Genomic DNA, 71,031 nt, shown 5'->3' on the forward strand with positions numbered 1-71,031 from the left:
CAAGAAGCAAATAAGAGTCACTACAGCAGTATCTTCTAAACCCTTTAAATCATAGTGAGTTTTTTTTTTTCCTGTAAGAGGAACTATTTTATCTACTAAAACTCCATCAAAAGAACTTGTTCTCCATGCCTGAGGCTACTCCACGTCACAAGAGGCCTGGGTGGTGGGGAGGATAACTAAAGGCAGTGGGAAGGTGTTATGGTGGTGGGATTGGCATTGGAATACTGACCATGGCAAATTACTGGGAACTACTTTATTAAAGTAAAAAAAAAAATCAGGGTGGGGATGGGTGGGAAAGATCTTGTTCTCCAAGACTCTAAATATTGTAGTGCAGAAGCCACAGCTCCACCTAAGAACTTGGGGCTTCTAACTTCTCTATAAAATACACCAAGATGGATTGGAAGGAAATGGAATTTTCAGAGTTCCTTTAGAAGAGTAACTTGAGGAGGCCAATCAAGTGGCGAGATTTTAGGACCATCCAACTAATTTTACTGCATTAAGTCTGTCCAGGCCTAGTTCCTAAACACATGAGGTACAAATCAGTAGCTTAATTTTCCATGTGGTACCGGGCTCACACCCAGGGCTTCTAAACCCCAGGGTACATGCTCGCTACCACTGAGCTACAGACATCCCAAACCCTCAAGGCGGGCAGCTTTAACCTGTTGCTGTGAATCCAACTGCCCAGGAATGCAGTGAAGAAACTAGATCTCTCTCTCTCTCTCTCTCTCTTCTCTCTCTCTCTCTCTCTCTCTCTCTCTCTCTCTCTCTCTCTCTCTCTCTCTCTCTCTCTCTCTCTCTCCACTCCGGAGACATCGCTTGGTGGAGTGGAGGGTAGAGGGTTAGGCTTGGGCATTTATCATCAACCTGCTACCCAGGTAGTTTGGCTGCAGAGGGGAACAGGAAATCGGCCTTAAAAGGGAAACTTCAAGGTAGAGGCATGTATTTAAAAGTGCAACCAAAACGTCCATCTTGCTGCAGAAAATACCATTCGTCTTGGGCTAGGGTAACCCCACCTTTTTTTTTTCCATTTAAAATTTCTAGATTTAAAAAAATCTATCTACATTCCATTTTTCAAAATCAGGTCAAATTTTAAAAAATTCTGTATATAAAGTGCTGGTTCTTGCTTCAATATATTTTAGAGAAACCATTACTCATTCCATTGACTTTTTCAGGCGAACAGGTACAAACCAGGTGTTTGGATCGACATAAACCTGTAAATTAATGTAACCTTTAAAGTTTTCTAGATAGTGCAAATCTGAAGCCTCATAATGTCCATAAATACAGTATTACTTTAAATTACAAATGCAAATTATTTTTTTCACATGCTGGTTCAGTATTCATTATTACAGAGCAAGAAAGACTAATATTTCTCAGTCACAGCACAGTTCACAACTTTAAGTAGGCAAGTGTATTTTAGAAAGCAAACACTGCACATGTTTTACACACCCTAAAAAAATAAAAATAAATACTTTGGACTATAAAATTTTTATAAACATTAGCTATCGGAAGAGTTCACAGCTAATTGTTGCAGAAAACCAAGAACACATTTAATATCATGTAATCTCACTAGACAACCTGTATTTTAAAACACAAGTCAGTCTGATTTCTGTTACACATAGAAAGAGCAATAAAATTATCATCATCTATTTATGGAGCTGCCAGTAGTCAGGAATTTAAGCTATCAAGTTCATAAGGAGTTAGGAATGTACAGGACAGTAAAATACGAAACTTGGAAAACGAAGATATATTCTTTACTTCCTGTATTTTCTTCCTGAGAATGCAGAACTTATTCTTATTTTTGAAAAAAAGATAATTCAAAACGGTACAGGAAAACCTTGTTGCAAATTATTATTATTTTGTTTGTGTATGTGTGAAATGGAGAATCTCTGGTAATATGACCAACTGCAAAATGTTTTTGTAAATTGTATTTGTTCTTGAAACAAGGCACAGGTCTACACATTTATTTGAAACTTTCTGTAAATGTGCCTTAAAAAAGCAAATGAATTCTGTTAAGTAAGATATTCTCCACTTCCCTAAGTAAAAATTCAATCTGAATGAGTGACTAGGACGACAGAAAAACTAAAAGGGCAAGGAAAGGGGCACGACTGGATTATGATCATTGAAAACCAATCTGCTTAAAAAAACAAAAGGTTTTAGATATAAACTTGCTCTATATCCAAAGTAATATCATGGTTATAGCTGTAACAATCAAAACTACATAGTTATTTTGATTATTTTAATTCTAATACCCCAATATAATGATTTACTTGATCCCAAAGTTAGCACTATGAATTACAGAAAAAAACATAACCTGAAGCAAAGTGAATTTAACAATGCAGAAAACATGGCATCTGAAACAATTCTGATCATGAATTAAACAAAAATTCATCAGACTATAAACATCATCAGCTTTTTTTAAAAAAATTTTTTTGGGCTTTTTTGGTCACACCTGGTGATTGATGCTCAGGGATTATTCCTGGCTCTGTACTTAGGAATTACTCCTGTAGTCTGCTTGGGAACCATATGGGAAACTGGGGTTTGAACCTCAGTTGCCTGCTGGGCTGCATGCAAGGCAAATGCCCTGCCAGTTGTACTATCGCTCCAACCCCCGTGATCAGCTTTTTAAAAGGAAAATCTAGACAACTAGCCCACCTCTGTAAGAGGCTTCCTTCCGTGAAAGGTGGACGAATAACAGATCTGCTCACAAAATCTTTCAGCCAAGCAAAAGTAATCTCCATCGGGATGTACACATATAATACACTGACCACTGTCCACACCTAGCTGTTTCTTCAAAACATGGCCTGAAGGTGATTAAAATAGAATTCATGGAAATTTGTACATTGTAGATTCATAATAGTTCCTGCAGGGGAGCTAGTGATATTTCAGATGGTACAGTCTCATCTTTCAGCATTTCATATCATGAAAGCCCACCAAACTGGCAAGGCGGGGCGCCTGTTAGGAAAGCCCCAGGTTCCACGGACAGTGGGTCAAACTTCAGGGACTGAGGGAGGACTGGCTAGCTAGCAGAAGAGCGCCCTCTAATGGGAACTCCTGAGACTACCTCAATACTTTTTTTGGTGAGTAATAAAACTTCCAAGTAATCAAGGCTGCTGACAATTTGATTCCTCTTTTTTTTTTTTTGGCCACACCTGGCAGTGCTCAGGGATTATTCCTGGCTCTGTGCTCAGTGCTCACTCCAGGTGGGGTTTAGGGAACCATATGGGTTGCCAGGGCAGGCCAAATGCAAGGCAAGCACCAAACCCGCTGAACTATGGATCCAGAGCCGGTTTTTCCCCACACTCTTTTTTTAAAGTCATTTCACCTTTTAAAAATACTGAGAAACGTTTCTGAAGAATGAGACTAAATAGACCTGTTGGGAAAACTACTTTATGGGTTTTAATTATGCAGCAGCCAACAGGCTACATTTCTGTGACTAGCAGAATTTATGGGATCAGTTTATTAAATAAACCACATACTGTAAACACTAAACACAGATATATACCACAAGGAAATAAATAAATACAAAAATCTCTCATTTAAAAATAAATATGACACAAAGGTTTTAGCAGAGGACTCTGTGTGTCCCCCGCCCCCTGAAACTCTGCTGATAACTTCAGATCTGAGATCTGGAACTTCAAAGTGCTACTAGACAACTGAACTGAAACTTATTGCTACTCAAATTTTAGGGACACAATTAATCTATTATATTTTCTTCAGTACACTTAAAAATAATTGCTAACATGGTCTTTTAATCAAGAGATGCTGGTGAACTAAGGGGTTTGAGTTCAAAACCCCGTGGCTCTCAATCTGATGAGCTTTGCCTGGTAATGTTCACCAACCCACCTCAGTGGTTCTCCTTTGCTTAGACCAGGTAATGAAACGATACGCTGAACCTTGGCTCAACGTAATGATTAACATAATTAACCTAAATACATTTCAGGATTTGAAAATGCTTCTTTGTCTTTATTACTATTATTCTGGCTTTTGGGCCATATCCAGTGATGCTCAAGGGTTACTCCTGGCTCTGCACTCAGGAACTGACTCCTGGTGGGACTTGGGGGACCATATGGGATGCCGGAGATCAAACTTGGGTCAGCTGCATGCAAGGCATGCGTTCTTTCCTGCAGTACCATCACTCCGGCCCCTGAAAATGCTCCTTTGATAAAAATTCTTAACTGCTGTCTTTTAAAAATAAGTATTTCTCTTTCTCTTTTTCCTTACTGGGGTCACACCCAGCAATGCTCAGGGTTTACTCCTCGCTCTTCATTAAGAAATTACTCCTGGTGGTGCTCAGGGGACCACGTGGGATGCCAGGGATCAAACCTGAGTCAGCCACATGCAAAGCAAATGCCTTACCCACTGGACTATAGCTCTGGCCCCTATAATTCTCTTTCTAAGGTTTACTGGAAACAGATATTTACGTATCTGCTCGGTCAGTGCTAGGTTTTAGAAAATCTTCAGAGACAGGCTACATGAGGGTGCCCAGCATTAACTATGCTGTTTTCACACACCATTTTTTTTTTGAGAAAACATATTAAAAAAGCAAGTTGAGTTTTAAAATGTTATGGTGCCACCAGACTAAAAATGAAGATGAAAAAGATGTTCCACCAACATGCAACAGCAAGATGTAAAACGTGTCCATCAAATGTGTAGCTCAAGAAAAGGGACGAAAGAAAGCAGAAAGCAAGTGTTCAAAGTGACTTGCTCACGCAAACATAAAAATAAGGAAAACATTTCACCTTCATGTATAATCGTAACTTCTCTTTTGGGGGGGAGAGACACACCTGCCTGTGCTCAGGGTTTACTCCTAGCTCTGCACTAGATCCTGGCAGGCTCATGGGAGCATTGGGGTGCTGGGGATTGAACCTTGGCCAGTTGCATGCAAGGCAAGCACCCTCCCCACCGTACTCTCTCTCCGGTCCCGCATCATGACTTTTTTCTTTTTTTTTTTTGCTTTCTGGATCACACCTGGTGATGCACAGGGGTTACCCCTGGCTTTGCACTCAAGAATTACTCCTGACGGCGCTCGGGGGACCATAAGGGATACTGGGAATCAAACCCGGGTCAGCTGCGGGCAAGGCAAATGCCCTACTCAATGTACTATTGCTCCAGCCCCACATCATGACTTCTTAAAAGTATTATATGATTAAATTATTTTGAAAAAAGAGCAGGCATTTATAAACAGCTGGGAGTTTGGCTGTTTTTAAATGCTACTTATATTAATGTATACCCATTACACTACTTGGTGAATTGAAGTCTATACAGCAGATGGAGAAGTTCTCCTAAAGTGGGTGGGGGGAGGCATTATTACTTGTCTGAGGAAACTCTACACCGTGTTTTTGTCTCCTCATCCATTTACTCAGTTTCCTTTAAGTCCTCCTGATCTGAATTACTAGAGATGTCATCATCTGTCTGTTCGCCGGAGAAGTACAACATCAAGGCGTGTGTCTTGTGAGTTATGGTGACAGTGCAGGGCCCCTGGGCCCATGGCTCGCCATCCACCTGCATGGGCATCATCGAACACTTCAGAATCAGCTGGTAATAGGGAACAAACCATGACAAAACATCAGCTCTGACAATGTTCAGAAAGGTCTGCTTCAGTATCACCTATAATCCCTTAACTCTTCTTTGGGGCACGCCTTAGCATTCCATTCTGGGAGGAAAATGATTCTGATCATATCTTTATTCATCAACTGCTCACAGCAGAGGTTCCTAAACCTATTTGGCCAGCAGCCCCCTTTTCAGAAAAAAAAAATTACTCAGAGTCAAAATATGCCTTCTTTTCTTGCACATGCTCACCAGAGTTCAATACCTGACATTCCACGGTCACCTAAACCCCAGAGGGAGTGATTCCTGAATGCACAGTGAGGAGTAAGCCCTGAGCACTGCTGGGCGTGGCCCACCCGAATAACAGAATCCGCCTTCATCATCTTATTTTTTCTGAACCATACCCCTGGCGGTGCTCAGGGCTTCCTCCTGGCTCTGTACATGGCAAATGCTTCACCCCCAGAGTAATCAAGTGCCCAAGCACACGCCCTCTGCACCCGCACCTCCCCTCCGATCACTTCAGCACTCCTGGGGAGGAGTGGGGGTGGGCGTGGGGGTGATAAACAGCCACACCGAGAAAGACAGGTTTAAAGGACTCTCTTCCAATGAAAGCTTTAGTTCTTCAACTGGACTGAGGGCCACACTTCCTGTCCTTTAATCCATTCCACTCCAGTTCCTGCTGTAGCGGTGATCCAAGGCATGAAATACGGGCTGTTAAAAGCTACGGCAGGAGTATTTTTGTCTGCGCACTGACTGCTCAGAAATGGGCTGGGGCCTGGAGGCTCAGGGCTCAGGGGCACAGTGCGGGCAGTCAAGTAGGAGCCTGGAAGTTCCAACCCACCGCGCTCCAAGTGTGATTCCCCAGGGTCGCCACCCCCGCTGTGCAACCTTCCCCACGTGGGAAGCGAGTGACTCACGGGAAGTCTCGCAGCCAAGTGTGTGGCCCTCAGAAGGCACCATACCAAGTGCGTGACCGACCCCTGATCACTACAACAACAAAGGGCTGGGAGAAGGAAGGCAGAGGGGAAATGGACACGGACGGGGCCAATGCAGCCTGAGATGGCCGCCTCTCACCTACCCGCACCGTGTGGGCCTGCCCTATTCGGAAAGGGTTGGCCAGCTTCACTTGAATCTGGGCACAGTGGAAAGACCCGTAGACTCCAACCACTTCCAGCAAACCATCATCGTGCCTACAGTCGGGAAAAGGAAATAAATATGGGCACCAGACATCAAATCAAATCCACCCTACTGGGGCCATTTAAAAAAAATGTTTTTTTTTTTTTAAACAAAGGCGGCTGGTTCAGTCACATATTCAAGACATACCTTTATCCAAGAAGTATAACAAGACAGAAAGCCTGAGGGGGGAAAATGTCCCCTCCTACCCAATCTATGCACAAAAAAGGCAGCGTTAAAGACTAGGTCAATGTAAAGGACACATTGAAAACAGGCACCAACCTGGCGAGAGGGTACGTCTCATCTCCCATTCCTTCCCACAGTCGGCAGCCGCCGCCCCAGTAGCCGATGTTCAGAACTATGATCCCTTCCAGGCTGGGCAGGTCCACGCGCTCACCATCCAGTTCTAGCTTTAAGGAAATGCAAGTAGTCAGTCACTCCAGGGCACCCTGTTTCCAGACAGACCCAAGTAAGAGGCCACATCTGCTGCACACATGGCAGCTGGGAGAGACAGCCTCTGGCTCTGACCGGAACTGCCTCTTCTCTGCTTTTGGGAGCTCAGACTGTGCTTCTGGGAAGGTTCCCTCCTGGTATGGTGGAAGCTGCATTCCTGCCTCACAGCAATGATGCTCCTTGGAGCTAGGTACTAAGCCCCTTTCTTTTGCCCTGCCAGACTTGAGGGTCAGTTTGGTTCCTGCCCGGATGCTGTTAATACACTGCACCATCTCTGCTCACTGGTCCAGCTCTGTATACCCAACTGCCCACAAAATGTCTATCAAGCATCCTCTCTGGAACCTCCTCACCCACACTCCTCAGGAGAGAGCTACACCTCCCCGCCACCCCCGCTAGTTGCCTTCCTAAGTCTTGGACCGCTAGTTCTCAGTTCCTCCTATTCATTTCAAGAGCAGCTGTATTTGACACTTAAGAAATGCGCATCTGTTGCTACCCCTGGCGGCTTGGCTCAGAGCCCAGGATGAAACCCAACTTCCTTAACAGGTGGTAGAGTCCGCTGTGATTTGAGCCCTCCGTTTCCCCAGTCCCAGCTCTTGCTACTTTCTCTACCACTAGTTACCTCCGACAAATACAGCTGTGTTCCCTCCTGTTCCTGGGTCTCTGCTCTATGATGCTGTTCTAGAATCTTTTTCATCTTCTTTACACTTTTGATTCTTAATTTACTGGCCATATCGACTGTGCTCAGGAATCCTTCCTGGTACAGCTCAGGGGAACATGTGCCATGTGGTGGCTTGAACCTAGGCAGGCTGCATGCAAGGCAAGCACCTTACCCACTGTACCATTTTTTCAGGCCGTTACTTAAGTTTTAGATTCCCGTTATTTGTCACTTCAACCAGAAAAACTTGTTTTCTTCTCGATATCTCAAAAGGCTATAATCTGTCTGGATTATACAGTATCTATATTTTTAATAAAACAGTATATTTTCTTTGACATAACCCTTCTCATGCCATACTGCAATGTGGTAACTATTTTCTCCCACCTGTTCCCAGATAATGAATTTGGAACAAGAGATTGATCATTTTATCTTTATGACCTAGGATAGTATCTGGCATTTCATAGGAGATTTCACAAATAAGATTAGTATAAATTAAAAAAAAAATCAAGACAATGAAATCAACTGCTCTCATGGTTTCTTTTGGGTCAGACCTGGTGGTACTCATCAGACCAAGGTAGTGCTGGGGGCCTGACCTGGGGGTCTGGTATGCTGCCCCATTTTGTTAGCCACCGCCCCCCCCGCCCCTCCCCCCCCACACCCTGCAGTGTCATCTTCTGTGCTTTCCTCTAGTAGTGTCAGCGAAACTCAGGAAAAAGGAAATACGGTTAGACATCTAAAAAAGCTCTGTTTTGAAAATGGATCATGCTTCCATTCTACCCTGTCATAGCTGCATGCAGGCTCTGGGTGTCTAATTCTCAGCTCCGCTTGGTCTGCACAGAGCAGCTGGATTTGGCACTGAGGAAATGCAGCTTTCCTTGACCAAGAACCAGGCTCCCTGGGGCTGGAGTGATAGTACAGCAGGCAGGGCGTTTGCCTTGCATGCGATCGACCCGGGTTCGATTCCCAGCATCCCATATGGTCCCCTGAGCACTGCCAGGAGTAACTCCTGAGTGCACAAGCCAGGAGTAACCCCTGTGCATCAGCGGGTGTGACCCCAAAAGCTTGAGCAGGCCCAGTAACGTCTCCATTGGAGACTTTGTTGTTACTGTTTTTGGCATATCGAATACATCACGGGTAGCTTGCCAGACTCTGCCGTGCGGGCGAGATACTCTCGGTAGCTTGCCAGGCTCTCCGAGAGGGGCAGAGGAATTGAACTCGGGTCGGCCTTGTTGACTGCGTGCAAGGCAAACACCCTACCACTGTGCTATCGCTCCAGCCTACTCAAAAAGCAAAATTTAAAAAAAAAGAATAAAAGAGAGAACCAGGCTCTTTGCTCCAAGCTCCTTCTGTCAAGTCTTTACTGGAAGTACTTACTGTCTAGCTACTTCTGTGCTAGTTCAACAGTTCCCTGTACAAATTTCTCTGTTGTTGCTATTAACCATCACAGATTCTTACGGGAAGGAAGGAACATATTCAACTTGGCCACAGTATGGTATCAGGGATGCTGCAGGAATAGTGATAAGTGTTTACCAAGACTGTATTTCACTGTTCCTTTATGTTTATTCTGCCAAAGTATGTAAGAGAGATACACCATAACCTTAATGAAATGTTGGGTTAAAACTTCTTCTGATCAATCTGAAGTTTTTCAATACAGTACCAGACTCACTGTATTGAATGACTTCAGGTTCATTCTCATGTATGAGTAGAGGCCCCCACATTAAGAGTCAAACAGACTTCAGTTAGATAATCCTGGGTTCACATCCTGAGTATGTCTGGGTACAGGACAAATTTGGGGAAATTACTTAAACAACATTCTCTTCTGTCTAATAGGACTAGGACTGTCTACTTTAAAGGGTAGTGGTGAGAATTAGTAGGATAATAACTGTGAAGCACTTAGTGAAATGCCTGGCAAACAAGAAATACTTCATAGAGTAACATAATATGTTAATAGAAAAATCCAACATTTTTGTTTAAAAAATCATAATCCAGAGAGCACCTAAAATTTTAAAAGCTTACCTCAATTTTTTTATTTAAATCTTTACATGCTTGTACTAAACAGTCTTTGGTTCCATAGAATAAATAAACAGCCTATGAGAAATGAACAGAAAAATGGTATTAAAGCAATTTAACATGGTATTTAAAAAATTAAGAAAACTACATTGAACCAAAATTCTGTGATATGAGTGTGGAGCTATGTTTCTTTAGAATGGAGATGAAAAGAAGGGGCAACAACTAAATTTAACTAATCCGCTTTCCAAGGGCAACGTGGGATGGGGTGGTCCATGAATAAATACTACCTTCTCCTAGTTTATCCAAAGAGCTGCATTTCTATAAAGAAATACTGCTAAAATTAAAAAAAATTCTACCTTTTCCCAGTATTTTATGTTAGTAAGAGATACACCTATCAAATGTTTTAATCACTTTTAAATACACAAGGTGAATGAAAACAGAGATTAAGCATATATATATGAACTGCAATTATCAATAAGGCCTTAGTTTCTGTATTAAAAGAAACTATATATTTCAAATCTTTGTAAAAGAGAACCCAGCACAGAGCGATTTTCCGTTTAGTTTTTACATTCTGTTGCTCAATCATTAAAATAAAGCTCAATCAGTCAGGGGCAGGAGACAGTAGAGCAGGGAAGGCACTTGTCTTGCATGTGGCTGACCCGGATTTGGTCCCTGGTACCACAAGGTCCCCTAAGCCCTTCAGGCATGATCCCAGAGTTCAGAGTAATGAGTGAGCCCTGAGCATAGCTGTGTGTGTGTGTGACCCACGGTAGGGAAGCCTGCTTGGCATGCAAGAGCCCAAGTTTTGATTGCTGGTACCACAGGGTGCCCCCATGCTGGGTGTAAGCCCCACGAATCAAGCTGGGAGTTGCTCCTGAACAAATAAGCATACTCCACCCAAACCAGAACAACAAAAAAAATGGAAACAAAGCAAAAGAGTGGGGGGTGGGATGGGGGTAGGGGCAGGCAGGGTTGACCGGGACGTGGCTCAGTGGCAGAGTACAAGCCTTGCTCGTGTGCGTGCACTGGATTCCCATCATTGGACCCCCATCATGGCAACTACAGTATCACCATCAACACCACCACCACCACTACAACCCCCCCCCCACAAACTCCCATCATCATCAACTGTACATCAACTGTATCAGCAACAGGAGCAATGATGTTAGTTAAGAGACATAGAAACAAAGGACTACCCCTTTGGGGAGTTTTGTTCAAGCCAATGAATCTAGTGTTGGTAACAAAAGTTACCATGAATGGCTTGGCCAAAAATTTATCCCTGGGTAAAGTTTCTTTCCAATTCTAGTTGCCGTTAAGATAAATGATCATATATTCTGCTTAGTTATGATCTTAGCAAAAAACAGGCCACAGAACAGTCCACACTCGAATTTTACGAAAATTTCTCCAAGTTACAATGTATCGGAATAAAAGAATTAAGGGTCTACAGTGAGTCTTACACTAAACAAAAAAATTTCTCAAGAGTTACAATGTATTGGAATAAAAGCATTAAGAATCTAAATCAACAGTCCTACACTCAACAGTGCAAGTAAAGATTTCTGCGAAGTTAGTCCTATCTGAATTCACTTGACGGTGAGCTAGATATAATTGAACTATTGATTTTTACTGTACCTTTGGTGATAAGCAGGAAATGTTATTTTATCCAACACACCTTATTAAGAATTCTGCTAGAAAACAGAGATGGTGCCTTCTCACGATGAGCATGAAAATTGAGAGCCATGAGAGCATCGGGTCCAACAGAAAAATAGTTGTTCATGGTGAATTCCTGTGAGAGAGAGAGAGAGAGAGAGAGAGAGAGTGAGTGAGTTAAGGACAAGCAATCATGGCTTCAGTTAAGTCTGGGTCACAGAGTGCCTATAACTGGTAGATGTTATGACAATACAGTACTGGGGCCAGAGTGATAGTACAGCAGGTAGGGCATTTGTCTTGCATGCGACTGACTTGGGTTCAATTCCTGGCATCCCATATGGTCCCCCAAGCACTGCCAGGGGTAATGCCTGAGTGCTGAGCCAGGAGTAACCCCTGAGCATCGCTGGGTGTGACCCAAAAAGGGAAAAAAAAATAAAGAAAAATACAGAATTGTTTCTGCATTTACTAATGTAGTTTACAGAAAACAAGTTTCAGTTCACAGGCTGGTTATACATTTCACCTTCTATTTCTGTTTAACAAATTCAGGCCTTATTTAAAAGAGTTCCTGTTTACGCTCAAACTTCCTATTTCTGTGCTCCCCTTACATTTTCTTCTGGGGTTTGTTTTTGTTTTGAGGCCTTATCTGGTGGCCATATCAGGCTTTTGTAACCCCTGGTCCCACCTGTCTTGATTTATCTATTTCCCCAGTCTGGATTTTTCCATCTCCATCTCCAGCTCCGTCTCATTCCTGAGCCATATACCTACACTGTCAGCTTTTCCAGTGAGTCACAGACTTGGGTCAATATGAACAAAATCTAACTCATCCTTCCCTACTAAAAAGCGAAGCCCTATTTTACTTATCTTGATTAATGTTACCTCCATCTGGCCAGTTTCGCCAGCTAGATATCGAGTGTCAACATTTTATCCCTCTCTTTACTTATTAGTTGCTAAGTCTGGATCAATTTTACCTCTGAAAAAAAAAAAGCCTTCGTTTTTTAGTTAGTTTTTTTTTTTTTTTTTGGGCCACACCTGGTTATGCTGGGGGTTCCTCTAGGCTCTGCACTCAGGGATCGCTCCTCGAAGGCTTGGAGGACAATGTGGGATGCTGGGAATCAAACCCGGGTCAGACACCTGCAAGGCAAGAACCTTACCTGCTGTACCATCTCTCTAACCCTCAAAAGCTTTGTTTTTTGGCAGTGCAAGGGACAGAATTCTGGTCTCATGAAAGGTGTTTTGCTGCTAAGTTGCATCCCCAATTCCTTAAAATAGCTTTTAAAAAATAGGTATCTGCTCTCTCTGTATTATTTTTTATCCATTCCATGACCTGTCTCTATTCTTTCTGCTTGGAAAGCCTTTTATTCCTTTTTTTCTGTTGATCTAGAATAGAGTGAGGCGGAGGGGGAGGGAGGGGAGAAGAAATGGGTGGGGAGGGTTAAGGGGACGGAGAGAGAGTCCAGAGGTGGGGCCCAGTGGTTCACACCTGTGAAGTGTGCATGCACTCTCCCACTGAGCTACTGCCCTGGCCTCACCCAGCCTTGCCCCGTCAGCAGCACACACTCACACATCAGTTCCCATGAAGCTTTTCCAGCCAGATCCATCAGGGCCCAAGTGCGCACACACTCCACTGTATTTGCTGAAATTACCATAACGGAAGCCCTAAAACTGTGCCCTAGGGGATGGAGGTGCAGCGTCTGTCTCACACTGGGGCGGGGCGGGGCAGTAGGGGGGGTAGGAGGGGCCTTCCCGGCACCATAAAAACAAGACAAACAAAAATCCACACTAACTCCCACTCCTCCCTCCTACCAGCCCCCGGTAACAACAAAACCCAACATACCTTGGGTTTTCTTAAGTTATAGTAACCTTTATTTGTTACTTGAACTTTCCATCTAAAACACAGAAGTTTAAAAAAAAAATCAGTGATTGTTATCAAGTCAAATACCAATTAACCTACCAATCAACCTTGATGCCTGTTAAAAGAGGCTCTAATTAAAATAGCATTTGGAAAAATAAACACACAGAAGGAAACATGCCAAGTTTAAGATTCAGCACGAAGCCTTACGACTTCAACCCTTATTTAACAGAATACAGAGCAACAACGTAATACAGTAGCCTCTATGTGTAGGTATATCGTAGTTTTTTACTGTTTTTTTTTTTTTTTTTGGTCACACCCGGGGATGCACAGGGGTTACTCCTAGCTCTGTACTCAGGAATCACTCCTGGCGGTTTTTTGGGGGACCCCCATATGAGCTGCTGGGAACCAAACCAGGGTTGGCCACGTGCAAGGCAAACGCCCTACCCGCTGTGCTATCGCTCCAGCCCCAGTTTTTTACATTTTTTGGCGGTGGCAGTCGGGTGGGTTACAAACCCATGCATGTGTTCTACTAGCATACTACATCCCTGATGGTAGTTCTGAATCTAAGTTTATAAAAGTTAAATTTTTAAAAACTGTGTGTGGTACCAGGGGTCAAACCCAGGACCTCAGATATACAAGGCAAGTGCTCCTCACTGAGCCACCTCCTCAATGTTTAAATAGTAAGAGGAATTTTCAAAATCTAAGGTGGACAATAACAACTCTCCATTAATAAACCAAATAATGTTCCCAATGTACACAGTCTACTTTTGGGGGATGGTATCACTTACCTATCTAGTTTTATTCCATCTGCTTCCATCACATTTCTTAAAACTTGTGCGACTGGGATTTCTCCAGCGTAACCTGTTCCCCAACCCAGAGTATTGGACAGGTCATTGCCCGTACCCAGAGGCAGGACGGCAACTTGGGGAATGTATTTTTCTTGTCCCTAGAATATGGAAGACATAGCTTAGATTCCTTTTTTTCCTTTTTGGGTCACACCTGCAATGCACAGGGGTTATTCTGCACTCAGGAATCACTCCCGGTGGTGCTCAGGGGACTATATGGGTTGCTGGGAATCAAACCCGGGTCGGCCGCGTGCAAGGCCTTACCCGCCGTACTATCACTCCAGCCCCTAGATTCTTCAAACAATTTGTAAGGAAACATTTCACCAAGTAACATTTGGTGAAACTTAAAAAAGATCAAAGCAACAAGCATAAAGAGAACATCTGTATATTGTTTTGTTAAAGGTTATGCCAACTGTCTAGTCATAGAATCTCATTCTTTTTTAAATTAATTTCTTTTATTCATTGAATCATTGTGAGATGGACCCTGACAAAGCTGTTCATGATTAGGTTTTAGTCATACAGTGTTTGACACCCATCCTTCCACCAGTGTACATTTCCCAGCACCAGTGTCCCCAGTTTCCTCCCGTCACCTCCCACCGCACTCCTAACCTGCCTCTATGGCAGGCACTTCTCTCTCCCTCTCCCTCCTCTTGTGCACGGTAGTTTGCAATACAGACATCCCTTGACCTGCTTTTAACACTCAGTAGAATCTCATTTAAACCAGAAAATGCGTGAACTGAGAAGGAATATACTGCAGTACATGGTAAGTTCCTCTTTTCAGGGCTCATGAAAAATTTGGCAAGCAGTTTGGAAAAATACTCAGCTAGAGGCTGAGTATAACATTTATTGTTGGGACATTAAATGGCTTGAATGCTGAAACAATAAATCCCGAAGGCAAAGAACATTATGTAATAATCCGTGACAATGCATGAGAAACCCCCCCCCCCCGTGACTGATAAACTGTAAACATATGGGATGAGATGACTCCCAACATTTCAAATGAACGACAAAACTGAGGAACTCTAAAGGTGGCTTTAATTCTGTAAGTTATTTTAAAACAAGCACATTCCTTCTCAGATTATAAAAAGAAACCCTGTTTATTACAGAAATTTTGATAAAAATAAATGGCATAAAAAATTTGATTATCTCTTTTTTAAGTTACTTGGAATTTTCAATGTTTTCTAGCTGCATAATTAAAAAAAATAGAACCATCCATATTGTCTAATTAATTGCCCTGGAAGTGTCTCTGTAAAAGAAAATCAGGTCTTCGAGATTGAAATACCTTAATCTTCATTTCATCAACTGCATCCAGGACCCAGCCCACGGTGCCGTCCCCGCCACAAACAAGCACTCGAGCAGAGTAATAGGGAAGAAGAGTACAAAGTTGCAGGGCTTTGGAAGGGGGAGTCTTAGTTACATCAAAAACCTAGAAATGAGTAAAAAGGAAAGCATTACATATTGAACATTATTCTCTCCTTATGGTAATGCTATTCCTCCAGATGAGTGTAGGTACAGGTAAACAACATAAGCCAGGATGCAATTTGTTTTTGTGTCACACCTAAGGCAATGCTCAGGGGTTGCTCCTGGCTCTGCACCCAGGAATTACTCCTGGCGGTGCTTGGGGGACCATATGAGATGCTGGGGATGGAACACGGGTTGGCTATGTGCAGGCAAACACCCTACCTGCTGTACCATCTCTCTGGCCCCCATGAACATTTTTCTTTAACAAGATGCCAGGCACTATGCCTGGACTTGCTCTGTCCCTGATCTGTAAAATGTGAATATGATCCAGCATCCTGACCAGGAAATTGAGGCACAGAAAGTTTAAGTCATTTGCCTTTTATTCTCTAGTTAAGTAGGTGCTGACACTCAAATTCAATCCTGTGGTCTCTTCACTATACAATACTGCCTCTTTCCCATTCACAGGAAACCAGAATGTGCTAAGTTCACACCTCCAACTAGTTCTTCCTAATTTTACTTTCTGGTGGAACCACTCTTGGTACTTGGGGGACCATGTGATGCTGGGGATTAAACCCAAGGCTCCAGCAAGCAAAGTACATGCCCCAGCTTAAAAGAATTATTACTTTTGGGGCTGGAGTGATAGCACAGCGGGTAGGGTCTTTGCCTTGCACGCGGCAGACCTGGGTTCGATTCTCAGCGTCCCATATGGTCCCCTGAGCACTGCCAGGAGTGATTCCTGAGTGCATGAGCCAGGAGGAACTCCTGTGCATCGCCGGGTGTGGCTGAAAAAGCAAAAAAAAAAAAAAAAAAAAAGAATTATTACTTTTTCCCCTTTTTCCTTTGTTTTTGTTTTTTTGTGTCATACTCAGCGGTGCTCAGGGTTTATTTACTCCTGGCTCTGTGCTTAGGGGTCACTCCTAGAGGGCCTGGGGGACCATATGAAATGTCGGGGGTTGAACTCGGGTTGGCCATGTGCAAGGCAAACACTATCCCCGCTGCATTGCTCTGTCCCTGATTATTACTCTTTCCTATAGTCAGAAGATTATAGTACCAACACAATGTTAGGACAATAAAAAAACTAAGCATTAAAGGTAGATACTTCTAGAATGGAATATTTTTCTTTTTAGTTACCTGGACTGGATTTAGGAGGATCCTAAATTCTCCCAACAGTCCTTCTCCCATGTTGGTTCCACTGCGAGAGTTGGCCAGGATTATTAATGGTGTCCATTCCTTTCCAAGTTTAGAGGATAGCTAAAAAAAAAAAAAAATAAGTGGAAAGGTTTTACTCTATCAGTGATGAGGAAAACTAAATTTCTAATGTTTGGGTTTGATTTTGGGCTACCCTTATTGATGCTCAGGGTTTCCTCCTGGCTTCCCACTCAGGGATCACTCCTGGTAGTGCTCAGGGGGCCATAAGGGATGCAGGGGATTGAACCCAGGTTGGCCACGTGTAAGGTAAGTGCCCTATCCACTGTACTTTTTCTCTAGCCCTAAATTTGTCATTTCTTTTTTGTTTATTTTTTTTCGGCAACCTGACAATGATCATGGGTTAATCTTAGCTCTGCATTCAGGAATCACTCCGGGGAGAGTTCAAGAGTGCTTGAATCTGGGACAGCCCCGTGCAAGACAAATGCCTTACTCATTGTACTAATGCCTTGGTCCTGTCTAAATTTGTCATTTCTTGATTAACAACACTGCTATAATTTTATGAGAGAAAACCAATGACCTAAGTACAATCAATACAATATAAAATATCAAAGAATTCTGCAAATGGAAACAGACCTGACAGATGCCTTTCCACTTAATGAGTAATTATCTTTTTATGTTATTCTAGATACAGCATTCAGCTTATGTTTGGAGGGTCATATAAGAAGGAATTCATTTGTGTTAAGAAGCCCAGTCTATTGCTAAATCAACTGAAAGTCTTGACATAAGCTGGGTCAAAAATCTTCCAATAAATTTCACTCACTATTTGCATGGTGCTTACTGAAGCAACTAGGAATATATATTCTTCTACATACCCACCATTCTTAAATGCCTGAAGTACATTATCTTTTATTATTTTTGTCCCTAGGCAAAAATCTCAAGTTCTTTCATTCATAGGTTGAACATTGCTTCTTTTTATCCTCTTACCCTGACTGTTCACTTCTGGATGTATTCTAGCATATTTTAGTTGGGTGAGATTTTTATTAAAAAATAGTGTGCTCAAACAGATTCCAGAATTCAGATTTATTCATAAAGCCCAAAGTCAAGTGAAATTCTTAGTTTTTTTTTTTTTTAATGGGAGGGGCGGGGAGAAAAGGGATGTCAGACCCAATGGTGCTAAGGGCTTACTCCTGGCTCTCTGCCCAGAGATCATTCCTGATGGTGCTCAGGGGACCATATACGGTGCCACGGATTAAACCATGGTCACTTATGTGCAAGATCTGGTGCCTTGCCACTGTACTACTTCTGGCCCTGAAATTTTTCTAATCTTAGCATTTTTCCACTTTCCTTCCATCTTTCCTTCTGTTTTGGTTTTGTGGTGGAACTGGTAATCGAACCCACTCACACATGCAAGGCAAATGCCCTGGTGCTGATGCCATTCCCAGCTCTTCCACTTCGGACTCTGCATGTACATACTCGTGAAGTTGTGGTTTTACTGAGTGATAACCCAATAATTCAGATCATATCAGAGATGTAAGGGCTTGTACATCTTAAAATATGTAGTTCAGAGCTGGAGAGGTAGTATAGGGGTTGAGTTAATTGCCTTATATGCAATTGACCCTTTAACTGATCTCTGACACTGGGCACAGAGCTGGGAGTATCTCCCAGCACTGTCAGGGTGACCTCAACCCCCCCACCCCCCCAAAAAAAGGTGATGCAATTATTAAATCTAATATTAAAATTTAAAATATTAAAATACCTGTTTCGGGGCTAGAGTGATAGTAAAGCAGGTAGGGCGTTTGCCTTCTACGCAGCTGACCCGAGTTCGATTCCCAGCATCCCATATGGTCCCCTGAGCACCGCCAGGAGTAATTCCAAAAAGCAAAAAAAAAAACAAAAAAAAAAAAAACAAAAAAAAAAAACCCCAAACGAACAAACAAAAAAACAACCCCCGGGGACTGGAGTGATAGCACAGCACGTAGAAAATTTGCTTTGCATGTGGCTGACCCAGGTTCGAATCCCAGCATCCCATATGGTCCCCTAAGCACCACCAGGAGTAATTCCAGAATGCAGAGTCAGGAGTAAACCCTGAGCATTGCCGGGTGTGACACACACACACACACACACACACACACACACACACACACACCCAAGAAACACTCCACCTGTTTCTTTGCAGGAAATCTGACAAAGTTGCCATTAAAGATACACATTTTTTTCATCTCTACATGAAAAATAGTTTTTCCTTTTGGGGTGCTGGGGACTGAGCTGGAGGCCTCACATAAGCAAGCCACATTCTGGGCCTGGGACATAAAACCTTAACTTTGAAAAGACAGTTTTTATTTCAAAATGAAAAAGTTCAACTTTTGCCTAGTATCCCTTTTTTATGTTTTGTTTCGGTTTTTGGGCCACACTTAGTAGCGCTCAGGGATTACTTCTGGCTCTGCACACAGGAATTACTCCTGGCAGTGCTCAGAGGATCATATGGGATGCTGGGGATCGAACCCAGCAAGGCAAGCACTTCACCCGCTGTACTATCGCTCCGGCCCCTTTTTCTGAGCATTCAAACAGGAAAAATATCTGCGAAGTTTTGCAATTACTCTTAACCTACTATATAAGGATGGAGAGATCCATTTAGATCCATTTTTCATTAACTCCCCACCTATTACAAAGCGTTGCAGATAGTTTTAATAGAACTGTTCGGCCTAGCTTGCGGGAGTGTCTACGGTGCAATGCAAACCGTTCTCTAGGTACTCCATGTCAAGTTCCAGATGGAGAGCTTCTTTCAGAACATGGAAAGAAGTTTCTGTGTTCTGCACTGATAATCATCATGAATCCCAAGCTTGGCTGCTCAATCAGAATCATCTGAGGATCTCGAAAAATACATGAATGACTGGGACCAGCTCGACCTACTAAGTCAAACCTGGTGCGAAGATGGACCCAGGAAATTGTGTATTTTCTTTAGGGGTATGCTTGGAGCTGGGGCAGGACATGGAGGGGCTAGGGATGGAATTCAGGGCCTTGCACGTGGCTGGGCATGTGCTCTACCACTCAAGCTATGCCCCTGGTTCAAGACTCTGTATTTTTCTTTTATTTGTATTTTACTGGTTCACCCTGAGTTAAAAAGTTATTCATGACTTAGTTTCAGGTGTACAATGTTCCAACAACAGTCCCTTCACCAGTGTCCACTGCCCTCCACCACTGTCCCCAGTTACCCTCCCCGCCCCCCCACCTCCCCCCCCGGCCTGTATTTTCAGAAAGCTCCCCAACTTGACTAGGGAATAGTTCAAAGGTCTGCCGTGCATGCTTTGCATGGAGGAGGTCCAGATTCAACCCCTGAGCATCAAGATGGGAGTGTTTCTGAGCCCCACCAGGTGTGGCCCCAAGATAAAAAAACAAAAATAAAATTCAAAAAAATCTCCCCAAACGAATGGAGTATAGACAATGGTTTAAGATACCATTAAAATATCATTTCAAAATTTTACTTTTAGACATGAAAATACTCAAAAGCACAAATCTGTGGGGTGTGTGTGTGTGTGTGTGTGTGTGTATTTTTTAATCTATTTAGGACCTGGGTAAGGTCCTATGGTTTACCACGATGGCATTTTGTTTAACTGAATCACCATGAGATACACAGTTACAAGGTTATTCATGATTGCCATGATGGCCTTTTATAGTCAAGTTATAAAAAATCACTAATTGCAACACTGACTAAAACCAATTTTCTGAAATCAATTATATAGAAAAAGCAAACTTTCATTACCACTGCATAATCTGTTTTTTTGTCTTTACGCATCTGATTAATAGAGGTTAAATAACTTGGAGGAATGATGAGGTTTTTGAATTCTCCGAAATCACACTTCTCATTCTTCAAGCTGTTTGTCATGCACTCATCATGAACTGTTTTCTGACACCAAATGCACCTGAGGGGTGGAACATGAAAGACAACAATTAAAAAAAAAAAAAAGACAGTAACTTTAAAACACTTTGCATACCAATCATTTTTTGTCAAAAAAATTTCAAAAAGTAAACTTCACACTTGCTGACCATAAAATCTGGCAAATGAAATATATATGTAATTGTATCTAGCAAGCCATAACATATGAAACATAGTTGCGCTTTTGTTAAAAACACTTGACAAAAGCTGGGCAGCTTAGCCCAAGTTCAATCCCCCTGTATTTGTTGTTGTTGTTGTTTTGGGGTCACACCTAGCAATAATCAGGTTACTCCTGACTCTGCACTCAGGAATTATTCCTGGTGGTGGGGGACCATATGGGACTCTGGAGATCAAACCTGGGTTGGCCACATGCAAAGCGCTTTAACACTGTCTCCATAACCTGGGATTCCCGAGACTCTTTCAGGTTTCTGTGAGGTTAAAGTAACTGAAGCAGGAGCAAGAGAGACAGTACAGGGGTTAGGTGCATGCTTTGCATGTAGCCGTGCCTGGCTTTACCCTCTACGCATGATCCCAGAGTGTTGCTGGGTGCCCCTGGCAATCCTTGGCATCGCAGGGCCCTTGTGGCACTGAATCCTTGGCCCTTCACACTGACCTGAGGACCTGGATGGACGCAGTCAGCCTACAATTACAGGGTTTAGAGACCCTCACCCCTACCGTGCCTACACCACCCCAAATTTAAGTAACACTAATGTATCATTTCACATTCATTCCCTCAAAAGTGCGGTTTTCCAGAAGCTTATGAAGTGCTATGTCAATAGCTGAATGAAAGGTGTACAAAGCTGTGAAGCCAAAGTGATATACTAAAAATGTACAGCATTATCTGTTTTTGTTTACATATGTACGTGTATCAAGCTTATTATTTTATACTGCATTGTGCCTCAGTTTTAATTTATCATACGATAAGTATCAGCCCACATAATTGTATCAAGCTGGGTGTTTTTTTCTTTTTGGGTCACACCCAGAAATGCACAGGGGGGTTACTCCTGGCTCATGCACTCAGGAATTACTCCTGGTGGTGCTTGGGGGTCCATAGGGGATGCTGGGATTCAAACCTGGGTCGACCACGTGCAAGGCAAACACCCTACCCACTGTGCTATTCCTCCAGCCCCTCAAGCTGGTTTAAAACAATGTTTCTCTGCATATTATCTGTGCTTTGGCTGAAGTTGGTTTATAAGGCCTAAAAATTAAAATCTCTGTGACTTAATAAATGCTCTGTTTTGCATCAGCAGCCTGATGGTGCCTTCAGATTTCTAGATACCCCAAAATTGCTGCTGTGCCTTTGGCCAGACCCCAACAACTTGGGGCCAAGTTTACCAAGAAAGTAAATGGCCATAGTTAGGTATGTGGGAGACACAACCACAAACCACCTCCGGCCCTGCGGTAGGTTACCGGTGCCACGTCACCCCAGGGGGCAAAGGGTGCTGTCTCTCCGCCTGCTTCCCCTTGGTGACTTGGTGGCTGGCATCTTCCAGAGGCCATTAGACAGTCAGGTTTGGGCCCACAGTGTAAAGACACTCGGGGCCTCATGGAATGGGGGTGGAATTCCAAAATAGCACAGTCACTACTACATCATGTTATTCAGAACCAGCAATAGAAAACAAATTGTCTACAGTTGCCTTTTCGGCAGCTCTGAGTGTTGGGGTAAAATCCCAAATAATAATGGTGGGCCTGGTGTCGAAATATTGAGTGTAATCAAAGTAGAGAGAGAGAGTAATGTGGAAATCATCTGCCCCACAGGTAGCGGGAGGATGTGGGATGGGCGGTATACTGGGGTTTTTGGTGGTTTAAATGGGCACTGGTGAAGGGATGGGTGTTTCATCATTGTATGACTGAGACTTAAACCCGAAAGCTTTGTAACTGCTCTCACGGTGATTCAATAAATAAATTTATAAAAAAGAAAAAAAAAGTAAGGTGGACTTCATGCCCATTTCAATCAGCCTAATCAATGGCTGAATAACTAGCAATACTCCTACATTAAAAAAAGTGCCCTGTTTGGGGCTGGAGCAATAATACAGCAGGTAGGGCGCTTTTATATGGAATGCCGGGGATAGAACCTGGGTTGGCTGTCTGCTTGACTGGGTCCCTCCAGACCTACTACCCCATTCTTGATATTCCATTTATGGCAGATTCTATAATACAGAGGATGGCAGAATTAAATTATTATGACGGAACATATGGTTTGCAAAGCCTAAAGCACTCAATTCTACATCTCTACAGTAAAAAATGTGTGCTCAACTTTATTCTGTAAGTTTTGGTAGCACTGTAGCACTGTCTTCCCGTTATTCAATGATTTGCTCAAGCGGGCACCAGTAATGTCTTGTTGTTACTGTTTTTGGAATACCGAATACTTCATGGGTAGCTTGTCAGGCTTTGCCGTGTGGGCAGAATACTCTCGGTAGCTTGCCGGGCTCCCCGAGAGGGGTGGAGGAATTGAACTCGAATGCAACCCGGGTCAGCCACGTGCAAGGCAAACGCCTTACCTACTATGCTATCGCTCCGGCCCAAGTTTTGGTATCGATTATTAAATTAATAAACATTTACTGACAGAACACAGAAGTGAATTTACAGAGCCAAGACTTAATGACCTACTAAGAATCAGCAGCTCTGTTTGATTAATTACAATGTATGTGGATATGGTGGGGGGGAAAGGATGTAATGAAGAGGCCTTATAAATTGACAAGCACTTTATTTTCGGGGGGGGGGGTCCAGGGATCAAACCCAGGCCTCACACATGCATGGCAATTGTTTTATTATGGATCTTCAATCTCCAGCTCCCTAAGCAGCTCAAAATTTCTTTTTCATTTGTTTTTGGTGTGCAAAGGCTCCTAGTGGGCTTTGGAGACCAGACCATATGGGACACCAGGGTGGGCCTTACATGCTCCATTATCTCAGATACAATCCCCAGCACACCATAGAGTGACCTAAGACCCACCAGGAGTGACCCCTGAGCAGAGCCATGATAAAACCACACCCGGTGTGGCCCCCAAATAAAACATACTCAGAGTATAAAAACTATGTAATGTCTAAGTACTCTATAAATTAAAGATCCTTTGTTCCTTATTCTGCAGTTTAACTGGGTCACAGAACTTTAGAGTGAATTATCACCAGCTGCTAATAGTGCTCTCTGAAATGTGAACTTGTAGACTAGGGTTCCTCATTCAGTTAAAATCAAGAACTTGGGGCAAGAGCAACAGGACAGCGGGTAGGGCATTTGCCTTGCATGCAGTCAACTGGGGTTCGATCCCCAGCATTTCACATGGTCCCCTGAGCACCACCAGAAGTAATTCCTGAGTGAAGAGTCAGGAGTAACCCCTGACCACCACTGGATGTGATCCAAAAATTGGGGGGGGGGGAGTCAAGAACCTCAGGAGAATGTGACACGGACTAGGATGGTACCCTCCCCAGGGCTCAATGAAATCCAGAGAACAACAGTCTGGCTAGTGTTTTAAGATTCTCAATAGACCTTTGTTTTCATTCCACACTCTCGTTCCTATAAAGATCAAAGTAGACTGTAATCATGCACAGAGTTACGGGAACACTGCAGAATACATACCACTTTAAAGATACTGATCTTCCCCCCTGGGAATAAGAAGATACTTCCTAAGTTACAGAGAGACAATTTCTACCACAATTTCTACACCAAGCTGAGAACAGACTGCTCGGAAACTGTTTAGAGCAAGCAGCAAAGGAAGAAAAGGTTCTCTAGCCTCTCAACATTCTTTGTGTTCAACAGGCAGAACACAAAATTACCAGAAGCTTGTACTCCGAAAAGACACACGAATATAATAAATGTTCTCTGATAAAATCACAACACTTATTAAAAGCATGGACTGCTGTTTCTGAGCTCAAATTTCTGACTCAGTGGGTCTGGAGTAGAGCTAGGGTTGCCAGAAAGAGGGGATTTGAATTCACATACGCAACAGATAATTCTTTAATATAAGTCCCCCATATGCAAACAGTTCATCTTCCTTTGCTCACTCTGGCAACCCCAGAATTCACAGAACTTCTTGTAAGTTTCTCAGTGCTGCTGCTGCTGGTCTGGAGACCTCACCCTGCAACCACAGAACTAGAGAGACGCTAATGTCATTTACCAAAAAGGAAATAAAGCTCGGGAGTAGGTGAGAGCAGTGTAGCAAGCAAAGTGCAGGAGTCCTGCGGACAAAACAAGATGAGTGTTTAGGATGTCTGCAGTCAGCCTGGAGGGACACTTAACAAAGGAAAGCCCAGAAAAGGAGGAGGTTAGGGGGAAAAAAAAAGCCTGACAGTTTAAGAAACCACAAGCAGTTCGGCACTGCTAGTCCACGGAGGGTGGGGGGCGGGGGGGGGGGGCGGGGTGGCAGGTGAGTCTAGGAAGGCTGCTGGCTCCCAAGGCCCAAGGTGCAAAGCACATGGCGTTTACATGGAAAGACTCACGGTATAAGCTGGGAGGGCAACTGAGTCTTAAGCAGAGCAAGGAATCTGTCAGATAAACATTTCTAAAAAATAATCTGGGTGGAATTTCAGAAACACTAAGATGGTGGTTGTGGTGGTGGTGGTGGTGATGGTGATGAATGTTTTTGGGCCACACCCACACTCAGGGCTTACTCCAGGTTCTGCACCCAGGGCTCTGGGTACCATATGGGATCCCCTGGAAGGCTCTGGGGATGGTCCCAATGGGGTGCCAGGGATCAAACTTGGGTTGGCAATATGCAAGGCAAGCTGCCCTTCCCAACTGTACCATCTCTCTGGACCTTAAGATTATTTTTTTAAGGAGCATTTCAAACACAGTTGAAATATTTATGGAAGTTATTTTAATCTAGCAAGGGAAGAAGAAAACATAACACCAAAAGGTTAAAGAATTAGAAAAGCAGCCTCGTTCTCAGGAGGGAGGGATGCTTAAAGGACACTACTGAAATGTGAAAAAAACAAAAACACTGTCCTCCCGTTGTTCATCGATTTTCTCCAGCGGGCCCAGTAATGTCTCCATCGTGAGACTTGTTGTTACTGTGTTTGGCATACTGAATACGTCATGGGGAGCTTGCCAGGCTTTGCCGTGCGGGCGAGATACTCTCGGTAGCTTACCGGGCTCTCTGAGAGGGGTGGAGGAATTGAACTCGGGTCGGCCATGTTGGCTGCGTGCAAGGCCAACGCCCTACCCGCTGTGCTATCGCTCCAGCCCACTGAAATGTGAATATCTAAATATCATTCACAAAATTCTGTAGTTTAAAAAAAAAATTATCCCTAAGTCTAAATCTGGTGTGTATAAAATTATTTAAAACTAGATGTGGACATAACAACATTCATACTATTTCAAGAAAAAAATACAGTAACTTGCAATCATCTTGTGCCAGCTTCCTAGTTCAGATCTTAAACATATTTAGGGCCTTCCTACTTGTTAAATAAAAATATTCACTCTGAAGGTGTCCAGGCTTAAGGCGGAGATAAGCTCTCTGTGAACATTCCTGACCCTTTCCTGGAGGTTAGAAATGCTGGACACCAGCTCTATTTTTACCTTCCACTAAAATTCTCTCACCTGTGAAGCAATTAAAATAAATGACACACACAAACACCCCCTTTACCAGTCTCGACCATGACAAAAGGACATCGTCACTGACATTAAGACTGTACTTAAGATGACATGCATTGTGTTATGTATTTGAGTCTCATGCTCCATGGACTGAGATGGGTGTGTCTTTTAAAACAGTGTGCTACTAAAAGTGACTTAAAAGGTATGTGTCTAAGGAGCTACAGGTGCCGGAAAAGCATCAAACAAAACAAATCCCTCTAAGCGTCCTTTGCGAAAGTGTTTCACAATACAGTCTCAATACCTTTCATTACAAAAGACTTCTGAAGTGCGGGCTGGCTGTAACACCTGTTCTTTATCCTATGTGCTGAGCATCTATCTCTCCAAGGAAAAGTTAACCTCTCCTTATAGGAAGTGGAAAGGAATAGTAACAGAAGAATAGTAACAGAAGTAATTGTAACAGAAGCAAAAATAAAACATCTCTCCTTATAGGAAAAGGAGAGGAATGGTAACAGAAATCATCTCTCCTTATAGGAAGAGGAGAGGAATAGTAACGGAAGAATAGTAACAGAAGTAATTGTAACAGAAGCAAAAACAAAAGACACATAGAGTGGATTTGGAGGCTTCGGGATTAGAGTGTTAAGAGCAGCCTTTTATTCCCCCATAGGGCAGGTGGGGTGAGAAGAGGCTTAGCTGCATCTCCGCGGAAGATGACTCATACAGAGACTCCGGCGGCTCCTCCTCGCTGAGCACGGGGCGCAGGGATGTTTATGAGCCCTGAAGTGGTCTAGGCCACAGGCAGGATAAAAGCAGCCCCACCTGCTCTTAAAGGTCAACACGCCCCCACCCAACCCCACCGCGGCGGACTGTGAGTCCCTCGATCCCCACGCGGGCTGTACCTGTAATCACAGAGCTTGGGCTGACTGCCGCACTGCTGCCTGCACACCACGCAGGAGCTGCACAGGGGCACGTTGCCCCGGATCCAGTGGTGGGCCATGGGCTCCCGGGAGCCGCCGCCGTCGCTCTTGAGCATGATCTCCTTGCACTGGAAGCGCTGCTCGGCCTTCTTGAGGCAGCCCTCGTCCACGCGCAGGCCGCAGCAGTCGCAGAAGGCGCCCTGCAGGATGTGCTGCGCGCACACGCAGCAGTAGGTGGGCTGGCTGAACAGATCCGTGTCGCGCCAGCCGTGCTGGCTCCGGCGGAAGATGTCCCTGCGGTGCAGCTGCCGGCGCGAGCGCTGCAGGCTGCACCAGAACGTGATGAACACCGGCAGCAGCACCGAGCACAGCGTCCACAGCACCAGGTGCCCGTCGGCAAACAGCCCGGAGGCCGGCGCCGCTCGCTTCTCCCCTTCCATCTTCTCGAGTGCCGGCTCCCGCTTCCTGCCTCGGAGAGACAAGGGCGGGGTCGAGCGCGGGCAAGGGCTGCCGGTGCAGGTGGTCCTCCCGGGGGGGGGGGCGCCGGGGAGGGATGCAAGCATCTTCTTCCCGCCGCCGGCCTCCGCGACCGCGCGCTCCCACGCTCGGGTCCCCCTTCTGCCTCCGACCCCGCCTGCTCCCCAAGCCTGGCTCCGGGAAATGCGCAGGAGACTCAAAGCGGCTCCCCCACCCCACCCCCCCGCCCGTCCCCAGGGATGTCCGGCGCCGCCCGGCTCCCTAACGGTTAGCGCTGGCCTCCCACTTCCCTTGCGAGCGCCGCGGCGCAAACAGATGCGCGGACAGCTCCCGGCCCGCGCGGCTCCCGCACCTTCGACCCTCTCAAGAGGCCTGGGCGACCGCGGCCTCGGGCCAGCCCGCTCCCGAGGCCGTCTTACCTCAAGCGGAGGCGGAGGCGCGGCTGCACAGGCCAGGCCTCGGGCCGCACTCGCACCGACGCCCGCACAGCGTTGAGCGAGCCCCGGACTCCGCGCGCACACACGCACTCACGCACCGAGGACTGGAGCGGCGGCGGCGGGGGCGGGGCCAGCGGCGGAGGCCCGGGGCGGGGCGGAGATGCGAGGTGGGACGAGAAGGCGTCGGAGTCCCAGGGGGCGGGGCCTCGGGGAGAGGCGGAGATGGATGGAAGGGGCGTGGCCTCGGAGAAAGGTGGAGATGATGGAAGGGGGGCCTCAGGAGAGGCGGAGATGGACGGAAGGGGCGGGGCTCGGGAGGGGCGGAGCGGATGGAAGGGGCGGGGCCTCAGGAGCGGCGGAGATGGAGGGAAGGGGCGGGGCATCGGGAGAGGCAGAGCCGATGGAAAGGGCGGGGCCTCGGGGAGAGGCGGGAGATGAATGAAGGGGCGGGGCCTCGGGGGAAAGCAGAGATGCTGGAAGGGGCGGGGCCTCAGGAGAAGGGCGGATGGATGAAGGGGAGGGGCCTCGGGGAGAGGCGGGAGATGGATGGAAGGGGCGGAGCCTCCAGGAGAGGCGGGAGGGGATGGGAGGGGCGGGGCCTCGGGGAAAGGCAGAGATGGTGGAAGGGGCGGGGTCCTGAAGGCGTGGCCTAAGACATCGGCTGGGCGGAGTGAGCCGGAAAGTGGCGGGGGCGAGGGGGATGATAATAGAAGATGGATGTTTCAGCCTGGTAGATCGAGATCCTAGAAATTTCCAGTCCGTGTGACTGACTTAATGAGTCACGGCTATCTGTGACCTTCATTTTCCTCCCCTGCAAAAGGTGGGATCTGGCATGGATTTGAATGCTGGCAGGAAGAAAAGTGGGTCCTTTGAATATTGTATGCTAAGTATAATGGGAAAATCCAAGCGAACAGATTGACAGATGTCCCCTTGGTTCTTGCTAGTTGTTTATTAAGCACATACTGGCTGAGGGCTTACTATGAGCCAAGGTCCGTGATGGGAATCCCGGCTCTGCCAGGAGCCAGGTTAGATGAAAAATGCCTAACTGAGATCATTAGCCCTTTTTTAGTGGCTTACTGCACCCACGCTCCCAGTTCTGCTTTTGTGAACCGCCATCCTGAATTATCATCCCTACCTTACACAGGAGGAACACTAAGACTCCCAGAGGTTGAGAACCGTTCTTCATAGCTCAAAGGGCAGTTGTTGGCATTGCAAACAGTAAAAATGCAAATTTCTACTTCCTTTTTTTTGCACAAAGAGTGCTGAGGATCTGCTTCCTGGACTCGTGATTAAGTGATATGAATTTAAGTTTCCAGAGTCATGCGTTTGAGTAGTGCTGTTGTAGTGTTATGTAGCCTGGATGAGATGGAGAAGTGCAGGAATGGATAGAGCCTCAGAGGGCATTGTAGGGGCTGGGATCTGACCCCACAGCTCACTGTGTCTTCTGCTGCCACCTGACCTCTCTGGGCCTAGACTCCTCATTTGTCATCAGGAGGGTTGAATGAAATCGTTCAGTCTCCCTTCTCTCTTATGTCCTCACATTTACAGAAACAGCATTGTTTTTCAAGACTACTGTTGAGGCAGAACTTTTAATATTACTCTAAATTTTAAAAGATGCAGAAGATTATGCTTCTATAAAAACCAGATTTTTTTCACTCCCATTCTAGAACATTTGGGAAAACGCAGAGAAATAAAAAGGAAAAAAAAATCATCCATTCTCAGCCAAAGACCACCTGCATTTATTTTGTCCTATTTTCCCCATTCTTTTCTATAGCAACAGTGGTTTGGCATACATACTTTAAAAAATATTTTTGTTTTAATTTATTTACTCTCCCCTTTTTTCCTGTTTATTGTCTACATACTTGCTCGAGCAGGCCCAATAACGTCTCCATCGTGAGACTTGTTGTTACTGTGTTTGGCATATATCGAATACGTCATGGGTAGCTTGCCAGGCTTTGCAGAGCGGGCAAGATACTCTCAGAAGCTTGCTGGGCTCTCCGAGAGGGGCGGAGAAATCGAACTCAGGTTGGTCATGTGGGCCTCGTGCAAGGCAAATGCCTTACCTGCTATGCTATCGCTCCAGCCCCCTTCCTGGACTATATACATAATTTTGATTATGTGGTAGAGATATTATCTATTTGTCTCTTTTTTCATTTAAACTTACAAAATAGCTGTAGAGACCAGAGAGATAGTAGCACTGTAGCACTGTCCTACTAGCATTGTTCATCGATTTGCTCGAGCTGGCACCAGTAATGTCTCCATTGTGAAGCTTGTTGTTACTGATTTTGCATACAAATATACCATGGGGATCTTGCCAGGCTCTGCCGTGGGGCGGGATACTCTCGGTAGCTTGCCGGGCTCTCTGAGAGGGACCGAGGACTCGAACCTGGGTTGGCAGCATGCAAGGCAAATGCCCTACCCGCTGTGCTATAGTTCCAGCCCAGCTTATCTCTGTGTTTGCAAATTTGTATTTAATGACTGTATAATGTTATATTCTATAATATTATTTAGCCTTTAACTGTACTGCTGTGGTTGGCTATTTAAGTTGTTTTTAATATTTTACTGTTAACGTATAATTCCTCTGTTTAGTGATATTTCCTAACTAAAGGATATGAGAAGCTTAAGCCTTCTGGAAAAGTTTTTTAACAAGAGAAGATTCTATTTGCTAAGTAGAAATCATTTGGAAAACAGTGGTACACAAGACAGTTTAGTAAAAATGATTGTGTCCTAGGAGAGCTCTCACTAGTATCAAACATGGTATTTTCACTATTCAACAGCCCTCTGTTCCTCCATGTTCCACTTTCACATTCCTCTCTGCTCCCATCCCACCCCTCCCCCATTCCCACTCTTCAAGCCTTGGCTGCCATTCAGCTATTTCTTTTTCCCACAGTTTTGCCTTCTGAAAAATGTCTTAGAGTTGGAATCGTGTAGTCTCTGGGCTTTTCCAATTGCCCCCTTCTAATAGCTAGGGCTCCTCCATGTTTTTCATAGTTCAATATTCATTATTATTATTATTACTGTTAGTGGACTGGGGCGATAGCATAGCGGGTAGGGTGTTTGCTTTGCTCGAGGCCGACCTGGGTTCGATTCCTCCGCCCCTCTCGGAGAGCCTGGCAAGCTACCGAGAGTATCCTGCCCACATGGCAGAGCCTGGCAAGCTCCCTGTGGCGTATTTGATATGCCTAAAACAGTAACAACAAGTCTCACAATGGAGACATTACTGGTGCCCGCTCAAGCAAATTGATGAACAACGGAAGGACAGTGCTACGGTGCTATTACTATTTGTAATAGTAGAAGTGAGTAATGTACATTGTTGGGATATAGCAGTTTATTTCTCACCTGCTAAAGACACCTGGGTCCTTTATAAACTTTAGTTAAATTTTTTTCAGTGGCGGTAACATCAACATCACAACATTGACCATTTGTTTTTGTTTTGGGCTCCCACTCAGCAGTGCTCAGGGCTTACTCCTGGCTCTGTGCTCAGAGTTCACTCTTGGTGGGGCTCAGGGGACCATAGGTGGTGCCGGAGAGTGAACCTGGGTCAACCACATGCAAGGTAAATGTTCTACCCACTATTCTCTCTCTCTCCAGTCTTGTAAATGGACCATTTTGATCATTTGAAACATAGCATCAAGGCTATAAAGCACACTTGCATTGTGGTGTTGCAGTGCCTCTCTCTCCCATCCTCATCTTACCGTCTTTTCCCCAGCCCCTGGTCCCCACAGTTATGCTTTCTGTCCCCTTGACTGTCACTTCTCTGGCAAGCTCAAACAGGCACCCACCTTCTTTCTGACTCTGCTGGAGAAAGATGCCCATGCAGGACACGGGCACAGAAAAAGCTAAGAAAGCCATGGTGCACTGACCCTGCTTCCTCCCGTCCCTGCTGTGAGACATCCCCCAAGACAGTGATGGCCGGAGACAGAGGATGACACTTGGGGCCTCAAGAGACAGATGTCTGTGGGATAGTTGGACTACTGCTGTGCTTAGTGGGGCTGAGCAGGGGCACTGCCACCAGGGCGGGAGCTCCTATATCAGATTCCACATCCTTCTGCTGAGCCCCTTTGTGGTATCAGCTTTGCTCAGGTTTGGTGCCTGGCTATCTGGGAGGGCAGACTTGTTTGCAAGGGCTGTCAGAGATGGACAGGTCCCAGTGCTGAGCCTTGGCCCAGTGCCCAATGCCAAGGCTGTGGTGCTGAGAGACCCCTGGAAGCTTCCAGTGGGTCTAAGATGTCCCAGACATTTTATTTTTGACTTTTTATTTAATTTATTTATTTAATTTAATTTATTTATTAATTTGCTTTTTGGGTCACACCCGACGATGCTTAGGGGTTACTCCTGGCTCTGCACTCAGGAATCACTCCTGGCAGTGCTCGGGGGACCATATGGGATGCTGGGAATCGAACTCGGGTCGGCCGCGTGCAAGGCAAACACCCTACCCGCTGTGCTATCACTCCAGCCCCTATTTAATTTATTTTTTTAAAACTTTTGTATTGAATCACTGTGAAATAGATCTTTACAAAGCTGTTCACAGAGCCAGAGCGACAGTTCAATGGGTAGGGTGTTTGCCTTGCATGCGGCCAACCTGGGTTCAATGCCCAGCATCCCATTTGGTCCCCTGAACACCACCAGGAGTAATTCCTGAGTGCAGAGCCAGGAGTAACCACTGTGCATTGCTGGGTGTGGGCCAAAAATAAATAAATAAAAAAAATAAAAAATAAGAGGGGCCAGAGTGATAGCATAGTGGGTAGGGCATTTGCCTTGCATACGGCCAACCTGAGTTCAATTCCTGGCACCACATATGGTCCCCCAAGCACTGCCAGGAGTTTTTCCTGAGTGTGGAGCCAGGAATAACACCTGAGCATTGCTGGGTGTGATCCAAAAAGCAAAAAATAAAATAAAATAAAATAAAATGTTCCAGAGTTTAAAAAATAATAAAGCTGTTCATGCTTGGATTTCAGTCATATAGTATTCCAACACCCATGCCTCCACCAGTGTACATATCCCAGTACTATGGATATATTATTAAATGAGTCCGAAATGCAAGTAAAATTTAAAACAAAAATGCATATTCTCTGAAATTTTTATTGTCGCAGAGAGTTATTGTGATCTATATGGCCCCTAAAATGCCCAAATGCATACATCTGCTCTTCACTGCCATTTGGAATAATTCTCTTCTTTTACTCACTAGGTTATATGTGCCAGACACTTGTTTCTGCTCCCCCTTTCTCTCAGATGGTTAAGAAGGATTGCTGGAGCAGAATGGTGATTTATATTCTCTAAAACATATTTGTAGCACTGTCCTCCCATTGTTCATCAGTTTGCTCAAGTGGGCCCAGTACCGTCTCCATTTTTGAGACTTGTTACTGTGTTTGGCATATTGAATATGTCACGGGTAGCTTGCCAGGCTTTGCTGTGCGGGTGAGATACTTTCGGTAGCTTGCTGGGTTCTCCAAGAGGGGTGGAGGAATCGAACCCAGCTCCGTCGGGCCAGCCACGTGCTAGGCAAATGCCCTACTGCTGTGCTGTCGCTCCAGCCCAAAACGTGTTTGTAAACTTTTAAATTTAAAAGTTAAGAAAGAAATAAAAAAAAGTTGGAGCTATACCTGGTAGTGCTCAGAGCTTTTTTCTGGCTCTGTGATCAGGGATTGCTACTGGAAATGCCTGGGGGACCATATGAGATACCAGGGATTGAACCTGGGGTTGGCCACATGCAAGACAAGCACTTTACCCACTGTACTATCACTCCAGCATCTTTTTTTTTTAATTGAATCACTGTGAAATACAATTACAAAGCTTTCATGTTTGAGCTTCGGCCATACAATGATTGAATACCCATCCCTCCACCGTTGGACATTTTCCATCACCAATGTCCTCAGTATCCCCCCCCCCATCTCCCCATCCCATTCCTTACCCTGCCCTTATGGCAGACAATTACCCCAGTACTCTCTCTCTACTTTTGGGCATTATAGTTTGCTCTAAATTTTCCACCACCATTCAAGCTTGCCTGCCAGAGGCCGATGCTAGATAATTTATTTTCTATTGGTCACTTTGAATATCATGAGAGGTTGTGCAGCCACTTTTGCAGCCGTGCACTTCTGGAATTCTAAAATTGTAAATGATTGGACTCCAGGGACATCTCTTTAGGGTGCTGATCCATGTTGGGATTCAATTGGAAGTCTCTGGACCAGGGCCATTGGTGCGCTGAGATGGCACCTGGAGGCAGATTGTGACAGCCAGGATCCCAAGGGGTGGGGGTCGGAGGGACGACCTGTCTACACTGTCACCACAGTGAGGCCTGGAGTCCTAGTCCTGGAACCCACATACCTGGGCGTTGCTTCTGGAAGCTCATGGTGGCCAGGGTTTCATCTAGAGTGGGTGGGGAGAGCACACCTGCTCCATTTGAGGTGCCCTGATGAAGTTGGCTCAGTACCTGGTTCGGAGAGATTGTCTTCTGGGACTCGCTGCTGTGTCTCTCATCTTCCCCCAACCCCCAGCCTTTATTACAGCTGCAGACTGGCATGTGTCCTGCATACCTGTCCACAGACGGGCAGTTATAACCAAGGTGGTAAGCCAGTGGTTTCCATCCTTCTTACAGTTGTACACCAGCACTGATCTGTGTGCCAGGGATTGAAGACTGTGGTTCTAAAAGGAAGGATCAATGTCCATAGGTTCTCCCCATCATAGATGCTCCTTTTGCTCTTCCCAGGTGGCTAGAATTCATTCGAATGCTCTGCAGGAAGGTCCTGTTTTTGCTGGAGCTCATGACTCATGCCTGTACCTGCCCATCTCTCCCTTTCTCCATCATCCTGAAATAATCAAAGGGAACAACCTTGTGCCAAAATAGTTGTGTACAGCAACCTCAAGACAGCTCTTTCTTTTATTTTAATTTTTTGCTTTTTGGGTCACACCCGGCGATGCACAGGGGTTACTCCTGGCTCTGCACTCAGGCATTACTCCTGGCAGTGCTCAGGGGACCATATGGGATGCTGGGAATTAAACCTGGGTCAGCCGCATGTAAGGCAAATGCTCTACCCGCTGTGCTATCGCTCCAGCCCCAGACAGCTTTTTCTCATGCCCTGGCAACATCAATAAACCTAGAGCAGTGTGGGAGGGCAGATCTGACACTTTGGAGCTGTCAGAGGCTGTTAGGTGAAGAAGCAATCTAGTTAGGGGGCTCCCAACACCATTCTGGGTGTCAGCAAGAACAAAAAGGGAGAGGCAGGTGTCAGTCCCTGTCTTCTTCATTCCGTGATTCTGCTCACAATCACCTTCTGAGAACTAGGTGTGCTGTGTCTGGACCTAGTGACCAGGAGTAAAGGAAAAGGTGACTTAGCACTGACTGGATCCCACCCTCAGGCCAACAGCCCGGGGCCCAGACTCCCTCCTCCTTCTCTTGTTCTTATTCCTGCTCCTAGGAATGGGATTTGTTTTTGCTTCTAGGATCTTGGGTTTTCATTGCCCCCCCTTTTGAAACGTCAGTCATTTGGGGGCTGAATCTCCTCCATCAGGGCTTCTCAGCCTTTTGCTGACATGGGCCCTCTTTGACCTTGTTTTTTTCCTCTGTACCCCTCACACTCTCCATCCTCCCCAAACCCGTTCCACCTGGCAGTCCTCCAGCCACACACTTTTCACCTGGGGACCCCCACAGAGCTTATGGGGCTGAGAAGTGAGAAGTTTTGGCTTACAGTCTCTCTTTGATGGGCTTTGTTTTTGTGGAGCGGTTTCCCAGTGCATAGCAAATGGAGCAGAAAGTACAGATTGTTCCGAGTCCCCTGCCCAGACCCACATCAGCTCCCCCACTGACATCTGCCTCCCCGGAGTGATGCGTTTGTTGGATTTGGTGAACCTGCTGCTACCACCCCAAGTCCCTGGTTTCTGTTTGGGTGACTATGAGTGTTGGACCTTCTCGGGGTTTGGACACACGTATAATGACGTTTATTCATCACTACGGTGCCATGCAGCGATGCCACCCTGCTCTACACTTCTCTCTGCTCTGCCTCTCTGTCCCTCCTTTGCCGTGAACCCCAGGAAACATGATCTTTTTTTACCGTCTCTATAGCTGCCCATTTCCAGAATGTTCTACATTTGCGACTGTATGTGGTGTAGCTTTTCAGACTGGCTTCTCTCACTGAGAAATATGTTTTTAGGTTTCCCCCTTGTCTTATGCTCAGGACTTACTCCTGGCTCAGTGCTCAGGAGTGCGGTACCCACTCCATTTGCCTTGCACGCAGCTGACCCAGGTTCCATCCCCTGAGCCCCGCTGGAGGGGTTCGGGGGACCATATGCAGTGCTGGGGATGGATTTCAGTCTTGTGCTAGAAAAGTGCCTTACTATCGCTCTGGCCCCTTTTCCATTTATTTATTTATTTATTTATTTATTTATTTATTTATGTCACACCTGGCAATGCACAGGGGTTACTCCTGGCTCTGCACTCAGGAATTACCCCTGGCAGTGCTCAGGGGACCATATGGGATGCTGGAAATCGAATCCGGGTGGGCCGCGTGCAAGGCAAACGCCCTACCTGCTGTGCTATTGCTCCAGCCCCCCTTTTTCTTTTATTTAAAAAAGTGTTTTAGCCTCCCAAGCAGCGCTCAGGGGCCACTTGCAGTCATAGTCACTGGAAGGCTCACTGCCAGTGATAGGGGTGCAGTGCTGGGGTTCTCCAGAGCCATAGTCAGCAGTGTTTGGGGGGCCAGGTGGTGCTGGGCATTGACTAGGGGTCCCGAGCATTCTGAGCAGGGTCTCCTGGCCCCTGGGTTGTATCCTCAACCCCTTCCCCTGTGTCTTCTCATAGTTTGATGACTCAGTTCTTTTTTCTTTCTTTCTTTTTTTTTTTTTTTTACTGAATCACCGTGAGATACACTTATAAAGCTTTCATGTTTGAGTTTCAGTCCTACAATGATTGAACACCCATCCCTCCACCAGTGCACATCTTCCACCACCAATGTCCCCAGCATCCCTGTCCTCCCTATCCCAACTCTCCCCCTACCTCTATGCTAGGCAATTTCCCCCATACTCTCTCTCTTTCCTTTTGGGCATTATGGTTTGCAATATAGACAGACTCAGTTCTTTTTTAATGCTGACTGCTGTTCTGCTTTCTAGACGTAAGTTTATCCTTTCACCCGTTGAAGACAGCAGGTTGCTTCCAATTTTGGGCAATTGTGAATAAGGCTTCTGTAAACAGCTGTGTGTAGGCTTTTCAGTGGACGTATGTTTTCAGCTCATCTGGGTAAATGTCCCTGCCTCCCCTTTTTTATTTAAAAAAAGTCTGTTTTTGGGTTCTAATTTTTCTGAAAAGGATTTCCTTAGCTTTCTCCTCCAATCCTTTTATTGAGTTAATGCAATCTGTGCTATCTGTACTGTGCTTTTTAATTTCTAAGGACAGAAAGTTCTAAGAACAAAAAATGTTGACTTGCCTTCTGAATATTTCTTTTTTCTTTTTTTTTTATGGCATCTTGTTTGCTTCATGGGAACAGAACTTTTCATTGCTCAGAGGATATGGTTGCATTTAAAAAAATTCTTTTTTAAAAAAATTTTTGGGTCTCACCCAGCAATGCACAGAGGTCACTTCTGGCTCATGCACTCAGAAATTACTCCTGGCGGTGCTCAGGGGACCATATGGGATGCTGGGAATCAAACGTGGGTTGACTGCATGCAAGGCAAACATCCTACCTGCTGTGCTATTGCTCCAGCCCATTAAAAAAAAAGATTTTCTTTCCTCCTCTCCTTGCATGGTTTCTGGTTGCCCAACATTACTGATTCTTTTGGTTTTTTACACATCTGGTGAACCTCCAGGGGAGTCTCCTGCACCTTAGGCTTTGAGAACCTCTGCAAGTGTCTTTTAATTTTTTTGAGGCTCTGTCATCCCAGGTGAGATACCAGCAGAGGGGGGAGGAGAGAGAGACAGAGATACAGAGAGACAGAGAGAAACAGAGACAGAGAGAGATAGAGAAGAGAGACAGAGAGACAGAGACAGAGAGGCAGAGAGAAGAGACGAACGGAGAGAGACACAGAGAGAAGAGAGGGAGAGCGAGAGGGAGAGAGAGGAAGAGAAAGAGAGAGGGAGGGAGAGAGGAAGAAAGAGAGGGAGAAAGATGGGGAGACAGAGAGAGGAGGAGAGAGAGCGAGAAAGACAGAGAGAGATAGATAGATAGATAGAGAGAGAGAGAGAGAGAGAGAGAGAGAATAACACATATTTTTGTATTGCTTCCACCCCTCTCCTGAGGAAGCACCTCTTCTCTCTCCCGGTTAAACACTCAGCCCTTTCCCTGAAGGTAATGGGACTTGACAGTCGCCTTAGAAGTGCTTTCACAAATTATGCAGTTTGTGCTCCATCTCTAGTCGGTTTATTTGGACCATCTGACATTCCCAGGCCTTTGCCAGTGCTCCTGTCATTCCTGTTTAGGCTGGAGAGAGGAGGCCTGGCACTCTCCACCGGGAGCCCGGCACTGACCTTGGCTCTGTTACCTGCTGGGCAGATGTGAATTAAGGCCAAGGTCCTGGACCCGGAGCAGAAATTATAGCCCACTTGGGGAAACACTCAGCAGGCCAGGACGGCTGTTGTCCAAGGCCAAACCATGTTCCCATTGTCTCACTGCTCCAAACAGGAAGGTATGTGCTTGTGCAGAAATCCCAAGGATGCGAAAGGGCAGCCGGGGGCAGGGGAGGGGGCCAGAGGCGGCAGCCCTTAAAAGGGCCTGAGAATTCTTTTCTCATCTAGGCTTGCATTCATCTCAACTACTTGTCAGATAAACGCTATCACTTAGTTATTCAAACTCTTTTTTTTTTCTTTTTGTGTCCTACCCAGCGATGCTCAGGGGTTACTCCTGGCTCTGCATTCAGGAATTACTCCTGGCGGTGCTCGGGGGACCATTTGGGATGCCGGGGACTGAACCCGCATCAACCTTGTGCAAAGTAAATGCCCTTCCACTGTACTGTCATGCCAGCCCCTCAAAAGACTTTTTAGATTTCCTATCGTTTGTTTGAGAATGGGGTGGGTACTCAATAGAAAACAATAAAGGGGATTTCCCAGAGAAGAGGAAGAATGACTACATTAGTTTCCAAATATTAAATCCTTGCGTCTCTCTTGAGCATCTTGCTTGGATGTCCTCCAAACACTTTTAGAACTAAATTTTAATATGAGTTCCTGCTTTATTTTTGAATTTTATTTATTTATTGGCTTTCTGTTTTTTTGTCCACACCCTGCGATGCTCAGGGATTATTCCTGGCTCTGCACTCAGACATCACTCCTGGTGGTGTTTAGGGGACCAAATGGGATGCTGGGGATGGAATTTGGGTCCACTGCATGCAAGGCAAGTGCCCTACCCATTGTATTATCTCTCTGGTTCCTATGCTTTTAATTTAAAATTTTAATTGAATCACTGTTAGATACACAGTTACAAAATGGCTCATGATTTGGTTTCAGTTATCCAATGTTTCAGCACCTATCTCTTCATCAGTGTATGTTTCTCACCACCAAAGTACCCAGTTTTCTCCCCTGCCTTTACATGCTGCTGCTGCTGCTGCTGCTTCTGGTGCTTCTTCTTCTTCTTCTTGTTCTCCTTGTTCTCCTCCTCCTCCTCCTCCTCATCCTTGTACTTGTCCTCCTCCTCCTCCTCCTTTTTCTTTGTCGTCATTGTCATCATCGTCTCCCCCTCCTCCTACTCCTCCTCCCTCCTCCTCCTCCTCCTCCTTCCTCCTCCTCCTTCTCCTCCTTCTCCTCCTCCTCCTCCTCCTCCTCCTCCTCCTCCTCCTCCTCCTCCTCCTCCTCCTTCTTCTTCTTCTTCTTCTTCTTCTTCTTCTTCTTCTTCTTCTTCTTCTTCCTCTTCCTCTTCCTCTTCCTCTTCCTCTTCCTCTTCCTCTTCCTCTTCCTCTTCTTCTTCTTCTTCTTCTTCTTCTTCTTCTTCTTCTTCTTCTTCTTCTTCTTCCTCCTCTTCTCCTTCTCCTTCTCCTTCTCCTTTTCCCTCTCTCTCTCTCTCTCTCTCTCTCTCTCTCGCTCTCTCTCTCTTCTTTTGGGCATTATGGTTTGCAGTATAAATACTGATAGGTTATCATGTTTGTCCTAGACAATTAAGAAACTGGGCCGGTATCACACAGCTTCAATGGGGCATGAGTGAAAAGCTTAGAGCTGTGGCTGATGCAACTTTCTGATGATTATGTCACCGATGATGGTGACCATATACTCATGGCTCACACAGCGGATGCTCATTTGTTTTGGGGTGAAACTTTAGGCAGTTCCCTGTTATTAACATAGATGTAACAACACCCAGATTCGGACACACCAGTAATTGTAGTAGAACCTCTGTACCCATTAGCTGTTGTTAGTAATAGTTTCACAAACCATTCCTGAACCCAGGATCTTAACAAAATAGTTGTTTTATTTCAGGGGTTTGAGGTTTATCTGTTGGCTATTATTATTATTTTTTAAAAACACACTTCTATATTTGGGGGAGATGTTTGACCCTCACCAGGCAGTGCATAGGGTGCGACTGCTCTTTCTGGCTGTGCTCAGGAGTGACCCCTAGAGGTGCTCAGGGAACCATATGCGGGGGATTTGAACGAGGGTTGCAGCGGATGGGGCTGCATGCAAGTCAGTACTTGACCTCCTGTGCAATCTCTCCAGCCCTGGTTGGGCTTTCCCTGGTGCTGGAGAACATTGAGCTGAGCTGGACTGGTTGGTTTGGACCACCTCTGTGTAGACTTCCTGGCTTCTCGCTCAGGTACTTTCCTTGGAGGGAATTCTGAGCTCAAAAGGGTGGCAGCTCTCTGGGACAGCCCTTTCTGTACAGCAGAAGAGTAATTCCTCACACATCTCCCCCTGGCTGTGTCGGGTCTGCTACAACCACTGTCGAAAGGAAGTTGCTCTGTGGAGCACTTGACTAGGAGGTCACATGACCAAGAGCATCCATATACGTTGTTGGTGGTGAATGATTTATGCTAAGAATTTAGCCTCATACACCCACTCTTCCATAGCATCTCCCTGCATGGTGTGGATGTGCAGTGGATGGCATCCCTACTGTTGCCATTATTAAGGAATGACAAGTATGTTGTCATAATATGGATTTCAGAGTCTAGTGGGCTGCGGCTAACAAGAAGAAAGATGGAGAGAAGTGTGAAAAGGAATATGAGAGTGTTGACTCTGGGCCTAAAGAAGGAGGGAACATTCTAGGTGTCCTTTTTTTTTTTTCCTTAAAGTTTTATTTATTGAATCACTGTGAGAACAGTCACAAAGCCTTCAGTTTAAGTCTCGATCGGTCATACAATGATCAAACACTCGTCCCTTCACCAGTACACATTTTCCACTACCAAGAATCCTAGTATACCCCCCCATCCCACCCACACCCCTCCTGTGTGGCAGATTTCCACTTTACTCTCTCTTTATGTTGATCACATTCAATATTACGACAAAAAACCCAGCATCATTATTTGGAATTTTCCCCAACATTTAGACCTGCCAAAAAGACATCATTAGATCATTTGTTTTCTATTGTTGATTATGAAGAGCAAATGAAATCATGTGGCCGCAATAGCGGTCACGTGAATTTGGATTTCTGATATTTTAGTAATAAACCTGGTGGGATTACTGCCAATGGCCCCTGGGTTCTTGCAGGGAGCCAAAAGGATCCTTAATAGTGACTGGGGGATAGGCTCCTACTTCCCCCGCTGGTTAATGCCCTTCTTTCCATGAAGGAGAGCTTGCCTTCTATGATATGGGTTAAGCTATCTCTGGAGCTGCAAGAACAGGACTCTATACTGCTGATACTTAATTGCCTATTTTAAAAATAAAAATTAAGGCACTCTATAAGATACTTAATGGCCTATTTTAAAAATAAAAAAGGAGGAGATGCCGGGAGCCAAAAGATCAGTACAGCCTGACATGCAATTTAGGAACTAATTTCTTCTTGGAAAAATGTTAAAATACATTGTGTAAGTTTCTGAGCTACACCCGAGATATCTGCCATGAGCCCGCTGTTAGGGCTCACACCCTGGTTCACTGAAAATCGGCATGCTTTGTTAATTCCCCATTTTGTCCACTTCCTCATGTAATCAATTATAAAAAGCTAGCTTGGCAAAAATAAATTTGGAGCTTGATCAGAGTCTTGTCTTGCTCCCATTCTTGCTTGGCAAAAATAAATTTGGAGCTTGATCAGAGTCTTGTCTTGCTCCCATTCTTCTGTCTCTCTCTTTTTCCCCCTCACGGATACTCTCCCGGTTACCCACGTTGACTAGTCTCACGGGTCCGGGCAGGTTCTGAGATTGGTTTGTGTGCCTCTGGGATCATGGTCGTTCAGGAACCGGAGGAGGCGTTTGTGGGTGGCAACCTGGGGCATTGTCATGGCGGGGAGCAGGGCCGATTCCACCCCCTATCCCACGAGGCCCCATGTGTCTCATGAATGCAATCTCATACCTGGCTGTTCATTAGGCTTTAAAAGATGGAAGCCACCATGCCGCCGCCACAAGGGGGAACAGGTGGAGGGACAAACACCCTTCCCCTCAGAGGGTGGTATAGCACCCTAATTAAATGCACAGTCCAGATGCATTTTGGTTGGGCTTTAAATTTTGCTCAGATTTTCCCATCACCATTCAAGCCTGTCTTTCAGGAACAAACGCTACATCATTTACTTTCCATTAATCACTTTGCATATCAAGAAGTGTTGCGCAGCCGCTTGGAAGAATAGTCCTAGTACCTGCATACCGGTGCCATGCTTGTAGAAGCTCATGGTTGCTGGGATTCCATCTGGAGGAGGTGGGCAGACAGCACCTACCCCAGCTCGGATGTCCCAGTGATATTGGCTCAGTATCATTCCAAGTGTCTTAGAACAGATTCAGTCTCTTTCAAGAGTTTCATTTTAACATATGCACATAAAAATGGTGTATGTGTTTATATGTGTATATTTCTTTCTCTTGTCCTGGAGTTTCTGTAGCTCACAGTTAGAAATCACTATCTTTGTTATTTGCTTCAGGGCTTCACCTGTTGGTGCTCAGGGGCTGCTCGCTTCCAGCTCACGGTCACTTCTCAAGGCTCTTAAAAGGTTCTATGATGGGGATGGTGGATGATTGAACCTGGGCCTCTCTGTATGAAGCATGTGCTCCAGCCTACTGAGCTGTGATTCCAGACCTGGAAGTCACTCTCTTTTGTTTGTTTGTATTGGAGGTCACACCCAGTGGTGCTCAGAGGTTACTCCTGCCTCTGCACCCAGTGATCACTCCTGGCAGGCTCAGGGAACAATATAGGATGCCAGGGATTGAACCTGGGTTGGCTGCATGCTTGGCAAGCGTCCTACCTGCTGTGCCGTCTCTCTGGCCCCTGAAATCACTATCTTAACAGGTTCCATGGATGACTATCCAGGGTTCAAAGGAGTCAGCTTTATCCGTAAACAGGTTTGAACATCTGTGTAAGTTGGTAGCTCTCTCTCTCTCTCTCTCTCTCTCTCTCTCTCTCTGTGGCTTTTTGTGCCATACCTAGTAATGCTCAGAGGTTATTCCTGGCTCTGTACTCGGGAATCACTCCTGGCAGTGCTCGGGGGGACCATATGGGATACCAAGGACCCAATCCGGGTCTTCTGTGTGCAAGGCAAATGCCCTGCCTGCTGTATTATCACCCCGGCCCTATTTCTAAAAGGAGATGAAAAAGTCACAGAATGAAAATGTTGTCTTAGGGTACTTTTTATCACCTCGAATGTTAAGTTGATAGTGCAGCATTCTTGGGCCTAAGCGTCAGATGAATCTCTCGAATCAATGATAACCAAGTAAATTGCCCTGGCGCGGGAGCAACACTCTAGCCCACTTTGTGGGGAGGCCTGGGACTCCAGGGAGCTGCCAGAATTTCTCCAGGACCACGGGGTGTCTCTGATTGGCTCTCTACTCTGCCACCTTGTGGCGATTTGAAGGAATTGTGTCTTTTCTGCGCGGCTGTTTCCTCTAAAGGGTTCATGCTTAACTTGGGACTGAGGTCTCTGCGTGGAAATTTCACCTGCAAGCATGACGTTCTCTTTCAGGTTTCCTATCGCCCTGTCCTTGGGAATAGTTTATCAGAGGTCAGCTGAATGGCATTTAAATGGTACAGTTTCACACCTGAGGGGGGAATCATACCTGGCTCCTCGAGACCTCCAGGGGGCACCACCCTTGGGTGGGAGGGGAGCCAAGCTCCCATCTCTCTCAGTCCTATCTCTTCACTCCACCAAAGGTTCCCTTTATGTTTTCTTTTTTTTCCCCATTAAAAAATTTTTTTTATTTTCAGTTTACTCAGAGCAAACAAAGACATTGTCCATTAATGCAGAGCCTGGCAGCTTTCGGCAGAAAAGTGAGTGGACTATGCATTAATCCACGCCACCATGCCTGCCCGGAGGGGAAAGGGTGTTGCTCCCTTCTGCCTTTTTCCCTCTGGACAGCAATATGGCAGCCGCCTCGGAGCTTTTTGGAAAGCCAGGTATGAGCCGGTCCTGATGGGGCAACTGAAACCTCAGGGAGAGGGGGGTGTTCCCGGCTCGTCCTTCACGTCCTACCGAGGTCACGAGTTGCCCCCCATGAGCGGCTCTCCTGCAGGGCCATGGCTCCAGAGCCACAGAAACCAATCTCATAAGTATCTGACTCTCAGCAGAAATACTTCTAGGCTTAATAATTAAAATACTAGAAATCCAAAATTGCGTGGCCGCTATTGCGGCCATGCGAAATCACTTGGTTCTTGTAATCAGCTGTAGAAGACAAATGATTTCACAATACCTTTTCAGCAGGTCTGATTTTGGGGTGTAAACTCTAAATAACAATGGTGCATCTTTTGTCGAAACAATGAATCTAATCAAAGTAGTTAGAGTGTTAACTAGAATTCATCTGCCTCACAGGCATTGGGAGGGTTGGGAAGGGGGTTGGGATTCTTAGTGGTGAAAAATAAGTACTGGTGAAGGGAAATGTGTTTGATGATTGCATGACCGAGACTGAAACCTGAAAGCTTTGTAACTTTTCCCACAGTGATTCAATAAAAAAAAAAAAAGACATTGTCCACATCCTTCTGGAGAGTGCCAAGAGATGGAGAGGGGGCAGGAGACTTTCCCCTCACAGGCTGGTAAAGACAGACTTGCTGGGAAAAAGAAGCTTCGCAGTGAAACTGTGAAGCTGAAAAGATGAAAGGGGACATGAGTGAGGAGGAGCACATGCAAAGGTCCTGAGGCATGAAGGTGCTTGCAAAATTGAAAGTAATCAGGTATGGTTAGATTGTAGTAAACTGGAGGCGGGCAGGGCTAGAAGGGAGCGGCTCCCTATAACTTAGGATTCTGCACATGTGTAAAGTCTCTGACTTTTGTTCTGATTCCAGTGGAAAGATAAAGAGTTTTTTAAAGCCATTTTTATTGAGGTACTGGGATCTGCAGTATTGTTAATTATACTTTCCCTGCATACATCATTGTACTTTATATACTTTATAATATATACTGTAGCACTGTTGTACTGTCCTCCCCTTGTTCATTGATTTGCTCGAGCAGGCACCAGTAACGTTTCCATTGTGAGACTAGCTGTTACTGTTTTTGGCATATCGAATACGCCACAGGGAGCTTACCAGCCTCTGCCATGTGGGCAGCAGGATATTCTCAGTAGCTTGTTGGGCTTTTCCGAGAGGGACAGAGGTCTATCACCTGCAAGGCAAACACCCTACCCACTATCCTATTGCTTTGCCTTCATAATATATACATCATACATTATCATTGTACTTTTCACGCATACATCATTCCAACACCCATCACCAGAGTGCCTGCTTCCTAAAAAAGGAAACTTAAGCAGGGAAGCAATAAAGCCAGACTTGCATTTTTTCTATTTTCCCCCCTCTGGTACCTGGAATTGAACCCAGAGCCTCACACAGGCAATGCAAATGCCTTCCTGTGAGTCCACACCCCCAGTCCTCATAGTTCAATTTCAATGAGATTTTTATTGCAGGATAGAGAATGGGTCAATGTGAACAGGGAGAGAAACTGGGAGGCCGACTGCAGGAAGAATCTGAGGGCCTAAGACAGGAAGGTGGGTGAAGGTAATCTTAGCTTAGTCTTACTAAGGTAAGGTTGCAATAAAGATGGAAGGATCTAGACCCAATTGTCCAAGATGATAATCACTTTCCTTAAGAAGCCACAAAGTACAAGAAATGTATATATCTAAAATACACACTACGGGGACCTGGAGTGATAGTACAGTGGGTAGGGCACTTGCCTTGCATGCAGCTAACCTGGGTTTGATTTCCTGCATCCCATATGGTTCCCCAAGCACCACCAGGGATGATTTCTGAGTGCATAGCCAAAAGAGTTATGCCTGAGTATCACTAAGTGTGGTCCAAGAACCAAACCAAAACAACAATGAGAAAAAAAAAAAAACCAAAAATCAAACAAACAAAGGTAAAGGTAAAGGTAAAGGCCCTCCCGTTGATCATCGATTTGCTCGAGTGGGCCCAGTAACGTCTCCATTGGAGACTTTGTTATTACTGTGTCTGGCATATCGAATACTCTTGGTAGCTTGCCGGGCTCTCCGAGAGGGGCGGAGGAATTGAACTCGGGTCGGCCATGTTGGCTGCGTGCAAGGCAGATGCCCTATCCGCTGTGCTAAATAATAGTGGTGCATCTTTTATTGAAACAATGAATCTAATCAAAGCAGATAGAGTGTCAACTAGAATTCATCTGCCTCGCAGGCATTGGGAGGGGTGGGGGGTGGGGTTTTATTGGGGTTCTTCGTGGTAAAAAATAAGTATTGGTAAAGGGAAAGGTGTTTGATATTTGCATGACTGAGACCTAAACCTGAAAGCTTTGTAACTTTTCCCACAGTGATTCAATAAATAAATAAATTATTAAAAGGTAAAGGTAAAGGTAAAGGCCCTCCTGTTGATCGTCGATTTGCTCGAGCGGGCCCAGTAACGTCTCCATTGGAGACTTTGTTGTTACTGTGTCTGGCATATCCAATACTCTCGGTAGCTTGCCGGGCTCTCCGAGAGGGGCGGAGGAATCGAACTCGGGTCGGCCATGTTGGCCGCTTGTAAGGCGAACGCCCTACCCGCTGTGCTATCGCTCCAACAAAAGGAATGTTAAAAGAAACTCTAATTGTTCATCTCAATTCCATTTCCAAAATACTATTTTGGAAATTTCATGTGAATAAAATATCAATATTTCAACTATCTAACTTTTTTTTTCTTTTTGGCCAGTCTTGTGCTCAAGCTGTGTTCAGGCTTATTTTTGGCTCTGTGCTTAGGGTTCACTTGTGGTAGGGCTCGGGGGACCATATGTTGTTTTGGGAGTTGAACCTGGGTCAACTGCATACAAGGTGGTGACGTACCTGCTGTTCTAGCTCTCCAGTTTGACCTGTTTGACTTTGAAACAAGTGGCAAGTAGAAAAAATTAAATTACATAGGTGACTTGCAGCTGTGAATCACTTTATGTCAACACTGATACAGACCAAACTTACTGAATTAAGAACTACTTTCATAGTAAACGTATATTGATCCCAGAAATTTCTGTCACTGTCACTGTCCTCCTGTTGTTCATCGATTTGCTCGAGTGGGCCCAGTAACATTGTGAGACTTGTTGTTACTATGTTTGGCATATCAAATACGTCACAGGTAGCTTGCCAGGCTTTGCTGTGCAGGCAAGATACTCTCAGTAGCTTGCCGAGCTCTCCGAGAGGGGCAGATGAACCGAAGGCGGAGGAATCAAACTCGGGTCAGCCTGGTCGGCCTCATGCAAGATAGGTCAGCCCTACCCACTGTGCTATCTATCACTCCAGTCCACAGAAATTTCTATGAAGGTGTAATTGTTCCCTCTTCTCCAACCAATGTAAGATGTCTCTATGATAAAAACAAAGCAGCCAGTGTTTTATTCAACCACAAAGAGCAAAAGGAAAGCAAAAATTGACAGTGTGCATTAAAAATCCAAGATATTTAATGGGACACACATATGTATATCTTTTTTTTTTCTTTTTGGGTCACACCCAGCGACGCTCAGGGGTTACTCCTGGCTCATGCACTCAGGAATTGCTCCTGGCGGCGCTCAGGGGACCATATGGGGTGCTGGGAATCGAACCTGTGTTGGCCATGTTGGCTGCGTGCAAGGCAAACGCCCTACCCGCTGTGCTATCGCTCCAGCCCCCTATATCCTTTAGACAATGCCCTTAAAGTGCCTGTTATTGAAAACTATATAAAAACACAAATGTTAATAGCAACACAGTGCATTAAAGAGCCATCTCGTTTCGAGTGACTTTGCTAACAATGCTTACTTGTCCCCCTTGTTGACAATTTGTTCAAACTCTCTTTATACCAACAGTGGGCAGAATATTTTAGGTCAGGATCAGTTGCACAAATTTAGCATATGCTTGGACAGCTACAGAGAGGTATTGTGTTCTTTTGAGTTGGCAAAGTGACTCAGAAACATCAGCTCATTTCTCTGAATTAAGAGTGTTCTCCTAGGAATACAGATGATAACCTTTTAGCATCTGTATCGCAAATATAATGCCTAAAATGAGAGGGCGGGAAGGAAAGAGGGAGGGGGGGAGAGAGAGAGAGAGAGAGAGAGAGAGAGAGAGAGAGAGAGAGAGAGAGGTGCTTGTTATAGAACAGGATGGGGTGGGGGGTGACTTGAAGGGGTGGGAGGGAAATTGGGGACACTGGTGCTGGGAAATTACACTGGTGAAGGGCTGGATGTTGAAACTTGTATGACTGAAACACAATCATGAACAATTTTGTAATGCTCTATCTCACGGTGATTAAGAAAAAAATAGACTGTTCTCCTAATAAGTACCACTGACCTTCCAGGCAGATGATAACAGATAGCACACGTGCTTGGTTTTGCTGCTTGTGGTGGGATGGGGGTGTACTCTTTAGCTTTGGTGTTTGTATGTGTGCCCTCCAGGGTCGCGCTCACTCAGTTGTGGTGCTCCCACACATTCTGGTTGCTGTGCTTACTTGGGATAGCTCACTGGGTTGAGGTGCACACACACCTGGTTGTGTGCCAGAGATGGCACGCTGTTCTGTAACCCTCTCAGCACATGTGGATTGAACCCATGACCTCACACTTACAGAGCAGGTACTTTACCCTTTACCCACAAACCAAATCCTGGGGTCATTAAAAAGGTTTTTTTTTTTTAAATTGAGGTATTGGGGTTTACATATTACATGAATGTGATGTTAATTACATTCATGGTTAAATCATTCCAACCCCAGAGAGTCTCTTCCCCTCACCAGTTACCCAAGGATCCCTCCCTATGATGTAAAAAAAAAACTCATCAAAAATAGATTTATTGGGGCTGGAGTGATAGCAAAGTGGGTAGGGTATTTGCTTTGCACATGGCCAACCTGGCTTCAATTCCCAGCATCCCATATGGTCTCCTGAGCACCGCCAGGAGTAATTCCTGTGTGCAGAGCCAGGAGTAACTTCTGTGCATTGCCGAATGTGACCTTGATCACTTGATCACTTGACTTCCCGTTAGTCGTCGATTTGCTCGAGTGGGCGCCAGTAACATCTCCATTTGTCCCTGTCATGTGCTAGTGTAGCCCAATGGCGTCTGTTTGCTCTAGGAACATGAAGAGCCTCAAACCAATCGTTCATGATCTTGATGAAGAAGTCTGACCATCTGGTAGGTGGGCATCCATGCGGTCTTTTGACATCCCGTGGAATCCAGTCGGTAACAGCTCTAGTCCAGCGGTCATCTTTAAATCTCATTACGTGACCAGCCCATCTGATTTTGGACACCTTGGCAAACGAGACAGTGTCCCTGATTCTTGATCGTCGACGGATGTCGGAACTCCGGATTCTTTCTCTCATTTGAGTGAAACGTGACATTCCAAGCATAGCTCTTTCAATTCCTCTTTGGGAGATCCGAATAGCGTTCTCATCCTGTCTGCGTAGGGCCCAGGTCTCTGAGACATATGTTAAGGCAGGAAGAACAGTGGAATCAAAGAGATGTGCCCGGAGCCGGAGGTTCTTCGTCCTCTTAGCTATTTCTTCGACGTTCTTGAAGGCGTTCCAAGCCGCTCTCTTCCTCCTGCGCAGCTCGGGTGCCAGGTCATTCCAATAACAAACGAGACTCTGGCATGCTAACTAGTTATGCGACCCCCGAGCGGTCGGCGTCCCCCAGCTTCTTAGAGGGACAAGTGGCGTTCAGCCACCCAAGATTTTTTTTTTTTTTAATTTATTTATTGAATCACTGTGGGAAAGGTTACAAAGCTTTCAGGTTTATGTCTCAGTCATGCAAATATCAAACACATTTCCCTTTACCAATACTTATTTTTTACCATGAAGAACCCCAATAAAACCCCACCCCCCACCCCTCCCCGTCCCTGTGAAGCAGATGAATTCTAGTTAACACTCTATCTGCTTTGATTAGATTCATTGTTTCAATAAAAGATTCACCACTATTATTTAGAGTTTACCCCCCCCCCAAATCAGACATGCTGAAAAAGCATTGTGAAGTGATTTGCTTTCTACGGCTGGGTTCAAGAATTAAATGTTGGTTTTGGATTTCTGCTCTTTTACCTATTGACCCTGGAAGTATTTCTACTGAAAGTCAGATAGTTAAGAAATTGGTTTCTGTGTTCTGGAGTCCTGGCCGTGCTGGAGAGCCGCTCGCGGGGGGAAACCGAAGCCACCCAAGATTGAGCAATAACAGGTCTGTGATGCCCTTAGATGTCCGGGGCTGCACGCGCGCTACACTGACTGACTCAGTGTGTGCCTACCCTACACCGGCAGGCGCGGGTGACCCGTTGAATGTGACCTAAAAAGAAAAAAAAAAAAGGTTTAATATAAATGATTTAATTCATTATTGAAATTGTAAAAAATCCCTTTATTTCATTACTGAAATTGTATAAAATCCCTTAGCAAGCTAGGCTTGCTAAATATACCTTTCTTAATCGAACAGAGGGCAATCATAAGTGACATGAGTGAGGGCCCTGGGCCTATTTTATAATATATTTGTTTAATATATGTATCCATTTCTTTATGTGATATTTATAGATGGGTTGAATTGAAAAGGACTTCAACTTACTGAGCTTTTATTGCTTTTTCTAAAAATAACATTAATTCACGAGTCAGCTGATGACAGCGTGAGGCTCTTTGGGGGAGCTTTAAAGACAGAAAGATGGTCTTTAAAGCTTGGCTTTGAGGACAGAAGGACTTAGCGCTGCCTCAGCATCTAAATCATCAACTTGACCATGACCTTGACCCCTCTCACTCCCTTATTTGTGAGATGATTAGCATTGCTAGCTGCCACACACTCCAGACCTTATTCTTCATGCTTTACCACACCCTGAATGGTTGGTTGCTGTCATCTTCTTTTCACAGGGAAGGAAAATCAAGAGCACAAAGGGAAAGTGATTTGCCGAAGCTTCCCTTGCTAGAAGGAGGTGAAGCCAGGACATGGGCTTCTGGCTCCAAAGTCAGCTTGGTGAGAGGAAAAAAAGTCCATCAGCTTCTCATTATGCCACTTGCTTATTTCCCTGAATTATTGAGGAGGTTGGGACTGGGCGGGGGGGGGGGGGGAGTTCAAAGGTCTTGAGCTCCTGCTTCGCATGCAGGAGATTTGGGGTGTCCCAGGCACCACCAGGAGAGGATACCCCCACCACCATGACTGATCTTAGAGTAGCCCCTGGCCACTACTGGGTGCGGTCACAAAACAAAACAAAGAAAGTGAAGTCATTGGTAAGGTCAAATTAGACTGGTGAGTGGGCTTCAGAAACAAACATCATTAAAAATTGTGTGAATATAAGAGACTGTTGATTCTCCATGAAGCAGCAGGGGTATACACTGAAGCTACAGATAAACACTCACACAACCACCTATCTGGCTGTATCCTTTGTGTGTTTCTCTGTCCGTCTCCTTCAGTGCAACATCTATCATGTGTTGTTTTCTCAGATGCTGGCTTTGAAACCTCTGTTATGCAAGGATAATATTTTTCTTTGGGACAAACATTCATAGGGGCACGGAAGAAGCTCTTTTTGTGGTCAAAACAAACACTTGGACAGTCAGATGCATTTAGCATCTTTTGGTGAGGGATGTTGCTCAGAGCACAAACAGCCCAGCCCGGCCTCCAGGCGGCTGCCTTCAAGTAGGCTGGCATGGGGCAGGGTGTTCATTCCGCAGCAGCTCAGGCAGCGGGCAGGATGAAGGGCTTCTTGCTGCTGGCGCTGTCCCTCACCTTGCTGACTGTCTTCTCAGGTAAGTGCTAACCCGGAAACCCAGCCTGTTTCTGTGTGGGTGTGATAAACCAAAAGAAGCCTCCTTGATATATTGTATTATTATTATTATTGTTGTTGTTATTTTGCTTTTTGGGTCACACCTGGTGATGCACAGGGGTTACTCCTGGCTCTGCACTCAGGAATTCCTCCAGGGGGTGCTCAGGGGACCATATGGGATGCTGGGAATCGAAACTGGGTCGGCCGCATGCAAGGCAAATGCCCTACTCGCAGTGCTATTGCTCCAGCCCCTTGATATATTTTTTTAAGTTTTGTTTTTTCATTTCAAAGAACATGTAACAAATAATGATTTAATTATGCGGTCCCTCCACCTCACCCCAAGAACATGGAAAAATTCTAGAATTCATCTCATTTGAGATCACGGTCCTCCCGTTGTTCATCGATTTGCTCGAGTGGGTCCAGTAATATCTCCATCATGAGACTTGTTGTTACTGTGTTTGGCATATCTAATACGTCACGGGTAGCTTGCCAGGTTCTGCCTTGCAGGCGAGATACTCTCGGTAGCTTGCCAGGATCTATGAGAGGGGCGGAGGAATCGAACTTGGGTGGGCCATGTTGGCCGCTTGTAAGGCAAACGCCCTACTGCTGTGCTATTGCTCCAGCCCTCATTTGAGATAACATTTAAAATAATATTTAATTGTTTTGGGGCATTTTTGAAAGTGACAATTCATCTTTACCTTCTTTTTTTGGGGGGGGGGTCATACCCGGCGATGCTCAGGAGGGTTACACCTGGCTCTGCACTCAGGAATTACCCCTAGCAGTGCTCGGGGAACCATATGGGATGCTGGGAATCGAACCCGGGTTGGCCACATGCAAGGCAAATGCCATACCCACTATGCTAGCATTCCAACCCTATCGTTACCTTCTTTTTATTTATTTTATTTAGTTCTTTTTTTTGTTAGTTTTTTGGCCACACCCTGTGATGCTCAGGGGTTACTCCTGGCTCTGGGCTCAGGAATTAAATACTCCTGGCAGATAGCAAATGGGCTGAGAGCACACAAAGCATGCTGAAAGCCTTGGTTCAGCCCCCAACACCACATGGTCCACCCTTCCCTGAGCACCACGGGGATCCCGTGAGCACAGCCAAAAAAAGATTTTGTAAAATTTTGATAATTTTGTATAACATTTAAGAAAAATTTTCAAAAATGTTTTTCTTCGGTTCTCTGGCCAACGCTTTTCTGGGACCCACGGGGGTTATTTTGGTAGGATTCTTTTTTTCATCCCCAATACACTAAATCAAGCTTTGTTGATGGAAAAATGTCCAGTGACAATAAGGTTTTATTAAACTTGGTAATTGCACATGGACCCTCCAAAGAAAATAGTATGATCATGAAATTATATGAGCTTTGAATATACACAAACTCTCTAAGAGATATTCTCATAATAAATGTCCATCAAATCTGGATGATTCCACGAACTTTAAAAAGATAGTAATGGACTAGAGCTATAGTAAAGCAGGTAGGGCACTTGCCTTTTATGTGGCCAACCCGGGTTCGATCCCCAGCATCACATATGGTCCTCTGAGCACCTTCAGGAATAATTCCTGAGTGCAGAGCCAGGAGTAACCCCTGTGCAACACCCGGTGTGACCCAAAAAGAAAAAAAAAATCTTTTCAAGGACCTAGCCAGGGCATCAGTAACTCTGTGTGAGTTGTGCTGTGTTCCTGGGTTGGAAACAATTTAGAATTCCTTCCGGAGCCCTCTGGACTCCCCTTGGGGCCCATCCCTGTGAAAGAGCATTTGTGTTTTAACGGATGAGGATCTGGCACATCCTTTGCCTTGCATTGTGAGATAGGGCATGATGGCATGTGTCCCAGAGTTCCCAGGCCCCTTCCTGACTTTTCCAGAGGCTTCCCCGATTCTGACGGAAAAGCAGGCTAAGCAGCTCCTGAGATCCCGGCGCCAGGACCGGCCCAGCAAACCCGGCTTCCCCGACGAACCCATGCGGGTGAGTGCTGCTGGCCCAGGTGGAAGGCTGAGGGGTTGGGATCAGAGATACTATGAAACACGCTGCCCAAACACTAATGTTAAACAATGTCTGACATTCATTCATTCATTTTCCTGGGCTGATCCAATCCAGGGTCTTCTGTGGCTAAAACCAACCCAGGTAGCTCAGGGCCCAAGGCAGGAGTTCATCCTGGAAGGCGCCCCCTCCTCTCTCAGGGCTCATTACCCCCACAAGTATTCAGACTGGGACCACCGGGTCACTGTGAAGCTGCATGCACACCTTTGGGATGTGGTTGAAGGGAGAAAAATCACAGAGACCCTTTTATGGTAGAGGCAAATTCTGAACGAACCTGGCATGCCTGGGGAAGGATGGTCGCGTCCACACTGTAACTGGGACAGACCTGCCACGTGACAGTGGAAGCACTGGGGCCCAGGGGACGCTGCTGGCTGTCCCCCTGAACGTGCAGCTGGTGAATTATGCCTGGTGGCTGGTGCCAACCATCTTCTCACCTTCCCTGGGGCATGAGGGTGACATCATGTGGACTCCTCTAGGGGTTCCACCTGCTCCTCCTCCCCACTTCCTCCTGTGCCCTGCTTATTTGGGGGGTACCAGACCCTGACCCACTGGGGCTGGGTGACCCTCCTATGCTGCAAGCGCTGACATTGGTCCAGTTTGGGCCCCCCAGGTGAGGGTGGGTAACAGTGACCCAGGACAGGTAGGAAGGACTGGGAAGGAGCATTTGGGCTGCATCCAGGCTGGCCACAGCACGTAAGTGGGGCTCTGGGCTCTGCCACGTGACTGTGGTCCCAGGCCAGGAAGGAGGCTCCAAGAGGGGTCCCGAAAACCCAGGCGCTTTCTCTCCTCAGGCTGCCCTGCTGTGCCAACCCCTCATCCCGAGTCTGTCCTTCCTTTGCTCTCATTGCCTTCTCCTTCTTATAAATTGCTGAGAGCAAAATGGGTCTTGTAGAGAGAGGGGGTTTGACCCCAGTGATTACACAGACCTCCCCCAGTCTCCCAGCGCTGCTGATGTATCTGTGAGAGAGGCCTCACACTGTCAGCAGGAACGAGGCGGGGTAAGGTGGGTGCTGTGGCTGTGGGGCTAGGGCCGCCGCCAGGCTTCCATCCTGCCATGGGAACCAGGAGTTAGTGTCCGAGACCCCTTCTGGAGAGCCAGCCCGTCTTTGCCTGGAACACCCCATGCCTTTTCTTTTTGTGTGTGAACCAGCTGCTGACAGATGTCCCTTTGTTCAGGAGAAGGGCAAGGCGGATGTACCTTCTGTGCTCAGAATTGCACAGTGTGGGGCTGGAGAGACAGCACAGCAGGTAGGGCGGTTGCCTTGCATGTGGCTGACCGAGGTTCAATTCCCAGTATCCCGTGTGGTCCTCTGACCCTGGCAGGAAGTGTGCTCTGAGTGCAGAACCAGGAGGAACTCTTGAGCACCACTGGGGTGGCCCCAAAGCAAACAAACACAGAATTACACAGAGTGTATAAGGGCATGTGTGTATGTGTGTGTGTGTATATGAGGATGTGTGTGTGTACGTAAGGGTTTGTATATGGTGCTTGCGTGCCTATTTGTGACAAAAGCATATAGATGTGTGTATGTGTGTGTGTGTGTGACTGTGTAGAAGGATGTGTGTATATGCGAGAGTGTGCATGTGCGTGTATGCGAAAGTATATGTGAAAGCAAGCATATGTGGGTGTGTATGTGACTATGTAGGATGTGTGTATTTGTGAGAGATTGTGTGTGTGTGAATGTATGTGTATGTGAGCGTTTGTGACTCTGGATGAGAGTGTATGTATATGTGAGTTTGTATCTGTATGTGTGTATATGTGAGTGTGTGTGCCTGTGTGTGTGTAAGAGAGAGAGAGTGAGACTATGATTGAGGGTCTATATATGTGATGGCCTGTGTATGGGTGTGTTCAGAATTGTGTTTGTTTGAGGGTGTGTTTTGCAAAGACTTGGTAGAGTATTTTTCCAGAGGGCTGATTCCACTGCCCGCCTTCCTCCACTTTGGGTCTGACAGGAAGGACAGGAGGTGATGTTGAAGGGCCTTTGGGACCACGCGGGAAGGCGCGGGCTGTCACACAGAGTTGGCAGACAGTGGATGCTCCGCAGAGCAAAGTAATGAGGGCTCCAGAGCTGAAATGCAGGCGGCGCCGCTTAGAGGGTTAGCACGCAGCCACTGACGCACTGGCCTTGGGATCCCGCTGGACATGGAAAATGCAAAGTGACATATTTGGGCTTGTGCTTGCACGGCCTTGCCTCAGGACCCAGGAGGCAAACAGGTGGAAGTGAATACACACGTGAACACAGGGGATAGTTTAGGGGAGGAATTGTGAGCCCTGGAGAACTGAGCCCCCAGACTCTGCCCACTGACTTAGAATCACGGAGAAATAATCAGCATGCCAGGCTGAATATTCTGTTCTACTGCTCTGTCTTTAAAGGCAGCTCTACAGAAAACCCTTCCAGAGCAGGGAGAGAGGTAAAGACCTGGTGTTTGGGGAGGTCTTAGCAATCCAGAAGGAAAACAAGTGTGAAGATTTGCAGGGGTCTCTCCCCATCGGTGTCTGGTAAATGGTGTTTATAATCTTGACACTTGTTTAAATGTCGGTCACTCGTGGCTTCTGTGGAATTATAGGCTGTTTGGACAGAGGTCTAGACCGGCTCTGCCCACACGTCCAAGGGCCGGGCTATTCTAACAGCATGCATCCTGCCTGTTTGCTGCAACAATAGTTCTCTGCGTGGTGTACAGGACAAAATGCTATAGAAGCGATCACTTGTGTGTCGTGTGTGGTGGTGTGTGTGTGTCTGTGTGTGTGTGTCTGTGTGTGATTCCTGCACCTTACTGGGGCCCCACACAAGGGAAGGGAGGGCCCGAGGGGACGGGGAGAGACCACACAGAGACTGAGGCGCCAGCACTGGATCTAAGACTTGCAGCCTCCAGAGCGATAAGAATGAGGCTCGTTGAGCGCTCCAGTCCAAGGGGATTAAGACCCATCACGACTTATTTATTTAGCTCCTCCCTAAACAAAGGCCATTCCAGTGTGGGATGAAGACCCTCATACGCGGTGTGTGTGTATATGCGTATGTGTATGTGTGTGTATGCGTGTGTTATGCATGCGTGTATGCATGCGTGTATGCATGTATGTATGTATGTGTGTATGTGTGTATGCATGTGTGTATGTGTGTGTATGTATGTATATGCATGTGTGTCTGTGTGTATGCATATGTGTGTGTGTGTTTCCATGGTCAGGTGAGTGACTCAGAGGCCTTGCACAATTTTCATTGAAATGGGGCAGTTGTGACAACATACGTCCAGCTGTCACAGAGACTGCAAAGTTCCCACCAGCAGCACCTGGCCAACCTCTTCTTATCACCAAGTTCTGCATGCGCAATTTTCAAAATGGAAAAGTATTAAAGTTTTAAGAGAAAGATCATCTCTCTACTCTTTTCTTTGTATATCTGAATGGAGACATGTTGCCAAACAATCGTGACAGTATTTTCTTGGTGATAAGATTTGGAGCAATTCGTTACTTTCATCTGTATGCTTTTTGCTATTACTCAGTGTATTAGCTCCCAGCAGATATTCGGGCTGCCATAACAAAGTCTCATAAACAGCAGAGCTTAAAATAGCAGACATTTATTTTCTGGCTGGGGATATTGCTCAACGATAGACTGCATACAATACATACACGGGGCGGTGGGTTCTGTTCCTGGCACCACACACACACACACACACACACACACACACACACACACACACACACGCGCGCGCGCGCGCCTGCATGCATGCATGCACAGAGTTTATTTCTTACTATTGTAGAAACTAGAAGTTCCATTTCCAAGTGTTGGCAAAGTTGGTTCATGGTAAATGATCACTTTTTTGAGAGTCTGTTGTTTTCTTCCTTTCCTACCAGGAACTACAGCATCCCTCTAGCTTCATGCTTCCCGCATAAGACAGATGCTTTTGACTTAAAAAAAAAATCTCTCCCTTTTAGATGACTCCCAACAGTTTGGGTAAAGGACCTTTTCTTTCCTTTAAAAAAAATGTATTTATTTATTTTATTTATTTTTTTCTTTTTGGGTCACACCCGGTGATGCACAAAGGTTACTCCTGGCTCTGAACTAAGGAATAACTCCTGGCAGTGTTCAGGGGACCATATGGGATGCTGGGACTAGAACCCAGGCCGGCTGAGTACAATGCAAACACACTACCCGCTGTGCTATCACTCTAGCCCCTCCTTTTTTTTAAAAATATAAGAGTATAATATTTATTCAGCCATTGATTAAACTGATCAAATTGGGCATGAGCTCTACATTACTCTCAAAAAATTTTTTTAATTAAAATATTTTTTTAATTGAATATCTGTGAGAGAGACCATTACGAAGCTGTTCATTATTGGGCTTCAGTCATACAATGATCCAGCACCTGTCCTTCCTCCAGTGTTCATTTCCCACCACCACTGGCCCCTGTTTCCCTCCCACCATCCCCCAACACGCTACCCCCACCCCCAGTCTCCCTCTATGTGATGGACTTTGAGTAAACGACTTTTCATCTCTCTGCTGGTCCTCAGCACCCAACAGTGTTTCATGTTTACTAGATGCTCCTTTGATTCCTTTCTTTGTTTCTGTCCAGGGGCGAAATTTTGTAGGACTTAACTCTTCCTAGAAGCTGGAGGTTATTTCAAAGAAATCTCTTCTATGGCCTCCCTTAAATTTGTTAAATTTCTCTTAATCATCCCCAATTTTAGTGAAGAAATTATTTGCCAACTGCTGGGCGAACCTCGGAAATTCTTGAAAGAGATGGCACGCAGGCTGAAATGATGTCTTTTGTGATCGTGTTCCTAAGTGCTTGCACACCCTGGGAATATGCTTTCTGCTTTGGCCTGTGTTCCTTAAAGGAATGTTCTCGTTGGGCTAGTATAAATCACATTAGCTTTATTGTACGCCGTCTTTGTAAAATATGCTTTCATGTTTAGCCCCTTGACAAATGTATGTAGTAATTCCATTACCCTTTTGTTCCCCCATGATCTCAAAGACCCGTTGGGAGAGATGGAGATGAAAATTACTGCACATACCACACCCCTCAGCCTTCTTCCAGGGCTGAGGGTCTCTGCACCCCTAAGATCTGAGCCACCTTCTGCCTCTGTAATTACTTTACGTTTACTGATGAGTCAAAGAACGCGTTCAAATGTTGGTAGGCCTTTAATTCCGTGCAAATGTCCTGGGAAGGATTTGGGCTTCTGGAAAGGGCTGCCTCAGTGACAGGCTTTCCGTTTTATGATTATTCTCCATTTAGACTATGTGCTGGTGGGTATTAATTTCATTCTCACTCCAGTGCTCCAAAAGGGAGAGCTTCCATCCTCTCCTCTGATTACTGAGGAATTGTTTCCTTAAATCATTACAGTTGGCAGAGAACACAGATACTGGTTTTTGTTTTGCTTTATTTTTATTTTTTTTCTCCTTGAAGAAAGGGATCTAAAAAAAATAATAAAGCTTATTTTCCATCTACCCCTTCTTTCTTGATCCAGGAACATTTGAGATTATCATTAATGCTGGGTCATTTCTAACTCGGCCAACACAATTGTTGAGTTTGTGGTTTTCAGCAGATTTGCAGTTTGGCTTTTCATCTTTGACTAATGATTGCTTTTAGGCCTTTGTGGCATATTCATTTTCCTAAGGTTTTAAATAAATAGTGAACTGTCATGGAAACCAGTGCTCATTTCTTTCTCTCTCTGTGCGTGTGTCTGGGATGTTTTGCTTCAATAGTGACTTCAGCTGCTAAATTAGGGGTGTGAAATCTATACCCCTCTTTGATGCCTTTTTGGTACCTTTGGCCTGGACCATTCTAATGAGTGAAATGACAGAGATCAAGGAAGCGAAGCGAGTGAGGAGGATCTGCTCAGATGACTGAGAACGAACAGTCGTTTAGTTTATGCCTTTACTCCTTTGTGCTTTTCTTTTTTCTTTTCCTTTGTGTGTGTGTGTGTGTGTGTGTGTGTGTGTGTGTGTGTGAGGTCCTACTAAGTGTGGAGCACAAGGCATACCTGGGACAGCTGCAGGCTTGACCAAGAGGGACAGGGATGATGTTTAGGACGATTTGCCAATGAGCACATCCTTGTGAGTCACATAAATGCTGTGGGTCGGTGGGGAAGTTGGTCATACTGCTCATCTCAGCCGAAAAGGAGCTGCAGGAGGCTGCCAGGCTCCGAAGAGCAGATAAAACTTTTCCAAAAATCCAGACATTCCCTGGAGAACTCCAATTTTATCATTCCATAACAAGTACTGTTGGTTGTTTGCCTTGAAGTGACAGGCTCACTTAGCTCACCTTCGGGAGGACGCCTGCCAGACCGACACCCGAAAACGCAGCTCTGTGCTCCTCCTGGTCACCAGCAGTTGCCTTTTGTCCTGCAGCAGAAAGCTTGTGTCTGCAGCCCCAGCCATTCCCCTGCTTGCCAGGGTGTCCTTCCTTCCTTCCTTCCTTCCTTCCTTCCTTCCTCTTCCTTTCTTTCTCTCTCTGTTTCTTTTTTCTTTTTTTAATTGAATCACCATGAAATAGAGCATTGCAAAACTTTTCATCATTGGGCTTCAATCATACAATGTTCCGACACCCATCCCTCCACCAGTGTAATTTCCCAGCACCAAGGTTCCCAGTTTCCCTCCCACCCTACCCAGCCTGCCTCTATGACAGGCACCTCTCTTCTCTCTCTCTGTCTCTCTCTCTCTCTCTCTGTCTCGCTCTCTCTCTCTCTTTATTTTTCTCTATCATTTTAGGCATTGTGGTTTGCAATACAGATGCTGAAAAGTTATCATGTCTATCCCTTTACCTAGTTCTAATATTCAGTTCTTGTCCAGAGTGATCATTTACAACTATTGTTGTCATACTGGACCCTCCTCTAACTTTTCTACCCTCCACCCACCCACACACACTTGTAGTAATTTCCAGCCATTGAGCAGTCCTCCTGGTCTCCAGGGTGTTTTTCCGGTTTGTCTGTTGTTTTTCATATATATTTGATTTGGGGGCCACATCTGGCAGTGCCGGGGATTGAGCCTGGGGCTCCCCTCTGCAATGCATGCTCTCAAACCTTCTCAGCCATTTCCTTGACTCCTCCAGGGTATTCTGCAGTGAATCTAGCATGGAGAGTCCTCCTCTCTTTTTTTGATAGTTTGTGAGTGCAGGACAGTGAGGCAGATGCTAACTCCTAGGTCTGTTGGTGCCGGGAGTGGGGAGGGCCTGTCACATGGCGAGAAGGCAAATTGCATTTAGACCTTGTAGACCCCCAGTGGGGAGCACGACTGAGCAGGGCGACTGATTTCAGTCTGGTGTTCCCAGGAGAGGTGCTAACTGCACAGCCCCTGGGCCTGCTCAGGTCTTACCTATCAGTCACCCAGCTTCCTGGGGAAATTTTTTACAAAGGCAGCCACTTGCAGAGGTGGGACTGAGGGAACCCTCTCAGAAAGGCAGGATCTCTGGACCCTGCATCTTCACCTTCTCTCCCAGTAAAATCCCCGCGGTGTTCTTCTCTCTCCTCTGACCACGCCAAAATTTAAACCAAGCAGAAACCTAGCTCTTGGATGCAGAGAACAGAATGAGGTTGACGAGTGGTGATGGGAAGATGCAACTATATGGCACAGAGAGATGGAAACTAGACTTTTGGAAGCAGTTATTGTAAGATTCATGATCTTGAATTATAATGCCATACCCCTGAAATTTGTAGAATGCTATCAAACTCATGTCAACTCAATAAGCACTTATTTAGAAAAACAGCACTGAAAGCCCCATACTGATGGCCCTTGAGGGGCAGGAAAGGGGGACAGTTGCCAGGAGAATTGGCTGGACCAGACGGTTTACCTGTTGTGATGACTCAGAGAGCTGCTCAGGGACTAGGAACCCCCCACCTCTCTCTCCTCCTCCCTCTAATCCCTGAATCCACTGGGAACACCCAGGGCCAGGTCATGTGTGATCTCAGAGGTCAGCCTTTCTGGTGGCTGGGGCCCAAGCGGGCTCATGGGGCAAATCAACGCTCTGTGTGGAGCACAGGACTTGGTCTGTGTCATTCCATTGGACCCTGACAACCCAATGGAGTCAGTGTTAGTGCCACACCTGTCTTGCAGATGGACAAATTAAGGCAGAGTTCAAGGAATGTTGGCGTTTGACCCAGACCCAAGCTCAGACCCATGGGACCCTTTGGCCTCTCCATGCATGGCTAAGCCTGGGGAGGGTAGTGGGGTGAGTGGTTTCTTGGGGACAGTCGAAGAAACAAAGTGAATGCCTGGCAAGTCTCTGTTCCAGAAATCCACACTGCTCCTGTTCCCCTCCCCCCCACCCCTTTGCTCTCTTGTGGTCCAAACTTCCCAGGACTGGGAGGGACAGGGTAGGGTCAGCCCCCAAATCAAGGATGGGCCTGGCAAAGAAGCATCATTGGGTCCCCAGGGCATCCTCTCCTCATCGCCTCTCCACAGCTACCCGTGGGGGTGTGGACAGGCCCCAGCTACTTGGGTGGGGATGTAGTTCTATGGGTTAAATGGAAACAATGAAGCATCAGAAAGCATTCAAGATCCATGGGTTCTAGGGGAAAAGGAAACAGTTTCAGGAAAATCCCACACCTTTTACTTCATGCCTTTATAGCCATGTCAAAAAGATTTGAAAACAACTCCAGGTGGTCAAATTTCTAGAAACTTAAGATCTTCAAATTGTAAATTGGACCCTTTTGCTCCTTTGCTGAAAGTTTTCCAGAGCTATAGAAGTGGCTGTACTCTCCCAGGGAAAAGTGCCTCTTGGCTGACAAATGGCTGGCTGCTTCCGGTAACCTAACGGCTTTATACGGATGTTTTACACCTTCTTTGCAATGCTTTGCACCCCATAATTATAGCACCCAGAATTCTTTCTGGGCAATGCCGACCCACCGCATACATCCTCTAATTAAAAATTATATGTATTCCCCTTCGGGAGTAACATCAAGATCTTATGCAAATATGCTAGCTTAACCCTGTGGCTCTTCCATTAAAGACTAGGATGTGTGGGGCTTGGGCTTGAGCCTGGGTTCAAACCTTAGCACTCTGAGCACAGCCAGGAACACTCCTTGAGTACTGTTGCAGGAGTAACAGTAATAGCCAGCATTTAGACCCAGTAATTTCTGGCCGGCAGTACTCGTAAGTACCACCAGGCTTGGTGAGTTCATGCAAAGGTTAAGGCTCTTGCCTTGCATGTGGCTGAGACAATGATTCATTCTAGTTCCAGCATCACATATGACCCCTTAGGTACAGTCCCTGAGCATAGAGCCAAGTATGCCCCCCCACCCCCCACCAGAGAGAAATCACTGCCAAGTAGAGTGACCCTGGGGAAGTCTTCAGAGCTCTGGGCTTATTGAAAAAGGCTCCCTGGAAGATGTCACAGTAAAGTTGAGGCCTGAAAACTCAGAAAGGGGGAGGCAGGGAACAGAGGTGATATGGAGTGTTCCAGGCTGAGAGCAGAGCAGAGCCTATGCCAAGGGAAGAGAGCACAAAAGCTCAAGTGGGGTGGGGGTGGGGGCCAGAGAGAGAGTGCAGTGGGTAGCGCTCTTTCCTTGTATGTGTCTGATCAGAGTTAGATCCCTGGAACCCCGTATGGTCTTTCTGGGCCTGTCAGGAATGATCTCTGAACACAGTCTGAAGTAAGCCTAGATAAGAGAGCAAGAGAAATTTCCCACTTTTTTCATACCACCTTCTATTTTTACATGATTTCAATAACAGGAGTGATAGCATAGTGGGTAGGGCATTTGCCTTGCACGCGGCCCACCTGGGCCGACCCCGGTTGGATTCCTCTGCTCCTCTCAAGAGCCTGCCAAGCTACTGAGAGTATTGCGCCTACATGGCAGAACCTGGTAAGCTATCCATAATGTATTCAATATGCCAAACACAGTAACAAGAAGTCTCACAATAGAGACGTTACTGGTGCCCATTCGAGCAAATCGATGAACGATGGGAGGACAGTGCTACAGTGCTTCAATAACAGGGATCTGTATCACTATTATAATAAAATCAAATCAAGGGGCTGGAGTGATAGTACAGCAGGTAGTGCATTTGTCTTGCACGTGGCTGACCCAGGTTCGATTCCCAGCATCCCATATGGTCCCCAGAGCACCGTCAGGAGTAATTTCTGGCTGACAGTCTGTCACAGAACAAGTCCTACTCTTCCCAGAAGAGCCAGCAATTATGCTTCTTGATATTTACCCACAGGAATGGAAGACGTGATGTGAAGACAGAATTCTACACACAGATGGTTATAGGCCCTTTATGATGGTTATAGACCCTTTATTCCTGATTGTCAAGACTTGAAAGCAACTGAGATGCCATCCAAGGCATGAAGAGATAGAGCGTGTGTCATCCTTAGTGTGTGTCATTCTTACGGAAGAAGAGGATTTGGAAGAGGAGTTATCAAGTCATACAAAGTCCTAGGAGAAGCTCAAATCGCTATTTCTAAGCAAAAAGAAAAAGGGGCAGCTGTGGAGTCCAACTTCTTAAATAGGCAATTATGTAGATGGTAAAAAAAATTAATGGTCGCAGGGATGAGGTGGGGATGATGGCTGAATGGGCAAGAAAACTGCCCTGCACAAGACTGCAGAGGGGGCATAGCCAGCGTTCAGACCCACAGCACGAACGCCACCAAGAGAGACAGGTTCCCGAGAAACTTGGAGTCAGAAGTGACCGTCAGTGACAGAGGGGAGGGCAGGAACTCTCCTTGCTATTGGGGCCCCAGGGGAGGTGGGGGATCCTCCAGGGAGTGACCCTCACCTCCTGCTCAGAGCACTACTATGTTGCACTACGATTTGTTGTTTTGGGGCCACAATCACACCAGCTGTGCTCAGAGTTTTCTCCAGACTCTGTGCTCAGGGATCACTCCTGACCAGTGCTTGGGGGTCCCATCTGCGGTGCTGAGGATTGAACCTAGTTCGGGAGTTCCTGAGGTGTTTTATTGTTTTATTCCTAGTAACATTTTTCTTTTTTTAAGGAGTTAGTTTTATTTGATAATTGTACAGCAACTCCAGCTTTGTCACGGATACTCTTTTTTTTAAAAAGATGATTTTTGTGTGTGTGGGGTGGAGTGAAGAGGAGGTCTCCCAAGGGGATCCTCCAGCTATGCATGTTTTGGGTCTCATAAAGTTATTCATGCATGAGAAATGCATGAGCAGTGGGCGGCCAGGAGAGTCACTCATATTGCCCAGGACTGCAGTCATGCAGTAAGCCGGCCTCTGTGACTCAGCTCTCCTTTCACTTAGCATGCTTTCTTTCTTTCTTTCTTTCTTTCTTTCTTTCTTTCTTTCTTTCTTTCTTCCTTCCTTCCTTCCTTCCTTCCTTCCTTTCTTTCCTCCTTCCTTCCTTCCTTCCTTCCTTCCTTCCTTCCTTCCTTCCTTCCTTCCTTCCTTCCTTCCTTTCTTTCTTTCTTTCTTTCTTTCTTTCTTTCTTTCTTTCTTTCTTTCTTTCTTTCTTTCTGTCTTACCTTGCAGTTCTCAGGATTTCCTCCTGGCTCTGTGCTCAGGCATCACTCCTGGTGAGCTCAGGGGACCAGGTGGGGTGCCCAGGGATGGAACTATGTCAGCTGGGGTTGGTCCTAGGTCAGGGCTTTGTAAAGTCAGTGCCTTACTATTCTCCTGGGCCCTTCACACACAGCTTTAAGGTTCACCTACACCTTGGGATGTTCCAGCATGTTCTTTCTTTTTAACAGCCACATAATATTCCCCCTCCCCATACAGACATAACCACACTTTATTTTTCTGACCATGTATCTGTGTACAAAGTTGAGACTGGGAATACATTTTCCTTTCTCTTGGGCATGAAACTAGGAATTCAAGTGCTGGGTTCTATCTTAACTTTCTAACACTTTGAGGAACTTCCAAACTATTTTATAAAACTCTCCTTTACTCCTAGTAACATTTTTTTCTTTTTTAAAGAGTTGATTTTATTTGATAATAAATCACCCCTGGACACCCCCATCATTCTTGTTCCCATTTTCCTGTTAGGTGTGTGGGGAATGTCCCTGCACATCCAGATTGGTGGCTGTGATGAAGGTTCTGGATCACAGCTCCAGCGTCTGTATTTCTCTTGTTCTCAAAGTGCTACAAACATTCACTGGGGGTGGGGAACTTGTCATAAATGGAGACTGGGACCCCCACCCTGACCCACTGAATCAGAAACTCTGGTTGGGTGGAAGGCTGCCCACCACCACTCTACGTTCCTCTGAGGCTTGATGGATGTTGGAGGGTCCCTCCATGAGGGTATCCCTGAGGAGAGGCAGGTCTGGGAAGCCAATACCCAGTTGCAAAGTGGTTTATCTGTCCTCTTCGTCCCTGAGTGTCATATGCACCTTCCCACGGAGACCAACCTTCTGGCTCAGGCCAGTCAGAATTCTTGCTTTCACCCTCAACCTCTGCAGAGACACAGGCCTGTGCCTGACACCTGTCTGGCCGTGCCCACAGATGGCATCAGGTCCCACTGCAGCTGGCCGCGCACCCATGAAGCAGGGCTCACCTTGGGTTTGTTTCCACAGGAGTACATGCACCACCTCCTCCGCCTGGAGCACCGAGCTGAGGAGCAGTTCCTGGAGCACTGGCTGAACCCCCACTGCAAGCCCCACTGTGACAGGAACTTGGTCCATCCTGTCTAAGGGCTCGGGCCAGCTCCGGTAGGTGATTCTCCCCGGCCTGCCGAACTGGTGTGGGCGGGAGGACCCCTGAGAGCATGTTTCTGGAGAAGGCAGCTGGCTGGAGGTGGGAAGGGCAGTGGCAAGGGTGAGGCAGGAGAGGGCAGGGGGTTGGGGATGCAGTGAGCAGGGCTGGTGGTTGCAGGATCCGGGCAGGGATGATGCCACTCAGGAAAGACTGGTCCTGCTGGCCTTCCAGAACGATCTCTCTGGAGTCACGGTCTGGAGCAGGGGCCTGTGCAGATTGGGTCCCTGGCTGGGATGGGCTTCCGCCTCTCAGATGGGTTCAGCCTCTCCGCTGCCATCAGCAGCATCAGCGCCTCCTTACCTTCCTGCAACTAGAACTCCAGCCTGCCTCTGCCTGGTGCCTCAGTCTCCCCTCTTCCTCTTTTCCTCTTCTAGTCCACCTGAGTCCCTTGCATGCCTGCAAACCCTCCTCTGCACCTTTGGGCTCTGGGGGGCCCATTCCTGGTTCTCTCACCATCTCTCTGTCCCCTGCTCTTTGCCAAACCCTTTTCACATCCAGTGGAAGATGAAGAAGCCAAATGCGTTTTTGCTGGTTTAGCAGAGAGTGTCGTTCCTTCTGTGGGCCTCAGTGTGGACGAGCCCTGCATATTGTGCCGGGCTGTCGTTAGCGCCAAGAGGCACCCTCAGTCTTGGTGCTGTTGAGTGTGTTTTTGTGGGTAGTTACAGGGACTCCCTTTGCATTCCAAATGGGTGATACCCAAACCTGGCTCTAGCAGGTCAGAATGTTCCAGAAGGCCGGTAGTTGGCCCAGGGTGAGTGTGTCTGTGTGTGTGTGTATCTCTGTGTGAAGTGAATGTGTCTGTATAAATGTGTGCATGAGTATGTGAGCATATGTCTGAGTGTGTGTATGTGTGTGTGTGTGTGTGGGTGTGTGTGTGGTGCATGTGTGTGTTGGAGAAAGTATGAGTCTGGGTGAGTGAGTGTGAACATGTGAGAGTGAATGTGTATCTGTGAGTGTTAGTGCATCTGGGTGTGAATCTGTGTGTCTGTGTGTGGCCCTGAGTGTGTATGAGTGAGTGTGTTTGTGAGTTGCAAGTGTGTAAATGAGTGTGAATCTGTGTGAGGGTATGTGAAGTGAGTCTGTGTGTGAGTGCGTGTGTTTTGAGTGTGTCTCTGAATGTGTTTGTGTGAGAGTTAAGTCTGTATGAGTGTGTTTACACTTTGTGGTGTGTGTGTGTGTGTGTGTGTGTGTGTGTGGACTTGAAGTACACCTTCTCCCACCCTCCCCCCTCCTCCAGGAAATGATAGTCTGTGGCTGTTTCCTCCTTATGCCAAGTCTCTTCCTCCCTCACCCTCCTCTTCCTCAGCCTCCTCCTCCTAACGCTGGTTTCCCTTCTTTTTTCCAGCAGCCATTCAGATAAACATCAGCCTGGATGATGGCAGAACAGAACACGCATCTCCTTTCATCTTTTTGTCCCATGGAAACGGGTTTTCCTGTCCTGGGTGCTTGTCACCGGTGCCCTGGGGTGGGAGGGGGGGTAGCAGTCTCTGTGCAGTCTCAGTTTCCTGACCTACTTGACTCAGGATGACTAGCATCCCTGCTTGTCATTGGCTTGACCTTGCCCCCCGCTTGAATGGGTGTGGGGGGACTGTGCTGTGGGCTGGCGGGGACTGAGGGGCACCCACTCTTTGCCAGTTCCTTGCCCCTCATTTTCCCTGCTCTAATAAACCTTGCTGTTCAAGCTGCTCTGGGCAGCACCTCCTTCCCTTTCCAAGGAGAAAGCAGAGAAGACCCTCCCCGGTTTGGCTCCGAGAAGCTGCGTCCACCATACCCCGCTCTCTGAAGGAAAGGGTGGCCGAACGTCTCCAGCGGTTTCCCACGAGGAGAGGACCTGGTTCGAGCGGGGGCATCACTGGGTGCAGGGACCTTCAAGCCAGGCACACATTTCTTGTGAAAAGTGAAAAGTGGGTTCAGTGCCTGAATGTCTCTCCCACAACCCCCAGAGTCGGAGATCTGACGATCAAACAACCCCCAAAACAGATATGTGGAGGGCAAAAGAGTGGGCTGGGCTGGCCTAGGGAGGCTTAGGCACCCTCAAAAAATAGGCTGGAAGGGAGGCTGTTTGTGCATGTGTGTCCTGGCCCAGCCCTCTCCCTGGGGTTGGTGATGGCTGGGTACCAGACCCAGGCTCTAGGAACACCTGACTCTAGGGGTTCCCCAAGAAGGGGGAGTTGAAAATGCATGTGGGGTTTAACATTCAGGAGGTGGAGAGGATTGCTCTCTTCGATCTTTGCTCTCTTAAGTTTAGAATAGTGGAGAAGTAAATACAGGAGTCGGGCAGAGTCAATTTGATCACTGCTATTACCCACAGATCCTTTAATAAGTGAGCATTAGACTTATGATGTGCCTTTTCTAGCCATGCAGAGTTGCAGGCAGAACTGGAGAAGGGCAGGTGTGAGTTCTGACCTCCCCTGGGCCGAAGGAGTGGGAGGAATGGGGTGTCCTGGAGCACTGGAGTAGAGAGTGTTGGGGAGGAGTGTCCTGGAGCACTGGAGAGGAGAGTGTTATCAAGCACTGGGGAGAAGGGTGTCATGGAGCACGGGGGAGGAGAGTCTCATGAAGCACTGGAGAGGAGTGTCGTGGAGCACTGGAGAGGAGTGTAGGACTCCCCCAGAAGAGCGGCAGGTTTAGCCATGAGGCTCCCTCTTTGAACTTGCCAGAGAATCCTGGGGTGGGGCATGTTGCTGCTGGCTTCCACCTTGGGCAGCCATGAAACTCGGACCCCTCGCCTTTTGTAGCTGCCGTGTGTCTTCTGGGAGAGCAGCTTGCTATTGGTGTCAGTCCTGTTCCTTCTTTCATACAACCTTCATACCTCTTGAAGTACCCCAGGCCTCCAGCATGCAGAGCCCGGGCTGGGCCAGTTGAGCTGTCTCTCCAGCATGTGTGCATGTTTGGGTTCCGTTCCTCTGGCTCTATCTATGCCTGGGAATCGGGGCCGAGAAGCAAGGGGTAATTCTTCATTGAGTGGGCTGCGGAACTCCCCATCTCTCTATGTGGCCGTTCCATTTTCTGTTCCCATAAGCAATGGACGAGGTTTCCAATTTCTCTACTTCCTTGCTGACACTTGTTACCTTCTGCTTTCCTGAATAGAGCCACCCTACCGTGTGTGTGTGTGTGTGTGTGTCTGTGTGTGTGTGTGTGTTGCTTTACATTCTTTTTTTTTCTTTTTGGGTCACACCTGGCGATGCACAGGGGTTATCCTGGCTCTGCAATTATTCCTGGTAGTGCTCAGGAATTACTCCTGGTGGTGCTCGGGGGGTCATATAGGATGCTGAGAATCGAACCTGGGTCAGCTGCATGCAAGGCAAACACCCAACCCTCTGTGCTATTGCTCCAGCCCACATTCTTATTTCCCTCTGACTAATAGCACTGAATCTCCCTTCCTGTGCTTAATGGTTCCTTGTGCATTTCTTGCGAGAAATGTCTATTTAAGTCCTTTCCCCGAGTGTTAAAATTGTCCCCGTTGCCTTTCTGTTGTTGGCCGATGTTTTCGTAGTGGGTGAGAGCAGAGCCCAGGGAGGGTCAACTCTTGGCTGCCCCAGTATCTTCTTCTATAAAATGGGGTTACTAATAGAACCTACGGTCAAAGGGTGGCCATGAAGAGCAGTGGCCTGCAGTCCACCAAGCTCCTGCGGCTTTGCTGAGCTCTGGGTGGATTTGTGCTAGGTAATCGAACGCCCAGACTGTCCACGAGATGAGACCAACAATAGTGACTAAACAAGAAATCACCAGAGGCGAGTAACTGCTGGGAAGAAGATACAGCAGTGATGCAACCAGGGGTAACTGGAAGGAAGGCTATTTTTGGTGGGGTGGACAAGGAAGGCTTTTCGGAGGAGGTGACACTTGAGCTGACACCGGAATGACAGGAAGGAGCCAACTGCTTTCATCCATGGACAGGAAGAGCATTCCAGGCTGAGGGAACGGCCGGCCGGGGCAATGATCTTAAGACAGGAACAGTCCTGCGGGCTCAAGGAGCTGCTGGGGGTGGGCGGAGGAGGGCAGGGCTGCAGGGGCAGGGCTGGGGGTTCCCTGGGTGGGGGCCCTGGCTGTCAGTGTCAGTGTGGAGAGGCATAAGCTGCTGAGGCA

At 46.3% G+C, this 71,031-nt stretch overlaps 2 protein-coding genes across 3 annotated transcripts; one reads left to right on the forward strand and one right to left on the reverse strand.

Annotated features, from left to right (window-relative positions):
• Window positions 1–5,076: 5,076 nt before the first annotated feature.
• DGKE (diacylglycerol kinase epsilon) lies at window positions 5,077–28,254 on the reverse strand. Of its 2 annotated transcripts, none has more exons than XM_056127364.1 (12): window positions 28,064–28,254; window positions 27,150–27,632; window positions 20,553–20,712; window positions 16,775–16,894; window positions 15,465–15,608; window positions 14,126–14,283; window positions 13,320–13,371; window positions 11,508–11,621; window positions 9,845–9,916; window positions 7,003–7,130; window positions 6,626–6,737; window positions 5,077–5,535 (listed from the first exon to the last, which is right to left on the reverse strand). In XM_056127364.1, exons 2-12 carry the CDS (start codon window positions 27,605–27,607, stop codon window positions 5,356–5,358), a joined length of 1,698 nt encoding a protein of 565 aa, XP_055983339.1. In that variant the 5' UTR covers window positions 27,608–27,632; window positions 28,064–28,254; the 3' UTR covers window positions 5,077–5,355. The 2 variants fall into 2 exon arrangements, with proteins under 2 accessions (XP_055983339.1, XP_055983340.1); XM_056127365.1 differs by having other exon boundaries at window positions 27,150–27,636.
• Window positions 28,255–52,196: 23,942 nt separating this feature from the next.
• CUNH17orf67 (chromosome unknown C17orf67 homolog) lies at window positions 52,197–68,373 on the forward strand. Its single transcript, XM_056128185.1, has 4 exons — window positions 52,197–52,251; window positions 54,136–54,236; window positions 66,765–66,899; window positions 68,291–68,373. Exons 1-3 carry the CDS (start codon window positions 52,197–52,199, stop codon window positions 66,879–66,881), a joined length of 273 nt encoding a protein of 90 aa, XP_055984160.1. The 3' UTR covers window positions 66,882–66,899; window positions 68,291–68,373.
• The last annotated feature ends 2,658 nt before the right edge of the window (window positions 68,374–71,031 follow it).

The sequence above is a fragment of the Sorex fumeus genome, unplaced genomic scaffold, assembly GCF_029834395.1.
Source record: "Sorex fumeus unplaced genomic scaffold, SorFum_2.1 ptg000063l, whole genome shotgun sequence".
Lineage (NCBI taxonomy): Eukaryota > Metazoa > Chordata > Mammalia > Eulipotyphla > Soricidae > Sorex > Sorex fumeus.

Coding starts and splice junctions, on each gene's coding strand:
- CUNH17orf67 (XM_056128185.1), top strand. CDS start 52,197: ATGAAGGGCTTCTTGCTGCTGGCGCTGTCCCTCACCTTGCTGACTGTC. Junction 52,252..54,135: donor CTTGCTGACTGTCTTCTCAG/GTAAGTGCTAAC, acceptor TGACTTTTCCAG/AGGCTTCCCCGATTCTGACG. Junction 54,237..66,764: donor TCCCCGACGAACCCATGCGG/GTGAGTGCTGCT, acceptor TTGTTTCCACAG/GAGTACATGCACCACCTCCT.
- DGKE (XM_056127364.1), bottom strand. CDS start 27,607: ATGGAAGGGGAGAAGCGAGCGGCGCCGGCCTCCGGGCTGTTTGCCGAC. Junction 20,713..27,149: donor CCCAAGCTCTGTGATTACAG/GTACAGCCCGCG, acceptor TCCACCCCTCAG/GTGCATTTGGTGTCAGAAAA. Junction 6,738..7,002: donor GAGACGTACCCTCTCGCCAG/GTTGGTGCCTGT, acceptor TCCCGACTGTAG/GCACGATGATGGTTTGCTGG.